Source organism: Stegodyphus dumicola, chromosome 3 (assembly GCF_044657685.1).
Source record: "Stegodyphus dumicola isolate Sdum_Otavi_A_Nest chromosome 3, ASM4465768v1".
NCBI classification, from domain to species: domain Eukaryota; kingdom Metazoa; phylum Arthropoda; class Arachnida; order Araneae; family Eresidae; genus Stegodyphus; species Stegodyphus dumicola.
Window position 1 is genome coordinate 272180699 of NC_140770.1, and position 72089 is coordinate 272252787.

Below are 72089 nucleotides of genomic sequence, written 5' to 3' on the forward strand. Positions count from 1 at the left end.
TATATAAAAAATTACGAAGTAAATCTTAAACACTTATTTCCACGAATCAATTCCAGAATGGATTAAACTTAATTTAATTCGCAATAACAAAAGAAGACGTAACTTCGTGGTTGCGAAGCTTAGTTTCTCTAGATGGAAAACAAATCCACTGTTCTGCTAAGTTTCCAATGTACACAAATATGTCTGCTAATAATTACGCTTAGCCACACTTAAAGAACTTTTAAATTGTTGATAATTCTACAAATATTGCATGCAGATTTACTGAAGGCGTAAAAAACGTAATCGGAAGATAAGAACAACATAATGCAATCATTTCTAAAGCAAAACATGCGCAATTTTTCTATGTATAAGAATAAAAGTACTGGACTCACTTTGCAACTAAACTGCGATCAAATCTTCACAAATACTTTCAAGCAAATTAGGACATTCGCTTATCCCATCTGTTGCGAATTTTGCCAGATTATATGCTTTTCCCAAAATTCATAAAAGTGATATTCCTTTCCGCCCTATTGTATCAAATTTAGGTACTGCCTCGTATCCGTTAGCTAAATATTTAGTTTCTAGATTTTCAACTCTATTAGACCCTAAAAAATTCAGTAGAGTTTGTAAAAAGGGTTAAAAACATTTCTCCTAGAAATTTACTCATTGTTTCTTTTGATGTAAAATCATTATTCACCAATGTTCTACTGGAGAGTGCATTAAGATGTCTAGAAACCAGACTTCGCGAATTTAATTTCTCTTGCATCGAAATTGATGAGCTAATTTCTCTTACACATCTTTGTTTGAAACAAACGCAATTTGTTTTCCAAAATAAATATTACAAGCAAACTGAGGGATTGGCCATGGGAAGCTCCCTCAGTCCCATCCTGGCTGATATCTAAATGCATTACTTTGAATCAAAATTGTTTTAAACTTTAAACTTCCCGGTATGGTTCCGCTACGTAGACGATACTTTTATCCTGCTTGTAGGTAATAAAGATGATTTAAATAAAGTTGTTTCAACAATGAATTCCATTGATCCTGTTATTCAGTTCACTTTTGAACTTGAAACTTCTAATTCTCTTCCGTTTCTCGACATTCTGGTCACACGTAACACATTCAACTTCAGTACTACGGTTTACCGTAAACTTTCATTAGTTTGCCTTCCACCACACTTCAAATCATGTAATCCGACTAAACAAAAGTTAGCTTCATTTTATTCCTATGTTTTCCGTGCTCTGCAAGTTTGTTCCTCCAAACTATCCTTTGAAGAACTAAATTATTTAAAATAAATAGATATTGACAGGGGCTTTTCACCCAACATTATTAATCAAGCAGTTAAAAAATTCTCATCTCAACACACTAAAAGCCACACTCTTATTTTAGGAGATTATAAAAATTCTGTTGTCATTCCCTTCTTTCCATCAATTAGCTATAAAGTTGAACGTATTTTACAGAAATTTAACTTTCGGGTCTTTTATTCTCCCATCAACAAAATTCTGAGTTTCATACTCAAGGACCCCATTCCGGATATGAATTCCTGGGGTATTTACAGGATTCCTTGATAGCGTGGTTTAATTTACATTGGCCAAATTAAGAGAGCCTTAAAATTTCGCGTTAAGGAATATAAGGCATATGTTAGAGAAAAGGAAACACAGGAGTCTTCTGTTGCCCAACATTGTTGGTTCGAAAATCACACTTTCAGTTTTTCTGCTGCCCAAAATTATTCAATAAACATCTTCCATTGGTAAACTGGAGGCATTTCACATTCGAAAAAATCTTTCTGTTCTAGTTAACGACCCTAATTCCAATCCATCTTTGGCTTCAGCCTTTAAAGAAATTATGTTTTAGTTCTGGTTTCATCAACAGATGGCGACAGTAGCTTATCTACTGTCCAGGATTTCATTTCTTATTATTATATCTTACCTCGCTCATTTGCGCTTTTGCAGCTGAGGATTATGGTTGGGTAAAACCATTGAAACTAGTCCTGGGAAATTTGAAAATATTTGTTGTTTGACTTCTAAATTAATATTTGTTGTGCGTGTTATTGTATCTGAAGCATATCTTTAGTTCCAATAAACAGGAATCAATAAGTAGGATCTGACTTTAATATGGAAAAATCTTTATTAACATCAAGTGTCATCCACTACAAGTTTAAAAAATGTATTTGAACTTGAGTGGATAAATAAAAAGTATTTTATTAACTATTAATAATTTGAACAAGATATAGGGAGAGTGTGAACTAATAAGTAGGAACTTAAAAAGGGGAGAAAAAGACTTAATATGTTGGTTCAGAGACAACAAGGAAAGTTTTTTTAAAGGTTTTTTTGGTTATTACTACATTCTCTTATAATGGAAAACTTAAAATAAGGAATGTAGAAAAAACGTCAAACTTAATTCGGAATACTATCAGAAATATGTTTTAATGCTTACTTTTACAGAATAAATTCCATTTCTTTATCCAAAATATCTTCACTGTGTTAAGTTCCATCAAGATAAGGCTCCCAGCCATACCTTGAATTCTACCGCTCTGTTCTTTGACAAAATGAAAATGAAACCGGAGTCGAAGCTATTCTCTTCCATGCATCCCACTCAAGTCCCCTGATGTGTCTGCTACGGATTACTGCGCATTTAGACTTTTAAAACAAGCTCTTCATAAGCGGAATCCCAAAACATGAGATGGACTCTGGAAGATTGTGAAGGAGGAGTGCAATAAAATCCACTTTGATGTTTCAAGAAAAGGACTTTTATCTTCAAACACAAGATGTAACGTGATAGTTCAACAAAGGGGCTAATAGACAGAACATATTAAATAATAAGATTTTAAGATTTGTTTACATACAAATCTTTGCAAAATCGTTACAAAGATGTTTGAACACCATCTGCATAGCAAAACTTCATTCTTACCATGCTAAAGCCAAAAAACTGTGTACAATTACTGTTGCGTTATGACTTTTTTAATTTCCACCAAAAAATTTACCATAAATTGAAAAACATTTTAAGTACACACCTGTCCCTTCTGATGGGAAATAAATGAATATTTTTCATATCGCTTGATATACAATCTGGGGATTACCCAGGAGAAGACAGACAATTCAATAAAAAACATTTTGGTAAAAATATATTTACGGGTGCGCCTTGGCGAACATTGGCGATTTTTGGCGGTACACGGAAACCGAATTTGTACAGTTCTTTGACTTGTCGTTTTGGCTTTGTGTAGCGGGGATTTTTGGACCAAAAACGCCGCTACACAAATCCAAAATAACAAGTCAAAGAACTACACAAACTCGGTATCCATGTGCACATCGACATATTTTAACTTAAAAAACATCAGAGAATTGCACAAACTTGGCATTGCGCACTCTCTTGACTTGTTTATGTACATATCAATCTCTTTCACTTAAAAAGTCAAAGAAGCAGCCAATTCTACACCAGAGCAAAACAAAAAATGCATAATTTCAATAAACTACATTTTAAACCAAAAAAAGAAATAACATAAAAAAGGAAATTCATCTTAGCACTACACAAAGGAAGTATCCGTTTACCTTATTTACAAATTTCCCTGTTTTGAATCAACCAAAATTCTTTGACAGCATCCAAAGACTTCCTAAAATTATCTAAACTAGAATCTGTATACTGGCGTCGCCACATAAATTCACAAAAGTAAGAGTCAAAAATATCCTCCGTAGTGCAAGTATGATCTGACGCTCGACTATATGCACTTCCTTCCTTCCTTCATTTACATATCAGTCAATTGAAGCTTTTTTAACCTTTCGTTCCAAATCGTACAGAAACTTCTAATTAATTTTACCACATTCAGCCATTTTACCGTGTAAACCACAAAGTACGCAACGTACTTCCTAGCCAACACCCAACACACAAACAAGCCATTACACATACACAAACAACATTTTAGTACACAAACAAGCCATTACACATACACAAACAACATTTTAGTACATAAATAATACTAAAAAAGCAAGTAAAAAGTAAGTCTTAATTCAATTACCTTTTCCCATCAGTCAAGTTCACCGCAATCACGCAACCAATTATGTCATAATAGGGTTTCTATAACATTCAACTTTACCATAAATGAAACAACAACTAAGCGACAATCCAAAGGGCACCTTTAAATGTACTCTAACCAAAATGTTTTTCTCTTTTATTCTTTGCCTCATATTTACCTCATTACATCCTTTATAAAGGATATACATTATTGCATGATTACCAATCTCTCTCTCTCTCTATATATATATATATATATATATATAATTTATCAAGCAAAGCAGTAATAACAATTTTTGAAAAACCAATTTTGGTCAAGAAAACATCTTGCGCAATATGCTGCAAAATAAGTAAAAAATAAAAATTGTAGAAAGCTCGCCTAAAAGTTACCAAGAGCTGCTGCTCCAAAAGGTTTAAGACGTTTTCAAAAATTAATACACATGAAAAGCAAATCATTAGACATGTAAAACATAAATACAATAAAATTAAAAAACAGAAAAAGTTAAAAAGTAAGCGGAAAATGGTAAATTAGCCCAATTCGACATCCAAACAGGCTTTTCAAGGGAAATTTCATTTATTTGAACGTCGAATCAAGCTAACCCCATTACGCGTTTCGCCGAAACAGACAATTGAAACTTTTTCGCTAAAAAATTTTTTTGACAAAGTGTCTTGGAAATTTTAATAGTCTCAATTCTCTGTTCCAATTTCCCGACGCGTCCGCTCAGAATGACACATTAAGGTGTTAAAATATGTTAATCAAAATCAAACTTTCTAAATCTAGTCTAAAATTAAAATCAAAACGAAATAAATAGCGATGAGCTATTAGTCCTAAAAATACAAATACATTCGGGCTGGGCCTTCAAGCTTAAAGATTAACAATTTTATTTTTAAAAAATAGATTTTATAAAACTGTAAGAAAACCTGTAGTTAATAATCAATATAAAATAAAAAATTGAGAAAAGAACAACTCAGTGGGTCTTGCTAAAACCAAGAAAAAGTTGTAACAAAAGAAACAAAAAACTGACCTTTGGCGATGTAAAGCTGTCCATCTGAAAACATGCAGAAAAATGGCTGCTAACTTCTAGCGTCTTATTTTGGATGACGTACGTAGGGGGGAGCGAAGTGTTGTGGGCGTTTAGCCAATGTGAAGTGATTTTCGTTATCTGTAACTCGTCTCCTATTATCGGAGGGGGCCGGAAACCTCGGAACCCGTGTGAAGAGCTGAAAAAATGGCGCTTGGCTTGTAGTAGGATGGAAAAAAATTTTTCGAAGTGAAAATGGCAAATTCAGCTAAAACTATAAAAACTTGGCCATTAAAGCATGAGAAAAAGGAAAAAACAGTAATTTGTTAAAAAAGTCGTAATTCTTCAAGCTAGCGGGCGATCAAGCTACTATGAAAAATGAAAAAAGCCCGATTTGTTAATAAAAGCAGTAAAATTGGCCACTAAAGAAATTTAAATTTAAAAATATGTACATAATAGTATTTAAGATTAAAGTGCCAAAATTTTTTTGGAGGAAAGGGAATGAATAAACAAGAATTTTCTGTACATTTTTACAATAGATTCTCTGAATTAGTCATCCTTCTTAAACCGTCCGTAGCTTTAGGTATAAAAAATCATTATCTAACTCAAAAAATCTATAATTAGGTAAGGTTAATGCCAGCTTTGGTAAGGGAATTTTTAATTATTTTATGTGGTATTTGGTTACTTTTTAAAATAGTTACGAAGTATAGTATTTCTTCTTGTAAGTGTTCCGCAGTATTGCAAATTCTTTTCATTCTAAGTAGCTGTGAATAAATTGTGTTGATTATTACTCTTTTGGAAATATTTGAATTCCAGTTAGTGAGTTTAAGTGTGGAAAAATTAAATTCTCTTCTTTTATCGTAAACTTTAATAAAACGGTAATCAATAATATGTAAATCAAGGTAGACTACATCATGCTGTTCTGTATTGGTTTTATTAAGTTTTAAGCAAGCAGGGTAGATATTAGCGTTTTCTATTTTGTTGTAGTTATTAAATGCTATGACATCATCAATATATCTATAGATGTGATGGAAAAAGAGACTTTCTTCCGTTCTGAGTGAACGTACATAGGTTAGTTCTTTAGTGAACAGGAATAATTCACAAACTGAAGTTGAAAAATTCCCGCCCATAGGTATTCCCTGAACTTGTTTATAGATGTAATTGTCAAATTGAATAAAATTATTGAAGAGAACGCTGGTAAGGAATAGCTGCCATTTTTCGTTGCTGAGAATGGTAGAAATTTGTGGAAATAAATATGGAAGAGCAAGTAAACTTGTAAAAATTTCTTCGAGTGGTAGAGATGTATAAAGGTTTTCAAAGTAGTAGCATTGGATATGTTCTATTTGAAGTGAATTCAGAGTTTTAAGAACTTGTTCATTACTAGAGATCATCCAGTTGCAATGCAAACCTTTAAAATCATAGTTATTGATTAGTTCACGAATCATACGAAGTTTTTGCGCAAAGAGGTAATCTATTTCTTTGAGATAACTTTTAGTACTATTAGCTATGAACCTGAATTTAATTGGAGACTTATGAAATTTCGGTAAGGCATAGAGATTTGCAAACCTGTTGTTATATTTCTGGGGTTGTATTTTAAGTCTTTTATGTAGTGCTTTAAATTTATTTAGAAGAATCTGAGTACTGGAAGTTATTTTTTGGTAAGTGCAAGTGTTATTTAACTCTTTATGCAGAAGGTTGTAGTAGAAGTGCTGTCAAATAATACTAAAATTGTTGCTTGCTTTGTCAATCTTCGTGATGATAAAGTTATGTTGCAATTTTTGAATGAGATCCTCCAGGCGTTTTTTATTGTGTAAAGAGTTGAAATTAGGCGCCTTGAATAGCAAACATTGAAATTCTTTTATAAGTGCAGCTTTCCATTCAAGAAACGTTGTAGTGGGTAAATTGGATCTTGTACTAGCAATAATAATAAATTTATCTAGATCATTATTGAATTGTTTGAGGCAGACGTGTCTATTAAGACTGAAAGTAGGACGAAACTTGGTGCCAAGTTGCATAAGGTTACGTAATTCAGTATTTTCTACAATATTAAGATCTCCTGTGACAATATGTTGGTGGAAAGGATCGACATATTTTTTGTAGACAGGCATTTGGCAGTAACATGTGCTATTATCTTTTATAACGTGGTGGTTTATAACTAGTTGACCCAAGGTTTTTTCAAATTTAAAACAGGGTTTAATCTGGAGAGGTTGGTTAGGAAGCAAGTGCTGATATTTTTTGAAAATGCTAGGAATTTTGAACTTATCGTAAGAAGGGTGTTTGAACTGAATAGTACAAAAAAGTTTTTTGTTAAAGAAATTACTGTTTTTTAGTTTAAAATTGCAGAAGTCTAAAATAAGATCCTTGACTATTTTGGAGCATTGAGACGGTTGATTTACTGTTTTAATCAGATATATATATATATATATATATATTTAAATTTAACAAACATTCTCTATTCGTAAAAAGCAAATTTAAAGTAAACTAGATTTTAAATGAAATTGAATTACAACTAAATGATTAATTATTGCTCGGAACTAATCTACAATATCATTTAAATTCTGAGAACACATGTAAATCAAGTGCAAGTATCAAAATCTATGAATATATAATACATGTGTAATATATGATTCCAATAAATTTTTTTAATCCTAAAAATTTATAAAAATGCATAAGTGAATAATTGTTGAGCACGCAGGAGACAGACTTATCAAGGGGAAGTTGCCTCCAAACCTAACTCTTCAATTATTGAATTCGTGTTTCGTCATTCATGTAGGCAAGGGTAAAAGGAAAATTCAAAACCCAAAGTAAAACCAAATGTTGTGAATTACTAAAAAGAAATTTAAACAAATGGAATTTAGAGAAATTAGCAAGCAAAGACTAGAAAATCAAAATCAATTAAGAGTAGAAAACCAACGTAATTTAGAAACTCTTGCCTACAAAAACTTACACGATACGAATTATGCAAATAAATCAAAAACAAACTAGATACTGTTTATAAAAAATACATAAATAATATTAAATAATACTAAAAAAGCAAGTAAAAAGTAAGTCTTAATTTAACTTAAGTCTTAATTTAGCTTACCAACTATATTTGTATTTGGAGAATGGAGCAGTATGCCAAACAAGTGATGTTAAGTAATGTGTTTCTTCTAACTTTATAAATAGAGGCTTAATATAAGGTAAAGTTGAGTGTTAAGCTGCTATCAGTTAGATCTATTTTAAAAACCTATTCTGTAAACTTTTATTAATGTAAAATGTGTGTACTGTTGCAAAAATGTTTTTGCTAACTGTGAAGTATTGTAAAAATGTGTAAAGAATTGTAAAAATGCTAACTGTAACGCAATGTGAAAAAAATGGTTGCAAATTATTAAGGATTGTCAAAAATTGGAAATGTTTTTAAAATAAAACAAATTTTAATTTTGAAATTAAAATTTTTTTTATTATATATATAAAATATATATAAAATATATATACTTGTAATTTATATGTATATTTATTTCGTATATATATTTCGTTAGAAAATTTTATTCATTTGTATCACTACCAAATTATTAAAAAATGTACAAGAAATGAACATAAAATATGGAAAAGTATTTTGTAAAAAATAATATACATGCCTTTATGCAGTGTTATTTCATTTGAAATGGTTTAACGAAGCAATCTAATAATATTTCTTCACTTTCATGCAAAAACTAAGTTTATATTAGGGTATTTTTCATGTTATGACAGCAAAAGCGTATTCCCGTGATAAATACGATTTAAAAATTATGAAGAACATTGTGAAGCATTTGTTCTCTATTCACTGATTTTATTCATTCATATCACTATTAAATATTCTTCACTATCTTAAGCAATCACACACTTGATAATTATAAAATATACTAAAAATATTCTTTAAAAGAATAATAGCTATATCAATGTTAACAAAAAGTGGCAATGGTCAAAGCTTTAGTGCTTTAAATAAATAACACATCTAAAATATTACTATTCTCTCCCATAGTCTTTTTTTGTTGGTGGGGGCAGGAGCATTTCGCTTTCCAATTTCCCTTTTTTCTCTCTTCCCTCTCGGTATTTTTTTTCCTTCATTCACACGAGCAATTATTTAGCAGGCTCTTAAGTTCTGAAGAAATGATAATTTATTCTTTCTAAAACTAATATTAAGAAAGAGAGAATTAAAAATAACATTATTCGTTAGAAAATTACATTAAAGACAATCATTTTCTCAATATGTAGTTGGGGTAATTTTTTTTAACTTTCCCGATTACGACTTCATTATGTCATACGTCGAAGAGATTAAAAATGTATTGTATTGGCGTCATTTAACATCTGCGTCACAAATGTACTTTTATCAAACGAATAAGAATAATTCGAGCGTAATAATGAAATGGAAAGAACATTGAAAAGATTTCCAATACATTAGCTTCTTAGAAGCCAATTTCTATATATTCTAATTCACTATGAATACTTGACAAAAATCTAATCTGCATACTGCGTACGTACGGCCTATTAAATTGTACACATTTTTTGCTGCACTTAATTTAAACTTATTTTCTGGAATTGTTCCAGCTTAATTAACCTCAAGAAGTTAAAAATTACGAGTATTTAATTCTAACTAAAGACAAGTTGAAATTGATATCAGAAATTTCAAATTTCCAAATTAAATATCACGGTCACTTTTAGTCGTACGAGAGTCAAATAATTATATTTTTTTTTTCATAACGAGTGTAAACCGTTCCCAATTATTTAGTATAGGAGACGGAAGGGGTATTAAAAGTTAGATTTCGCTATTTGTCTAAATTATCCTTTTTTTATTAACTTGAGATTGCCAAAACATGAATATTTTCCTCATTTAATTATTAATTTCTTTTCTTTTTTTTTTTATATTTCTACTATTAGCTCACACTCTCCCTATATCTTGTTCAAATATTGAGTCGTTAATAAAAGAAATTTTATTCACCCACTCAAGTTCAAATAAATTTTTTAAACTTGTAGTGGATGACGGGGCTAATACAGTTTGATTAATTTCTTTTTATTTAATTAATTAATTTTAAATCGTTAAAGAATACTTTTTATTCATCCACTCAAGTTCAAATACATTTTTTAAACTTAGTAGTAGATAACACTTGATGTTAATACAGTTTTTACGCATATTACTTTTTTTTTAATTTTCAATGGAACCGACTTCAAATTGTTTTTAATATTAGTTGTTAATTTTAATTTCTTCCTGATTTCTGTAATTAAACATGTATGACTGCAACAAAAGTTACAGTATTAGTAGCTTATTGTAAGTTTGACTTTTCGACGGAAATTAAGTACATATATTTCTTTTTCTTTAAAAACGTTCGAGCTTGAAATACTGTCTCATTCCGTTATAATGAGTTTCAAGGGACCAAGGCTCTGGTTTGCTGTGCCCAATCCAATTAGAAAAAAATCTGACATGTAAACTACATGACTTCCTTGTACGGAATATTAAATTATACGCATTTTTGATGCATTTCATTTAGACTTATTGGATTGAATTAAATCTACTTCGTGGATAGCGCATAAACACAACAGAATAAAATGCGCCTTTTAATACTCATTAAATTTATTTACCATAGCGATACACTGGCGCTAGATTCACTTAACAGCGTTACATCTCATTCAAGATGGAAAAAAAAATATCATCTGATGAATTATCGAACCGTTGCCACATTTTCTATTCAAATACTATAATAAATCTAAAACGATGTAGAAAAGAAATTAAACAAATAAAAAATAAACAGTTTTTCACATGCTGCTTACCTAATGCGCATGCGCTATGTCACATTCTTGCCACTAGGTGGCGGGCATCTCTTCCTTTACTTTTGCTGTAATTAAGTTCCGTGAACCAGTCGAGATTGGAACCGCTCTGAGGAGCGTAAAGACTCAGAACTAAAAATGTACTGTCTTAAAATAATTATCACTTACCTTGTAAATAGTGTATATTAGCTTTTTATTTCAATAAATAATTAAAAGACAAGATGGCTTGTTAGCAGTAATAGAAACTCTTACTGAAAACGTGATTATTAGAAGCCTAGCGTCGTGAACACTGAAGATGCAGCAGGTAAGGAATTTTACATTAATTTTATTGTAAATAGAAGAACCTGATGCAACATTTTTATGGCGCCCGAACAGGGACGCCAGATTTTTTGAAAAGTTCTAATAAAGTGAATTCAAAAGCTGAATATTAAAATTGAAGATTTTAATACTTGTTCTTGAAGTATTCAGCAGAAGAATAATTTTGTTTTCTAAGTAAGAGTTAAAATATTTGTTTTTCATGAGACGTATATTTTTTGTGTAAATGTTTGAATCTAAGAAAGATAATGGCAGAAGTAGCTAAATTAAAAAAGAAAAGAAGTATCTTAAGAACTGCCGTTACAAAACTATTTAAGAAAATCGAAAGTGAATTAAATAAATCTGAAGGTAGTATTAATGAGCTCGAAGAATTGTTAGAACAGCTTAATGCTAAAACCGAAACACTAATGCCGATGTAGAAGTTGAACCAATTCTGATTGTAGATGAATTCGAAATTACAGAACAATATCGCGAGAAGATAACGTTATGGAAATTCAGGCTTAAGAAACGGATTAAGGAACTTAATCATGACTTAAATGCACGGAACACTCAGCAAAATATAAAAGATACACCTAATGTTAAATTACCAAAACTTTCGATTCCCGTATTTTATGGGAACAGTAGTCAATGGCTTACTTTTTGGAATAGTTTTGAGTCCTCAATACATAATAACGAATCATTGAACAAAGTAGACAAATTTAATTACCTGAAAGCATATTTAGGAGGAACAGCTGCTAGTTGCGTTCAAGGACTTCCGTTATCGCCGAAACATTATGATTCAGCAATTCAAATCTTACACGACCGTTTTGGAAGGAGAGACATTCTTATTAATGCACACATGAATAATTTGCTGAATGTTGAATCATTAAAAAATGCGAATGACATAAAAACATTTCGTAATTTGTATGATAAAGTACAAACACAGATTAGATGTCTCGAAGCGTTGGATGTTGTATCGGAATCTTACAGCGCTTTGCTGTGTCCGATGATTTTGAAGTTATTGCCTTCAGAATTAACGCTTGAATTTCATAGAACACAAAATGTTGGCACCGATTATAACATAAAAGATTTAATGTCATTTTTACACGCAGAACTTTCATCCTGCGAACGCACAAGGTCAACGGTTTCGCAACAGCGAAAAGTATCCGATCGGCGACAGTCTTCTTCCCCCCCCCCTGCAACGAAAAGCGCATATGGTTTCTCAAACAGACATAATAAACCAAAGATTCCGACCGCTACAGATTTGTTTACAAAATCCGAATGCAGAGAGGAAAATATGAACTGCGTCTTCTGTAATCAATTCCACAAGATTCATGACTGTAGTTTCGTTTCCGGATTATCATTACAAGAAAAAAGGGACATTTTAAAAAGAAAATGTGCTTGCTATAAATGCCTAAAATTACACCATTTGGCTCAAACCTGCAGAACAAAAATAACTTGTTCTATTTGTAAAAAAAACAACATACAACTATTATGTGTAATAAACAAAATCCTTCTGTCGAGGTTTCGGAAATTAAAAAGGACGAACAGATAGAAAATAAAGTACTTTCAAATCAAGCAGGATGTTCAGAAGTATATTTGCAAACTTATATGGAAGAGGGAATAACCAATTTGTTCGAGCGATAATTGACACCGGAAGTCAAAACTCATACATAAGCAGGTATGCAGCAGAAAGGTTACAATTAAGAAACTTAGGTGAACAAAGTGTAACCCTCGGACTTTTCGGTGGCATAGAAGTTTCGGAAAAACATAAACGTTATAGAATAAAATTGGGTAGCGTAGATAAACGGTATAATTGCGAAATCAATGTATTGGATGAAAGAAAAATATGTTCTTCGGTCCCTAAAATCAAAAATATACACTGGATTAGGGAACTTAGAAGAAGAGGAATTTACGTCAGTGATGTTTTTGAAAATTGCAGATTATTTCAGGAGAACCCCCAAGAGATTCATTTGTTGTTAGGGGCAGATGTTGCTGCAAATTTATTTACAGGTAAAATCAAAGTTCTTCCTTGGGGAAGATTAGTTGCTGTAAGTACAAGACTTGGGTGGACAGTCATGGGGAAAGCGAACACTGACAATTACGAAATAGAAAATTCCTTTTCCACGCTTTCGTTATCTTTACATATTTCTGATGCCACGCTGTCAGAACTGTGGAGGCTTGATGTTATCGGAATAACAGATCCAGTTACAAAAAAGGCTAGAGAGGAAAGGGATTTGCAAGCAAAATTGCAATTCGAAAATTCTGTATCTCTAAACGAAGAAGGGCGTTAAGAAGTCGCACTTCCGTGGGCGGAGAATCATGTACCACTCTCCACCCACAAGGATTTAGCGTTGAAACGTCTACAATCTACCACCCAGAAACTTTTATCTCAAAATTTATTTTCTTCATACAATGCAGTTTTTAATGACTGGTGTAACTTAGGAGTGATCGAAGAAGTTAAAGAAAATATTGCGGTTGACTATGGATATTATTTACCGCATAGACCGGTGATCAAAGAAAATAGCTCAACACCAATTCGACCGGTGTTTGATGCGTCTGCGAGGAAACAATCGTCTCTCTCTAAATCAGTGTTTGGAGTGTGGACCAAATTTGATAGAACTAATTCCATCTCTTTTGTTGAGATTTCGGGAAGGCAAGTTTGCTGCTATAGCAGACATTGAAAAGGCTTTCTTACAGATCAGCGTAAGGATGATGTGGAAGAAAGGAAAACGAAAATATTTCGTCATACTAGAGTAGTATTTGGGGTTAAGAGTAGTCCTTTCCTTTTGGCAGCTGTTATAGAATTACATCTACAAAAGTACATGAAAAATTCTTCATATGATACGGAGATAATAGCTAAACTCTTGCGTAGCTTCTACGTAGATAACGTTGTTGCCAGTTTTGACAAAGAATCCGAGATGATCCAGTTCATCGAAAAATCTCGAGAAATAATGAATGAAGGAAAGTTTAATCTTCGAGGTTGGTTACATAATGGAGATAACGTGAAACAGGAAACTATTTCACCCGTATTGGGTCTGCTATGGAACTGTCAGAAAGATAATTTAACTTTGAATCTGAATTGGCTAGAAGATTTTGAAATGGGTATAATAACGAAGAGAACAATTCTCGCTGTAACACACAAAATATTTGATCCTATTAGTATTGTGAGTCCTGTTCTCTTGTATCCTAAAGTATTGTTGCAGAACCTATGGAAAACAGGAATTTCTTGGGATACTGAAGTCGACCAGAGTACAAAACAAAATTTTGTGAATTGGTATAAAAGCCTTTTTCTCTTAAAAGAAATATCCCTCCTACGTTGGATACATTCCAGCAAGGACAATAGGAAGTTCTGCAGCATTCACACATTCTGTGATGCTAGTAGTAATGCGTATGCTGCTGCAGTTTTCTTGAGAACTGTGACGAATTCTGGAGTTGAAGTTCATCTGTTGGCATCGAAGTCTAGGGTAGCTCCCGTGAAATCTATTACGATCCCTCGTCTGGAATTGATAGCTGCCACGATAGGTGCCAGACTATGCTCTTCTGTTTTAAATGGTTTACAATGGCAAAATGTGGAAACGCATTTTTGGACGGATTCTACAACAGTTTTGACATGGATTCAAAGGGAAGAGATTGTCTGGGCTGTCTTTGTGGAAAACAGGGTCAGGGAGATTAGAAAACTCACAGATCCAAAAACGTGGAAACATATTGCTGGAACAAAAAATCCAGCTGACCTCCCATCAAGCGGTTGCACCGCTAAACAACTTTTAGCAGTTATACGGTGGGAGGGCCCCGACTGGCTGAAGAAAAATCAGGAAGAATGGCCTAGACAAAAGGAAATACCGGACATGGAAATAGTGAATTCAGGAAAAAGGAAATCAGTCATTTCTGCACTAAATACGCAAAGGGTAGAACATTTCTTTGAGAAATATTCATCTTACCATAAAATGTTAAGAATAACTGCTTGGATATGCAGATTTATCAACAACTGCAGAAGACCAGATTCTAAACAATCAGGAGAACTCACGGTCCCTGAAATAGAAACTGTAGAAAAGAAAATATGCAAGATAATACAAATAGAATCATTTGGCAAAGAACTTAAAGTTAGCAACCTTTGTACCTTTTTTGACTCAGATGGCCTTATTCGGTTAAAGACCAAGATTACTAGAAGAGAGGAAGAAGAAAATTTTCTCTGTCCAATTGTATTGCCCTCAAATCATGACTTAGTTCATAGGTTAATTTTAGATTACCATTTGCGACTATCCCACGCTGGTATGCAATTCGTACTAACCAATATTCGACAGAAATTCTGGGTCCTGAGAGGAAGAAAAACAGTACGTAAAGTTCTTATGAAGTGTGTTCGCTGTAGAAGATATAGCGCAAAGAATATAGAGACTGTTCCAGCACCTCTTCCTGAAGATCGAGTTCGAGATGCTCTGGTGTTTGAAGTGACCGGAGTCGATGTAGCCGGTCCTCTTTATTTACGAAAAGGAAAAAAGGCATGGATCTTGCTCTTTACTTGCGCGGTCTATCGCGCGATACATCTTGAGCTGATAGAAAGTTTATCAACAAAAGCGTTCATCTTGGGATTAAGGAGATTTATTGCCAGAAGAGGTCGTCCAGGTATTATTTACAGCGACAATGGCACTAATTTCGTTGGAACTGAAAATCTGTTAAGATCGATAGATTGGAAAGAAATAGAATGTCGTTCAACTAGTATGAGAATACAGTGGAAGTTTAATCCCCCAACTGTTTCATGGTGGGGCGGTTGGTGGGAGAGGTTGGTACAAACAGTGAAGAAGATATTGAGAAATGTTCTCGGCAAGTCCTGTGTCTCTTACGAGGAAATGTTGACTATACTTTGTGATATCGAATCAGTAATCAACTCAAGACCCCTTACGTACCTTTCAGAAGATCCAAATGATCTTACGGCACTAACTCCTTCAATGTTTCTACAAGATGTGCACGACGTCGGAGTACCAGACTTAGACTACCTGGATACCATCAATCTGACAAAAAGATACAAGTTCTTGCTGAACTTAAAAGAACATTTTCGCAAAAGATTTCGTGATGAATATTTAGCTATCCTAGTGCAAAAACCATCTAAACGATCTACTCGGACTATCAATAAAAATGACTTGGTGTTTCTCGGCAGCGACAACAAGAAGAGAATAGATTGGCCAATAGGTCGTGTTGTAGAACTATATCCTGGGAAAGACGACGAAGTACGTGTTGTCAAAGTGAAAACTGCAACAGGTGAACTCCTAAGACCTGTGAAACGTATTTATCCTCTCGAACTTGATAGACCTAACTTGTTTAGTGACTTCACCATGAACAGAAAAAACTCTGCGGATAAGTGTGACAGTGATATGAACTATCAAACTAGATATGGACGTAAAACTGTAAAACCTGTTACATATTTTTAAATTGCTATACTAATTTTTGTTTCTTTTCAGTATTTTAGAAATTTAATTGTCCTAACAGTAGTCAATTGGAACATGTTATCTGGATATGGTATGAATGTAGTGCAGAAAATGTTTAGATGTGTAATCCTTCTTTGCAAGTATTAATTTTAGAGCATTAGTTACTTTTCATATTTGTAAAAGTTGTACTTGAATTTTTGTTTGATTATTGATAAATTTTGTTTTGATTTTCCCATCTTATCGAGGAAAAATCAAAAGGTGGGAGGATGTCACATTCTTGCCACTAGGTGGCGGGCATCTCTTCCTTTACTTTTGCTGTAATTAAGTTCCGAGAACTAGTCGAGATTGGAACCGCTCTGAGGAGCGTAAAGACTCAGAACTAAAAATGTACTGTCTTAAAATAATTATCACCTACCTTGTAAATAGTGTATATTAGCTTTTTATTTCAATAAATAATTAAAAGACAAGATGGCTTGTTAGCAGTAATAGAAACTCTTACTGAAAACGTGATTATTAGAAGCCTGGCGTCGTGAACACTGAAGATGCAGCAGGTAAGGAATTTTACATTAATTTTATTGTAAATAGAAGAACCTGATGCAACACGCTACTCGTAAGCATTCTCCTCTGTCCGAAACAGACTGGCGACAGTATTTTCTGCTAATATGAAACACTTACTTCCTCGAATTTCATTAAAGATCTATTTCGCATTCAATTAACTCACTTCGCGGCAAGGCAAAAATAATAAAAACACAAAGTATCTTCATCAACAATTGAAAGACATAGAAAAACATAAAACAACAAAAGCAGTTAAAAATTAAATAAATAATTTTTTAAATTGAAATTCTACACTATTCTGGTATTAAACAAATATGGCTGCTAAGGTAAAAAAAAATTCGGCTTAACCGCACTTTTAAATTCGGCACAACTTTTAAATTGTTGATAATTCTGTAAATATTGTATGCAGATTTATTACAGGCAGAAAAGCCTTAACTGGAAGATAAGAGCAGCATAATTATATCATTTTAAAGCACAATTTACAAACATATAAGAATGAAAACACTGAGCCGAGTAACAGAATGGAATATATATATATATATATATATATATATATATATATATATATATTATATGTTGTTTTTTTTCCTACACTTTCGTACGGGGTTCCTAGATTTGGAGTGAATAACGAAGACACTTGATGAAGTATCGAAACACACTTTTATTTAGCCAATGTTAATCAGGACAGCTCCAGTAACACTTTTTACAGTCGCCGAAGATCTACTATAAACACGCTGGAACAATCAGCGACACAGGCTGTCAGGCATCGACTGTCAGGCAACAACGTTGGAGACAGCTTCCTGCAAAGCACCAGAGTACAGCTCCCGACTCTGCTTAATCGTTCTCGGAACTCCACGTATTCTCCCCACTCTCTACGTTACAACTCGCGATGCACTCGACGACACACGAGCACAGCTTCCGACTCTTCGGTTCTGTCGTTCTCGGAGCTCAACACGCTCTCTCGACGATGCACTAACCGCGATAGACTACGAGACTTCTTCGGTGAACTCGACGACCCACTCGGCACTCGCTCGCCCGGCTGTCAACTCGGCTGTAACTCGCACTCTAGACGAGTCACACACTCGTCCTCTCGACGAGGCACACTATTCTGTCTGCGGACCAGCAGGGTTTATATATCTTTCGGCTTGTGTTCGAGAACATTCTGGGCTAAACCGGTAAGAATACGTTCCAGAAGGTTATCCATCCGTCCATGGGATATGGTAAATTTTGTAGTCAAATATCGAGAAATGGGCGATTTCTCGCCAAATGTGGCAACCCTGCCTTCCCTTGAAATTTTATGACAAACCTAAAACTGCTTCGCGGGGAAGCTATCTTACCACGCCTCTACATTTCGTAACAATATATATAAATACTTTTGGTGCGGCCGATTGCAACCAAAAAGGGTGTTGCACATCTACATATTATAGCACTTCCACATACAAAGTTTCAACGCTATTGAATTATGCGAGATGCATACATACATACGTATGCACGCACTTACGTACAGATGCCACCAAAAAAAATGTCTTCTGAATCTATTTCAGATCAGTTTTATAATTTGTTTAGGGAAAACAGTCCGTTATTCTGTCCTTACGTACAGATGTCACGCAAAAGCATCACTGAATTGCATTCGATAGCGTTAAAAATGGAAATTTTCGTTGAAATATGATACCCGGAAATTTTCGCGATTACAATACGTCCTTTTTACTTCGTACAAGGAAGTAAAAAAAAACGATTCATCTTGTAGAGTCATTAGGTTTATCGATGCGAAAGACATGATAAATGGGCAATGCCCCAGCTGCGATTTGAAATTCGAACCTTCCGATTTACACTACCGAGGCAGGCAGTTACGAGAGAGAAAATACCTAACAATCAGACAAAAGGTAAAAAGTGATTGCTGAATCAGTAATAAAATGAAAAAAAAAGAAAAAAATCAATTTGCTTTGTCACATCTTCCAGAAAAGTGAACAATAATTATAATTTTTTAAATAAACCATATTAAAGCTTTTACCACATGCATGTATTGAATTTTATTTTCGCTGTTTTTTAGCTACATCATACGTTAATAATTTTACACTATAAATTATATGTACTTAGTATAAAGGTTACGGTTCAGAACTTCTCCAATTTTACACACCTCGATCTAAGATGCACTCCAGAAATTTGATGCTGTTATTCACATCTAATTATGAATAATCATTTATTTATAATAACATAAAACTGCCAAACATTAATGAGAAAATGTATTTACGAATTTACCTTTAAATTTTATTTTAGTTTTGAGCGCAAAGATAATCTGCAATGTTCTGCCGGCGCTATACAGATGGCAAGAGCACTTTATCCATAGTTTTATCTAAAAATTGAAAAAAATTCCACCATTTTCGGTTTTTTAGTTTGTGTTACTAAATTGTTATTGACACATATGGAAACTTTGGTATCCGCTTTGTTAGTAGTTGTTTCCGTGTGTTTTCATTGATAACGGAAGAAGAATTCAGGTTCGAAGTTAGATGTTAATTTCCGTTCATAATACTTTTATCACTCGTGTCTTCATATTTGAAACAAAAATCTCCATATAATAGAAGAATATATAGAAGAAAGCTCCATATAATATTTTGTACATATTAAAATGCCATTTTTAATGTGTACTCCAAGAGCTCCATATAATATTTTGTACATATTAAAATGCCATTTTTCTTCTCACCATTTTATCATCTTTCTCATTTGTTGTTGTTGTTGTTACTTATGGTCTTTTGTCTGACACCAGCATCAGTCCAAACCCACGAAATTCCTCGTGGCAAAGGAGCGCTCAAGTTACGCCTGTCGTTGGCAACAGCCTTGAGCACCTTACAGGTGACAGTGAGATTTTACTAAGTTCCGTGCACAATTTTGATGGACAGCACCTCAGGGGGGACGGCTCCGAGGTTCTCCCACCCCTCTCCCCTTCCACCAAACCACAAGAGAGGACTTTCTGTTCGCCGCATATTTAGTGTACCACCATGTCGTACCGACACTATACATTTACAAACATCCATGTCTTTTCCGGGATTCAAACCCGGGCCCTTCGGCAAGGCAGTCAGCGACGCTAAACACTATACTGACTGTGCGGTTTCTTCCTCTTTTCAACCCCCTTTCATATGCTAGTATACAGAAACCATTATGGCTAACGAATGGACGATTGGAATGGTTGACCGTGCGACAAGTAGAGAATACTTTACTATAACTAGCTTTGCATCGAGCATTATATTAGACAGAAAATGAAGCTTAACATCTTAAACATGAATAATTTCAAGGGTTAGTAATTTTTCATTTAAAACTTATAGAAAATCTAGAAAAAGTACGAAAACACAAAGAATTTTTAGTGAAAAATATCCATAATGATCGTTATATCCGATTTTCGTATATCTGGAGATTCGCTGTAGTCCTATAAAATAGCATTAAGAACACAGAAAAGTTTATGTGACCAAAACGTTCATTCTATGCAGGGTGATTCTATGATCGTGGGACAAACTTGGAGGGGTGATTGAGCTTACTAAAACATTTATTTCGTGTGTAGGAACGTAAGGTCTAAAGTGACATGTTAAAGCACGAACGCAAAAAATGACAAGGGAGGAAAAATGAGTATTTACAAAATCAACACAAAACGCTTCTTTGCAGCAAAAGGGTATTCACGAGAAATGTTCAAAAGCGCGACCACCAACAGTCATACGAACTACAGCTGCGACTGGCTGGCAACGCAGAGGGTAGAGGGCGGTAGTGAGCCGGGACCGCGATCCGATGCTTGGTGCGGAATTACTTGGATGCGGATTGGGCGTGGTGGATCAGTCCGATGGCCACCCCGGTCGCCAGATTTATCTAGCGTGGATTTCTTTCTATTTCCCAAATTTAGTATATGATAAATTTAGTATATTCTATTAGTCCCAAATTTAGTATATGATGGGCATCATTTACGAGACTCCCGTTGACTCGCTGGAGGACCTCGTTACACTAAATGCTTAACATTTTTCAAAGTATTCAACGAACTCTTCTACGACGCTGCAAATGTCTTCTACTGCTGGTGGTCGCAATTTTGAACATTTCTTGTGAATACTGTATGGTTGCAAAGAAGCGCGTTGCGTTGATTTTGTAAATAAACTCATTTTTCCTCCCGTATCATTTTCTGCGTTCGTGCCATAATGTCACTTTAGACCTGCATTCTTATAAAAAAAAAAATACATCAAGTATCTTATCCAAGCTTTAACTAATCATGGCCATTTCCCATTTCATGATAATAGGTTTTCGAATTAAAAATTGTGCCTGTTGTGACATGAGTAATGTCGATCTTGAGCACCTGTTATTTAGATGTTATTCTATGGAAAATATTGTTCTAAGATTTATTCCAGATATTGCTAAGACTCTAAAGGATCTATATAAAAGTACAGTGACTAATTTGAAATTGTCAAATTTCATAAAATATGTATCTGTATATGAAATTTATTTATATATTGATTGTTTAAAAATTTTTCGTCTGTTTTAAGAAAAATTAGGGTGTTTATGATATCCTGTTAGTAATACATTTTTATACATGTAAGTAGCATGTGTTATATTTTGTTTTACAAAGTATGTAATAATGTATTATTTGTTGGCATAGCTGGTAAATCTCACCAGCTTCTAGACTTTAAGTTCATATTTTAGTTTTCAATTCTATTTAAAGTTACTTCCTGTAGTCTGCTGGTTATTCTGCTGCTTATAGGGCCTGATTTATGTCTTGTTTTAGATTTCAACGTTTCTTTATTTAAATAGCACCACTAAGCCCTGTTAAGCCTCTAATGGTGGTACTGGAAGTTCAATCAGTCATATAAAAAATACATGTTTTAGTATGCTCAACCACCCCACCAAGTTTATCCCATGATCATAGAACCACCTGTATATCTACACCAGTGATGGCGAACTTATGACACGTGTGCAACAATCGTCACGCAAAGCGTCGTCAGCCTAAAATATTATTTCCTTAACTCATTAACCGCTGGTGTTGCGTTGACGCAACGGTCAAAATAAATGCGTATATAAATATAACTACTTAATTGTTTCATAAGAATAAATTGAATTTAATTTAAAAAAATTAAATTTAAATACATATTTAATTAAATTTTCTTTGCGCCATTGCTGCAAGGAATGAAACAACGTATTTGTTAAGAATTTAAATTTGTTTAAATATAACTACCTAAGATATTTTATACCAGCAGATGATTTTATGTAGGGAATATTATGAAGATTATTTCTGTAAAAAAATAATTACCTTCAACAATCATTTTGTTTATAATAATTAATCTCATACTTTAAGCAAAATTTTCGACCTGGTATTTTTACGAGAAATATTTAGCGAAAGAATCGCCGTCTTTATGAGTGATCTATTTTTAGTCAAGGTCACCGTTTATGAGTCAGATGTTTATATTTGTGTTGGGAAGGAAGGGAAAAACAGGTGTTGCGCAACGTCAGCAGGAAACGGGCAGTCAATCTCCTTTTCACTCATTCCTTTCGATGTTTTTGTTCTGGTTCTGGTTGTTTAAAAATGCCTAGAACGAGGTATCTTGCATTGGAAGAAGCCCTTCAAAGATTTTTTGATGAAAAAACAGATAAAAATAATGTTAATAATGACCAGAAAGAAACTGATATTGTTGTTGTTCCCCCAGAAATTGCAGAGGCTAGTGACGAAGAGGAAAGGAATGGCAAAGTTTTAAATAATGATAATGAAACCAAATGATACTGTTGGGGAATGCACAGATTTTCGATTTTCTTTTTGGTTTAGACATTTACTCAGTTCTCGTTGAACAGACAAATACATACGCTCAGAAAAAAAAAAAGCCCAGAATTTATTGCATCTGAAGCCTATATGAGAAGAAATTTTAAAATATTATTGCTTATTACTGCTTACAAGATATCATTCTTCACCTCAAGAAAAAATGTATTGGTCTTTTGATAAGGACATTTCTGTTCTGTTGTACGAGAATTGATATCACGTTTGCAGTCCAGGAATATGAAGCAGAATTTGCATTTGACAATAGTCAAATTGACAATACTGATAAATTATATGAGGTGAGACCGTATCTAAACTTACTAAATATCACCACTTTTTACTACTGGAAATATAAAGTTTCTTTTAGATTTCAGACGCGAGAATGCATTATTCCTTTTGCAAGCTCCTATTGAGATTGTAGAATTAGCCAGAAATACATCAGCAACAGGAAGACCTCAGAGATAGAGGTAAATTCAGCATTCAAAAACCATTGCATGGAGATGGTAGACATTTTACGTAAAGTCCGTTGATGGCTATGGTACTCTTTGTTGTAAAGTGTATCATAGCCAGACTGTTTATAAATGCAAAGTATGTAATGTAGCTTTACATCAGGATTGTAATCAAGCTTTTCATGTTTGAATCTTTCAAATGAAATAATCTGTATTTGTAAAAGGAATACAATGTATATTTTAATATTAAATTAATTACAAGTAAAGTGATTTGTAGATTTATAAAACGTTATACAGCTAAAAAGTAATCCTTGCGCTCCACTCAGAAACATCACACGAGTACATAAAAATCTACTGATGTCTGCAGCAGATTAAAACAACTCAGATTAAATGAAATTCGATGATTAAAAATTTATTAAGGTCAATAAAATTAATAAGAAAAAATATAACATACAGTTACAAATTTAACATACAATGTTGTGAAAGTTTAACAAGAAGAATTGTTATGGAAATCATTACAGGCGGACGAATACAATTTGCCTAACTAAAAGTTTCATTATTTCGATAAATTTCCTTTTTTTCTGGGAAATTTTTTGTTTAGTAAATTCTTAAATTTCGATTAGTTTCACTTCTTTGCATTTTTTCTAATTTTTTTTTAGCTACATAACATGATATACAAATAGAAATAAATAGTCACAAATGTACCTAATTATTCAATATTTATTACAACAGTTTAGCAATAATGAAAAAATTGCATAAAATAAAATGCATAAATTAAATGAAGCTTACCTCAGAGATAGAGGTTTTAAAACCAAGGACCAGAGCTTCCCCTTACGTTTTGATTGGGACCTAGTCACCGCACCCTGGGACTTTGACATGGACCTGGTCCATGGGCGGCGCTGTAAAAAAATTTTTAAATTAGAAATAAAATCTTTTAACATGGAGTTCAAGCAAAAGGTTCTATTCAGGAACATTAAAAAATTTAACACTAGCACATTTAAAAACATAGATACAAGCATAAAGAACAACGTATGAATTGATTTAATACCACAAAAATTTGGCAATATACAATAAATAAGACTGGGGAAAGTTTTTTAAATGCAGGACGCTCTCTAGTAATTCAGTGTGGCAATCCTTTCGATGGCATGGAAAGGGTAGCGTTTAATTTGGTTTGCCAAACCGGCAGCCTCCGTTCTTGCCTTTGGATCATTTGCACTCTCAGAGACCTCAATCAGTGCACCATAAACCGATCCTAGCTGAAACGTCACAGCTTTAACAGAATCTATTCGACATTCACAACGTGTTTCTGAGATTGGCTACACTGTCAATAATTTCATATATCACTTGAGCATATCCCAGCAAACACCAAGTAAACCTGATGCAAAATCGCAAAAGGGTCGAGAGCCTCAGTCGAAAAATTTGCCATATCGCTAAAAGCAGCAGGACATGTCGGTGCATCCTTTTTTTATTGAAAAATACATTGATGTTAAAGGACTGCATGATGGCTGCTCTGTCTTCACCTCAGAATTAAATGCTATATATTAAGTGCTTTTGTTTATTTCTAAGCTGTATCGAAGTCTTCGGTATATACAGACTCGTTTAGTGCTTTGAAATCCTTAGATTCATGTTATAGTGTTCAGAATCCCATTGCTGCTGTTATTTTAAACCTTAATCTCAAATGAAGAAGCCGTGGGTATGATATTCTTTACTGTTGGGTTTCAGGACATGTGGGTATTAAAGGGAACGAACTAGCAGACATCACAGCCAAATCTGCAGTTCATCTTGCACATCGCCTCGTCCCCTTTAATGACATCCATAAAGTCATCAAGGACAAATTGTTGTTTAAATGGCAGGAAATCTGGGATGCCAAGCTAGAAAATAAGCTCAAAAGAGTCAAACCGATAATTGTATGCTGGGAGTCTACTAGGAACAGAGGAAGATTCACTGACATTTGGAAATCATATATTCTGCGAAACACATCTTTACAATTTTTAAAAACAAAACCAGTGAATGGTAAAATTTGGACTGTTCCGTTAAAATTTGTTTCTTTTTTGTGTAACAAAACAAAAATTTTTTTAGCGAATTATTTCTATAAGTATAATACATCACCGAAATTACTTTCCCATTCTAAAACATTTCTCTTTATATTGATGAAATATTTCTGTTATATTTCCATAAAAACAAAATCTTACAATATATAAATTTAAATATTGTCTGCAAAATCGTATGGCCAGTTAATCATCTAAAGATCCATAAGAGCTTCAGCACTTAAGTCCCCGCTCTCTAATACAACGCTTAATAAACCGTACCTTCGGATGATTCTGAATGCCGAGTGCAGGAAAAATAGCTGTTCTTGCCTCAGTGCTATAGTATGTTGTGCTTCTCCAGTAGCCCATATATATAAAGCGTGATTTTCTATTAGTGCGCAGTGCGTACACATCAAAACTTCCTATGTTCATTTGCTTTTGAATGTGCTGTGGTGCAGCACCTAGTACCGCACGCACTGCGGGAATACAAGCAATCAAATCAACATAATATTTGAATATATTATAAATAATATTTATTATATACCATATAAAGATAAGTGCAGAAAATTATTGTCTCTCATAATTTTGCCAGGGTGTGCATGTATGGACCGCACGCCACTGGTCCCTGTATACACGGACGGATCAAGTAGTGAAGCAAGGCTTTTATTTATCCAAGTATTTTGAAATAATCCCATACATATAACATACATATTAACACTGTAGATAAAATTAGTAATATACCATATACTGAAATAAACAAAATTAAACACGAACGTTAACTAATTTAACATTGCCTAAATCTTCACATAAAAATCTACTGATGTCTGCAGCAGATTAAAACAACTCAGATTAAATGAAATTCGATGATTAAAAATTTATTAAGATCAATAAAATTAATAAGAAAAAATACTCGTACATTGAATACTTTTACAATTATGTAATTGCTATCCGACTATATGATCTTTTAAGGCGAACTTATCGCATGTATTAATGAAATAATATTACATTTTTAATGTATGTTATTTTGTCGAATTTTTTAAATATATTACATTTATTTTTTTTCTTTTTCGTTGAGATTAATAATAACATACATAGTGTAATAATGCTCTGAAAAATATTATAAAGCAGTTTCCGCTGGGATTAATGATAACATGTATGGAATAATAATCTTACATCTGTCCACAAAATGAAAAATATGAATATTCTAACTCGATATGTTTTAAAAGATACATAAATATTTAACATGAGACATTATTAGACTATAGATAGAACATTAATATTAAGCTTATTTGTTTTGAAACTAACATATTAACAAATCTGTTTCTGTTTCTAAATATGAGCAGTTTAACTGCATACACCTACAGATGTAACGAATGAAAGTTGCTATTTTACTAAATGGAACACAAGCTGTGTGATTTGAACTCTATCTAACAATCATTCAACACAGGTTTATTTAGGAGCATTAGAATTATAAGCTAAACATTAAAAGAATTTAAGGCACAACTTTAGTATAGCCCACCCGGAATTTTAAACAAAAAAAAAAAAAAAAAAAAAAAAAAAAAAAATTATCGCCAAGAGCGGCGATAAAGGATATGATCTGGTAACCCATACTACCTAGTTTGTGAAATTCTAAAATGTTTTTTTAAGTGAAAATAGATCGATGTGTACATGGGCAGAGCCAATGTAGTGCGCAATGCCAAGGTTGTGCTCGGTGCCTAGTTTGTGCAATTCTAGGATTTTTTTAAGTGAAAATAGATCGATGTGTACATGGGCAAAGCCAATGTAGTGCGCAATGCCGAGGTTGTGCGCGGTGCCTAGTTTGTGCAATTCTAGGCTGTTTTTTTAAGTGAAAATAGATCGATGTGTACATGGGCAAAGCCAATGTAGAGCGCAATGCCGAGGTTGTGCGCGGTGCCTAGTTTGTGCAATTCTAGGTTGTTTTTTAATTGAAAATAGATCGATGTGTACATGGGCAAAGCCAATGTAGTGCGCAATGCGGAGGTTGTGCGCGGTGCCTAGTTTGTGCAATTCTAGGATGTTTTTTAAGTGAAAATAGATCGATGTGTACATGGGCAAAGATAATGTAGTGCGCGGTGCCTAGTTTGTGCAATTCTAGGATGTTTTTTTAAGTGAAAATAGATCGATGTGTACATGGGCAAAGCCAATGTTGTGCGCAATGCCGAGTTTGTGCGCGGTGCCTAGTGCGCGGCCTCAGGTATAACTAATCGGAATAGTACCTGACCTGTAGAAATTATCTACTATCTACTTCGGCTACTGCCAGGGCGAGCCCCGCAAACCAGCGGCATTTATTGAGTCTAAGTCAGAAGTTACCGATTCACAGTAATGGTTGTTACAATGGCACCTTTGCAGACGTTGTCTGCTAGATGAAAAGATGTAAGTGCTGCACTGAGCTGAGTATTATTCATACGCGCGTGTAATTACAATTGCTCTGATTGTGTAATGTTCCATCGGCAGTAATGGGTTAAGAGCACTGCATGAAATTTAGTACATTGAGTTAGTAAGGTGTTCGGACTTTACTACAAATCATTATTGGTGAACTTGGCTTAATCTATGCTGCGTATCTGTCCGTGTCACATACTAAGGACATACTGTTCATACATACACAGCATGATGATATACATAGCATGAAGATTACATACATAGCATGAAGATTATACATAGCACTAAAATTTACACATAGCATTAAAAAATATACATAGCATCAAACATTATTACTGTTTTGCTCAATGAACTTAGTACAATGAACAAATTATATAACTTACTATCCGCACAAATATTGTACTCATTAGAATCTGTGCACACAGAATATTATAAACATTAAATAGGTCCTAGCAGCCACACGGTATTTACATATTACATAATATATGCGTTTCATAATATGCGCTTACATAATATATAGGATTATAAGATAAATAATTAAGTACTCGAATGCAGAACATTGCAAATTTAAATAGGTAAGTAAATGAATGATACTGAGATACATTAATAACGATTAATAGTGAGTAACTAAATAATAGTATTTAATACTGAAGCTCATAAGTGCATAACAAAGTTCGCAAATAGTACTATAAGTTTCAAAATTTCTTAATTTAATGCAAAACATACAGCTGTGTTTCAGGAATTTTGTGCGGAAATCGAAATGATGCAACTATCTTATAACTATTAATACTAAGTAAGTGCATGATAAATTCTAGATTAAGATATGCTTGCTTAGTAGGTTATACGATTTGCAATAAGGCATAATTACATAGCAGTAAAATAATAAAGAATATAGGAAAGTGCTATGGCTGACATGACTTAGTGCGCATTTTGATTATATGACACTTCTTGGTAATATGCAATAAAAACATAAGAGATAAAAATGACAACATACTGAGATGAATGAGTACTAAGAATGAAGTTCTGAGTACAGTAAGCAAAACACAGAATACCATGGTACAATGATTAAACAAGCATGAAATTTTGTACAACTGGCAACACATATTATTGATACGCATACAGGATCTTGCTTACATTACTTATGGCAATGCTTAAATATACATAATATAATACATTCTTAAGATAATTTGCTTATGAAACATACTTATGAGAGTGTCAGTTCATTACTTAATGCTGATGGGAGTCCACTTACATAGATATACGTTGGATTATGTATTTACTACATTCAATTTAAGTGGAAGGCATAAGATTACGATTATAATGATTAAATTAATATATTAGACACGTTAAGGTGTTGACAACATATACTGTAGTTACAACATTCAGATTAAAATGAAAGCATATGATATCAATTATAATAATTAAGTTAATACTATTTACACATCGAGGATGATTATTACAGTCAAGTAAAAGTCACATAAAGTGTAGTATTTAAGGTAATACGTTAAATGCATCTAACGAATAGGATAAGAGTATGATGAAAATAATATGGACATACCAATGTAGTACGCAATGCCGAGGTTGTGCGCCGTGCCTAGTTTGTGCAATTCTAGGCTGTTTTTTAAGTGAAAATAGATCGATGTGTACATGGGCAAAGCCAATGTAGAGCGCAATGCCGAGGTTGTGCGCGGTGCCTAGTTTGTGCAATTCTAGGATTTTTTTTTAAGTGAAAATAGATCGATGTGTACATGGGCAGAGCCAATGTAGTGCGCAATGCCGAGGTTGTGCGCGGTGCCTAGTTTGTGCAATTACAGGATGTTTTTTTATGTGAAAATATATCGATGTGTACATGGGCAAAGCCAATGTAGTGCGCGGTGCCTAGTTTGTGCAATTCTAGGATTTTTTTTAAAGTGAAAATAGATCGATGTGTACATGGGCAAAGCCAATGTAGTGCGCAATTATAGGATGTTTTTTTAAGTGAAAATAGATCGATGTGTACATGGGCAGAGCCAATGTAGTGCGCAATGCCGAAGTTGTCCAATTGTCTGATATTTTTAAGGTGGAAATAGATGGATGTGTACATGGACACCGAGCTTTGATGTTTTTCGAGCGAATACGGATCGTTGTGTATAAAGGAAAACGAGATAATGTGTGATGACGAGCTGTAATGTAACGTATTTTATATGCAATTTCTTACATTTTGTGTATTTTAAATTTTTATTGTTGTTTTAATTGTGAATTATATTTAAGACATCATTTTTCATTTAAATTGTATTTTTAATTTTTTGGTTTTGATATGTTTATAATGCTTTCCGACTTACGATATATATCGATAGCCTGACGATCTACTCAACAGTAGTAAAACTGTAAACTTTGACCCTATAAGTAACTTTTACCTCATTATTATAATACGTAGTGTTTGCAATCGTAATCGAACTTGATAATATGAGTTCTTTGATAATACAGTGTCTCACAAAAGTGATGGGACACTAGTGCTTTACAAAAGGAAACTGTAATAAAATAAATTAAAAAAAGCATGTAAAAATTTTTTGTGGGTGTGTTTCATACTTAAATTTAGTAACAATTATTACATAACATACATTTTCTCAAAATATTAATTTTATAAAATTACAATTGTTTAGAACGGAACAAAAAATGGTTCACATAAGTGATGGGACACTATTAGATACTACTACGTACTATGCGACAAAAATCGTCTGAAGTAAGCAATAAAAATATTTTTTTTGGGTTTTTATTTTTACTCAAAAGCAATTGGCAATAATTTATAAAATCGTCTGCAGTATTTCTCTCCAGTTTGTTTTGGAATTTCTGTGTTTTTTTATCTCTGTGCAGCCATGAATGCTGAACGAAAAGAAACTGAAATTCGAAAATTAGTTATTAATTTGCATATTGAACGTGAAAATTCTATTCTGAAACAGTTAACCTGAGTCATTCAACAGTTTTCAATATCATTAAACGATATAAAAAGAATCATATGATTCAGGATAAAAGAAGACCTGGCCGACCATCAAATCCTAAAGTTGCTGCTGATTTACAAGCATTATATGGAGTAATTGTTAATCCTGAGACTATTGGAAGAGTAATTCGATCTGCTGGATTTCACGGTAGAGCAGCCAGGAAAAAATTCTTCGTGAGTGAAAAGAATAGAAACCTCAGACTGGCTTTCGCAAAATCCAACATAAATAAGAATTCTGATTACTGGAATGAAGTTATATTTGCTGATGAGAGTAAATTTAATATATTTGATTCTGACGGTAGAATCTTGGTGTGGATAAAACCCAGGGAAGAATTTCTCAAACACACCATTTCTTCAAAACAACAATTAAAATCGGTGTTTCAAGAAGAATGGGGTAAAATCACTCCAGAAATCGAAAAAAAAAAAAAAAAAAATTCATCGGATCCATTCCAAGAAGATTAAATCATGTTTTAAAAGTAAAAGGAAATCCAATAAAATATTAAAACCTTTTATAAAGTAAAATATTTGGATAAATATTTGATGGAAAAGTAAGTGCCCCATCGCTTATGTGAGCCATTTTTTGCTCCGTTCTAAACAATTTTATTTTTATTAAATTGATATTTTAATATTTTGAGAAAATGTATGTTATGTAATAATTGTTACTAAATTTAAGTATAAAACACACCCACAAAAATGCGAGAAATTACATTTTTTATTTATTTATGTGTAGAATTCTAGTATGCCTGCCTACAGAGAATATAATGTGATTTAGGAATTTAAGAACCTGTTTTTCATTAATGTGAAGTTTAAAATTTTTAGAAAATAGTGAAAATTGTATACTTACTGGTATATAAGGGATTATGTTGTTACGTAGCAAAACGTTAATTTGTAAATATAATAAAATTGATATGTTCCAGAGTATTAATTAAGAAAAACCTTTTTTATTTGTATAAATGCTAAAGCTTAAAAATATTTGAAAATACTGAAGCTGTATGAAATACAAGTATGAGAGACTGAGACGTTCTTTATCGTTGTAATAACTGGTAGAATTCGCTTACTGTATCATGATAATTTTAAATATAAAAAAAATTATTATACTTATTTTCAGTTACACCTAAGCTCAGAAATGTAAATTTAAAAAATTTGATGTTAATTTACAATAATAAACAATTCATTATTTTTTTTAAAGAGAAAATAGAAATTACGCGTAGCATGGAGAATACATTGTGACGTCACACCAAATTATTTATTAAAGGTGAAATAGCTAAAGGTTTACGGTATTGTTTTTAAAATTACATCCTTTTAACCTTAATCATTTTTATTAATCATTTCTTTCTCTTAAAATCGTGTATAATAGTCGTAAACTTATTTCACTTATCCACGATTTCTGGTGAAATCAAGATGGCAGCCATTTTTGAAACACGGAGTTTCGTCGAATATCTGGATGGCAACCATTTTTCAAAACAACGTATTTCATGTGCTTTGGCGCCAAACGAAATTCGCCAAACTTTAAAGGTGGGCTATACTAAAGCTGTTCCGAATTTAATTATAGATAGTGTAAACAGCATAACAAATATATTACATAAAATTAATAAAATACACGTCAAACACTGATTTCGAACTTATCTTGACCATAGCAAAAATAATGGCTGACATGGCGACTATCGTTGAACTCTCCCGCTAAAACGCTTTTTTCACCTTCTTCCTGATTGGTTCTTCTCTCTCAGCTGTTTTAAGCCACGTGATCACACGATACGGACAAAATCAAAGCAAAACTTCTCCAAAAATTCCTGTATAGTTTACAGTTTGGTTCGGTTCTGTGTTCGTTACAGGTATTTCCTTCGTAATTGCTCGCATTTCTGTAACTATACAAGACTCTTGCCTGTAAACTTCGAAGTCGACGAAAATGTATTCGTTTATTCACTGTTCTTAGATTGTTAGTACTTTGTCACAGCGATTAAATAAATAAACATGTAAAATGAATATAATAGGAACAACTAACATGATTTCTATTGTACTTTTTGAGATTTTATATTGATTTTTGTTTTTATTTTTCACCTAGGATCAAATTTTCAAAAATAAATTTTTATAATTTCTTTAAATTTTTAGTTTGTCTGACTGTATATTGCTACAACAAGAACACATTATACTCTTTTCAGATACGCACTGTACATGAAAAATATCTATATTAAACGACATCTCTAACAGAATATTTTAATGATAACGTTGTTGCCACTGAAAAGTAAGAAAATGTATTTAGAAATATATTCTGAAGTGTAGCATTTTATTGCCAGAGTCAAGAATAAAACAAGGCGTTGTTATAATAAGAAATTTAAATAGCTCGAAATAAGCTATTATTAACAGTTTGTTCATTAAATGCCAAAACCTAAAAGAAGCTAATTTTTGGAAATCCAGAATTTGAAGAATCATAAACATTAACGGACAATTGCATAAGTAATATAATAATTTATTTCAATACATTTACTCTGAATTTTGTTTCAACTAAAACTTCTTATTGGCAACTTCAGTTTTTCTCTTACGTCAAGGGAAAAAATATCGTCTGCTGGCATGTCTTCATCAACATAAATAACATAATACTTAGAGTTTACTCCTTTTGAAGTCATATTTTAACATGTATAATTTTATGCAAATTTTCAAATAATTGATACAATTGCTTTAATATATAATCATAGTTATTAATTTTATTTATAATCACAATCATTATTTAATATGCTTTGAGTTAAGAATAAATTTAACAAAAAGACTTTCAATAGCAGAAGAAAAATAAATGAATTTATTTCGTATAGAGAATGCAGACGATTTTTTTCCTCAAGCATTAATTATTTAGTTCTTAAGCATATTTTGTTCTGAGATTTTAATGTTTGAAAAATGGATTACGAAGAAAGTATCCAGAAAAAAATTCAAGAGTTCTTCAGCGCAAAAGAATGGCAAGCACTGAGTAATTATGAAAAAACAAGATATACTAATCAGTGTCGAAATTACGAGGTTCTCTTATCAACAGGTAAGTCAATAAAAACAATTAAAAATAAGAGAATTTGAAAATTTAGTTCATATATTCGTTTTTTGTTTCTTTCATAACAATTTATTTAACTAATAAAAAAGCATCATTATAGAAAGACTATCTATTGTTATTTTCATTATAGCATTTGTTATTTTCCACATGCATTTAAAAAAAACTGTCTAATTGATTGTTAAATATTCTTAATTACAAGTGAATATCATGTTGCTCAAATTTCCCCATTAATTTTTAACTTAATTAATTATACTTATTAAAATATAATAATTAACTTGATCATATTATACTTATTAAAATATGCTTTATTATTCTTTTCTTATTTCTTAATTTTTAAATTTTAAAATCGGGCAGGTGTTTCCTTCATGGGAAGCATTTCTGAATCTACTTAACCTAGAACTTACACATCTATGTTATTCTGAAAAATTCATTATTTCTTTAATTATAAAATTTCTTTAAAAGTAAAACATGGATAATAATCTAAGATCCATTCTAGGTTTCAAATTGAATATATTTTATGCAGATATGATTCTTAAACTGATTTTTTTCATTCATCGGTAATGACAAATTTTAACATTAGAAAAAAAATCTAAGAACTACTACGTACTTTTAATTTGAAGATATTTTACTAAATATTATAGGTCTGAAAGTAAAGCCACCGTCTTTTATGAACCAAAAAAAGAAATCAGATCATGGAAGTAAATGGCAGAATTCCAAAACGGAAATATTAGGTAAATATTTCTTTTAAAAAGCTTTAGTTAATAAATTAAAAAAACCACTCAAAATTTATCGCCTGTTTAAAATTAAACTCTACTATATAGAGTCGTTAGATTATTTTGAAGAAGACATGAAAAATGTGCAAATCCTTCGCTGAGATTCGAAACCTGAACTTGTCGAGTAGGTTTCTATTTACACCAGGAAGGCAAGCGGAAATGAAGGAAAATTACCTTATATAATGTTATACAATGCTCTCAAATTCGTAAACGATATTTTTTAATATTTTATAAAAATTATCTTTTACTATTTATTTAAACTTGTTTCGTATGACTGATAAACAAAGCATGAAATTTTACTGTCCTCTAAAAAATCCCTATTTCTTGAGTATGTCTCATGAAAATATATGCAGAACAGAAGATAATGAAATAAATTTAAAATAATTAATATTTTCCGAAATTTCTTTTGTACTTTTTTCCGTTTAAAAATTTTATGCTGTACTGAGAATAACACCATAAAAGAATTGGAGGTCTTATTTGTTTCCATTTATGAAGAAATCGAGTTATTGGGCAAACGTTGTGTTGTTATTAATTCGTATATATAATTTTCAAATGCCTTGAAAATTATAACAGCACACTGTTTATCAGTGATATGAATATATTTTGATACTTAGAAGTATCATATATGAGTAAATATAATCTATCAGCAAAACACATGAATATAATTAATAGTTTCTAATATTTTGTTTTCAGGAATTAATATTCCTATTAGTACTATCTCTACGTTCTGCATCCAAAAATAAAATCTAAGGATAAATTTCGCTGCAATATAGAAGCGATGCTTTTAAAATTTTAATGCATGGTCCCAACATATGTCAGCAGAAGAACGTTTATTAGCTTAAAAAAATGGGAATTTTTACATGAATTCCCGCTAATTTCTGTTTCCTTTTGTGTTTGTAGAATTCGGAATTCTTTAACTTCTGTTAAGTTTATGCAGTATACCTATAAGAAAAAATAAATATTTCTAACTAAAAAAGATCAAATTCGTATGAATTCCGTTTGACTTTAAACAGCAAATATTCCTTATATAAAAACTCGATTTTAGATTTTTTTCGTGAATCTAAATCTCTTAAAATCTGATAATTAACATTATATATTTTCAACGTAATTTTTTTATTTTATAAATTTGATAATTTCTACTTTGTTGTACGAAAGAAAAAGGAAGTATTGTAATCGCGAAACGTTTTGGATATCATATTTCAACGAACATATCCATTTTGACTGACAATGTTTTTGCGTGACATATGTACGTAAGGACATAATAAAGGACTTTTTCTCCATAAAAATTATAAAACTGATTTTAAATGTATTCTGAAGAGATTTTTTCGTGGGCTTCTTTCGTATGTCTGTGTGTATCTCGCATACCTCAAAAACGTTGAAATTTTGTATATAGGACTGCTTTAACATGTAGATGTGCCCCTCCCATTTTGGTTGCATTCAGCCGCACCAAAAGTATATAAATATATGTGTATATATATTCACTCTGTTACTCGGCTCAGTTTCTTTATTCTTATTTGTTTCTAAATTGTGCGTTTTTTGCTTTAAAAATGACTGAATTATGTTGCTATCTTCCGGTAAAGGTTTTTATGCCTTTAGTTAAGGTGCATGCAATAATTGAGGAATCATCAACAATTCAATTTTTTTTAAGTGCGGCTAAGCTAAATTTTTATTTACCATAGTAGCCATATTTGTTTACATTTGAAACTTAGCAGAGCAGTGGATGTGTTGCCAATCTAGAGAAACTAAGCTTCGCGACAGCAAAGTAACGTCATCTTTTATTATTGAGATTTAAATTATCATTTAAGTTATTAAATTATCCCATATATTGACTCAACATAGCGTCCACCATAAATTAAGGCAGGAATCTTTTAGTTTTGAGCACCGAAAAATCTGACTTCTTGCCCCCTGGCCGGATTGCTTGTTTTTGCGTAGAAACTGTAATATAGATTGTAAAAAATTGGTTTTTTAATTGTTTTAACTGTACTTGGTGTTTTATGTTTTTATATATCTTTGGATTTTTAATGGTAATATTTTGAATTTTTATGCATTTTTGCATTGCCGCTAAGTGAGAACTAAATTAATTTGTAGCGCATGCGCATGAAGCTGAATCGTCTGTGAAAAGCTGTTTCTTTTTTATTTGTTTAATTTCCTTTATATATCGTTTAAGATTTATCATAGTATTTGAATAGAACATGTGGTAATTCTTCAGATGATATAATTTTTGTGCACTAATAATAAAATAAATGAAATGTAACGCTGTTAAGTGAACCTAGCCCCAAATTGTCGCTATAGTAAATAAATAACTTTAAGAATGCATTTATTCTATTGTGGTTTATGCGCATTCGAAGAAGTAAGTTTAATTCAAAATTCGTTAACTGTTAGTTCAATATGTTTAAATGAAATGCAGGAAAATTGCATATAATTTAATATTTCGTACAAGGAAAGCATGTGGTGTGCATATCAGATATTTTGCATTACGCTTACAGTAGGATTTGATTATAACATCGCAAGAGAACTCAGAAATCCTCCTTAAGTAACTATTACTTTTTAAATCACGAAGGTTCTAAATTATCAGATGCACAGAGAATTTTTCTTACTGCATTTTGTTTTTATTTTCCGCCACGTTGCTAACTGGAGGAAACAATTTTTTTCCTAGACATAGAAAAGTTTCAGAAGTCAAACAACAAAAATCAGCTTTATATTTTCAAAATTTTTCTGTTCTAGTTAAAAAGTCTTTCTGTTCTAGTTAACGATCCTAATTCCAATCCATCGTTGCCTTCGGCCTTTAAAGAAATTATGTTTTAGTAATGGTTTAACCAACAGATGGCGCCACTTGCTTATTCTTGTCCAAGCTTTCTTATCTTATCTAATTATTATTTCCTATCTTGTTCATTTGCGGTTTTGCAGCTGAGGATGGTGGTTCGGTAAAAACCATCGAAATAGTCACTGTGAAAATTTTGAAAATATAACGCTGATTTTTGTTGTTTGACTTCTGAATTAGTATTTATTCGGCGTGTTATTGTGTCTTAATTATAGAAAAGTCTGTTCAAATATTAATAGTTGTTTGCTTATTTTTATAATTTCAACTAAAACATTGTAAAACACCTTGCCAAAAAATTGAAATTATTCAAAATTTAGTATCCTTTAACCAAGCGTTCGATTATTCGAGCTGAACACGGTCCTACTTACCTCGCATAATCGAGGTTCTGCTTAACGTATTTTAATAGTTAATTTGTCATTTTATTTGTTTACATATATAAGATACTTTTACATCAGATTTTGTGTTTTTACGTTAAAAGAATAGAATAGGATGAATCCCTTATGTAAATCGATGTTACTTATAATCGTCTTCTGTATCAAAACCATTCCAGAGATGACCAGAATCATTCAAAACTTTGGGTGAACGTCATCGATAAAAAGGTTTATTGTGCAGTAGAGTAATAATAAATCCTTTTTCCCCAATAAAATAAAATTCTACGAAAACATGTAACGTTAGTAATATACTCTACAGTCTAGATCAGCGATTCTCAATCGGTGGAATGCCGTGGTATGCATGCTGGGCGCGTATCGCAGAGGTAAAAAATATTATGAAGAAAAAGAAAAATTGATAGAAATTTTCTGTCATCAAACTCTAACTGAAGTATTCACAACTAACACACTTGTTAACTTTTGGCTGAATCCAAAAAAAGAATTTAAATTGGTTACACATAAAGCTAATATTAAACTTCTACTAGCTTTTTTCAGAACCTACTTGTGTGAACGAGGATTTTCTTCCAAGTTTTATTTGAAAAAGAAATACAGATGAAGATGAAAAGTGGACCCTAATTTGCGGTTAAAATGAAATAAGAAATTGATCTCTCTTAAACAGGCCCTTCACATTCAATATATTAGAATTAAGGTCTTATAACTTAAATTTTGGTAATTAAAATGGTAGCCAAATTTTAATCTAATATTTTTTACGTCTGCAGATTAAATGCAAATAGCCAATAGGTTGTGCAAATGGCCTAATATATGTATTTTTTTTAATATTTCTATTGAGAAATTGAAAAACAATCATTGTAAAATGTAGTGGTGGTACTAAAGTTTTGGGGTTTTTCTTAATTGGCATAACAAATTTATTTTAAGTTTTCCTGTTCTCAATTTCTCAAACTTTCCCTCACATTCTCTCGCCAGGATGTAAATTTAAAGTGAAGTGCTATTTAAAAGCGTGATTATCTCAGTTTATTCAGAGCGTGTTTCGCTAGCCTAGCGCACGTTTCGTTGTTATTTCGCGGTCAAGCTAGTAAGCCTCTTGGTCTTATCAGTTTAGTATCACGCCGGTTAGATTTCTGTAGCTCTTAGGAGTAATTTTGAAGTGCGTTCTTGCACTCGTTTATTTTTCATATTTGATTTATATTATAGTCTACGTTTAGTTACCGCCGCAAGTGAACGGTGTTTTTGTAATGCACGAAGTATGAGCTTTCTGTTAAATTAGTTTGATTCAATAAAGGGTTATTTTGCACCCTTCTTCTGTGCTTCTGTATTTAATTCACGCCTGTCCGAGATTTCGTCAGGTTCATTGTAGGATCTAAGTTAGTGTATGTGGACAAGTAAAGAAAGACTGAACTTTTTCAGTTTTTGTTTAAATGGTACGCGCTAGTCAAAAGTTTGAGAACCGCTGGTCTAGATTATTTAATACAGGCTGTTACCCGGCATGCGTTGCATTTCTACTTAAAAGAAAGAAAGCATTTGTGTTTTAATGCTGCTTATTGAAGTGCTTTTGGATACACAGTATTTTGTCTTTTCTGCTATCTGGTACTACAAGAATAAATCAGAACGTTTTTCCGATGTCTGAGCAAATGAAAAGCATGGATATTTCTATTTAGATCACAAACTTGTAGCGAGTGTCCTGTGCTTTGTTGATAGTCATTGAAATGCGAATCGATTTACTGATTATCAATATCGTGTGTATTTAATTTAATTATGGCAAAGCACACTAGGGCTATCTGCCTAAGGGGATGGATGCCTTCGTGGAGGACTTTCTAAGGGAAACTGGCTCGTATACACGTTACACATGGGGGAAAACCACGAAAATACCCATGCAGCCAGCCCGTTCGCGGGATTCGAACCTCGGACCGAACTACCAATGTTTAGCGACTTTACCGCACCCGCTGGTGGGCCTGATTATCAATATCGATTAATTTTCATTTCTGTTGTTCTACCTATTTTCTAATACAAATTATATTATATTTAAATATTTATACAAGCATAAAAAGTGGCCGTTTTCACAAGAATTTATTTTGCAATGTTTTATTCACAGTTTTATGTATTAGGTGTAACAATATAAAAACTTACAATCTATAATTCACCCAAAAGTGCCTTTAGATTCTCATTATTGTTTGTTAACTGTTAACACTCCCACTGCTGTCTTATATATAGATCTAAGACTGGATTTATGTACTAGAAATGTTTTGTTATCCCATTTCAGATAAGATACCCAAAATGCCTAAAATTAAACCTTTTGCAGTCCCTAATGAGTCTGCGAGAAAGAAGAAATCGACATCTCAAGGTAATTTATGTATTTTTTAACCGTGCAATTTATGTTATACATTCAAAAATATATTAATAAGTAAATAAATATGAGGGATTGTTTTTAAAATGCATATTAAATGTCTCCATTTGTTTTGAATTTTTATTATTGCATTTCAGATAAAATAAGCATGAAAAATAAAACTTCGAGCAGAGAAATAGTATTGCCGCAACAGGTATGCGTATATTTATCAGAAATTATAACTCTAACTTGCTATTCAAATTCTAGTTCATAATTGAAAATTTACTTCTTGCAGTATTTCAAAAGCATGACTTCTTTTAGATTCTCGATTGTTACGTTTGGTTTATTTAAATATGGCAAAGCTCCAGAGGGCTATTTTCCTAACTAGAGGGATGCCTACGTTGAGGACTTTCTAAGGAAACCTGGCTTTTATACACGTTATACATTAGGAAACCACGAAAATGCCCATGCAGCTAAGGCCTTTCGCCTTGATTCGAACCCTCGACCGAACTACCAGTGCTAAGCCACTTTGCCGCTTGGACGCTGCTGGTACCATCTTGATAGTTAGGAAAATACTATGAGCTCTGGAAAACAATAGCATTATTGCTCTAAGAAAAAAAAAAGTATTGTTACATATATTCAAGAAGTAGTTAATGAGAACAAATGTATGACATACTTATTTTACTACCATTTGTTTTCTAGTAACAAATGAGAAGGTAAATATTTGTTTAACGTTTGAACTATTACCGAAATAACTAAAATAGTAAATATTACAACAAAGAATTATAACTTTTTAGAGCTATTAGATATATATAGGGTATGTAAACAAGAAAACGGGCAATACCTTCTTCGGGATTCGAAATCCAGACATTTCGATTGCTATCTGGACGTGCCTCTAATTTTATACCAGTAAGTATACAGCCAAGAAGATGAAAATTCATTACAGCTAAATAGAATTAATTCTAATAGAACTAAGTTTTACAAATTCCGCATTTTATAATTTTCGTGTTCATTCACTATGTAACTGAGTACGAATATCAACCAAAGAAGCGTAAATAGCAAATTTAAATTTAACAATACAATGAATATTCTGTCCCTGCAACCAGCTTTGAAAGTAATAAGCACTTCGGACAATATACATAAATTTATAACCGGTGATGATAACAGCATACTAATATGTACGTAGGAAAGTAACCAAAATGCCTAATTTTATTACAAAAATTGAGAAGACCCTTTCTTAGTTCTTACAACAGTTATAAGGTATTTCTCCCGCCTTCTTGGCATTCCTTCGTGGTGTGATGGTCTGCACGCTGGGCGCGTATTCCAGAGGTTCATGGTTCGATGTCTGGCGAAGGAGTTCCATATTTCCACCTTTCCTGCTTCCAAAATACCTAATGTCTAGCTAATTGTATGCTAAAAATTGTTATTAGTTCAAAATGGTGTTATTCGGATTATGAAGGAGCTTTCCTTGAACGATTCATTAAATTCTTAAAGTGATTATACAAAATTTTTATTAAATAAATAAAATCTACATGGCTTTGACTTTTAAGTTTTACAGAGAAACCACAAATATTATTTTTTTAATATAATAGGAAATTATTCTAAAAGTTTAAATTTTTGATAAATTTGGAGTAAGAAAGAAGGAGCAAACAGACTGCAGACCAGCTAGGCCAAAGCGTTGAAAGCAATTGCGTTATGTTGAGGGTGGAATCTTAATTCAGACTGAGTTAGTTTTGGTTCTTAATGCATTTTTATTTGATAAGTAATACTCCTTTAAAATTTTTATTGGCTGTTTTAGTTCCATTTACAACATCAGAATTATATAAGAGGACTATGACATGGATTAAGCTCGAAATGACGCAGCGCAGAGAGATTTCTATTTTAAGAATAGCGAAAGAAAATTAATTTTTCACTGCTAATTTAATTTTTACATATTCTTTATTTTCTTACATATATATATGTACGTATATCATCCGATGGTTGTAAATCATGACTTTGATTATTATCTTTCTATTATTTTCAAAATTATATAAAGGAAGTTTAAAATTTTGTAAGGAGAATTTATACAAATATTTTGTAATATGTTTATAAATACTGACATGCATATAGAAGGACAGGAGCTTGTAGGTTTCTAGATATTTTAAAAATTTTATGAAGATTATTCGCATTGAATTTTACTTAAAATTACTCTTAATGCTTTCTGTGCCATTTAGTTCTGTACATTTCATCAGTTCTCATTATGTACGTCTGCTGATTAATGTTTTTATGAAAATTTGATCTACAGTTCTATTTTTGCGTATTTTGTATAGGGATTCTGTATATGGATACCCGTTCTATGTACGGTTCTATATATAAATACTCCGCTCACAGTATAATTCTATTGGTTTTGTTAATGGGTTTTTGACTACTCTTTTGTGACTACTCTTTTGTGTGTTTATGGGTTTTTGACTACTCTTTTGTGACTACTCTTTTGTGTGTTTATGGGTTTTTGACTACTCTTTTGTGTGTGATTTTGACAAGAGGTACCTTTATTGGTCTGTAGATTTTTGTGTATTGGTTTTTACAGGGATTTGGCCTATGGGTACCTATATTGGTGTTCGGTTTTTTGTCTACTGGCTTTTATAAGGAATAGACCTAGGGAATATCCATTTTTTTATGAAGATTTGGCCTGCGGATACGCAAAAAGTTCTCATTTCTGGCTATGGGTTTTTACTGGCATTTCGTTTATGGTGCCTACAATCCTACAGGTTTCCATAGGTTTTTACGGAGATTTAGCCTACTCGCATCCGTACAATTGTACGGGTTTCTGTTAATAGGTTTTTACGGGGATTTGTCCTATGGGTACCAGAACAGTTGTACGGGTTTCTTTCTATGGTTTTTACGGGGATTTGGCCTGAGTACCCGCACAGTTAAACGCGTTTCCGTCTGTGGGTTTTAAGGGGAATTGGCCTACGAGTACCCTCAGAGCTGTACGAGTACCAGTAAGCCAACTCCATGTAAAAAAATTATGGGTTTCGACGAGCATTTTTAGTAGGGAAGTTTGTTTCATAAATTTGATTTTAAAAAATCTGATGTATACACCACATGAATTCCTTGTACGGAATATTAAATTATACGCATTTTTTCTTGCATTTCGTTTAAACTTATTGGATTGAATTAAATCTACTTCGCTGAAAACGCATATAAACCACTATAGAATAAATGCATTCTTTAAAATTCACTCTATTTGTTTACCATAGCGACATTCTGGTGCTAGGTTCACTTAACAGTATTACATTTCGTTCATAACTCAGAATGCACAAAATTTATATCATTTAAAGAATTATCTAATCGTTGCCACATGTTCTATTCAAATACTATAATAAAGCTAGAAAATTAATAAATTAAATTTAATAAAAGAAATTAAGCAAACAAAACAAAAAAGAAACTGTTTTCCACAGACGATTGAATATTTCGCATTCAATTAATTCAGTTCTCACTTCACGACAAGGCAAAAATACATAAAAACTCAAAATATATGCATTAAAAATTACGAAATAAATCTTAAACACTTATTTCCTCGAAAAAATTCCAGAAACGATTAAGCATGATTTAATTCGAAATAATAAATAAAGACGTTATCTTTGTTGTTGCGAACCTAAGTTTTTCTAGATTGGCAACAAATCCACTGGTCTGCTGTTTCAAATGTAAACAAGAAATGGCCGCCATCAAAAAAATTATTAGGCTTAGCGGCACTTAAACAACTTTAAAATTGTTGATAATTCTAAAAATATTGCATACAGATTTACTAAAGGCATAAAAACCTTAACCGGAAGATAAGAATAACATAATTCAATCATTTTTAAAGCAAAAAATGTACAATTTACAAACATATAAGTGTAAAGAAACTGAGATCACTGAGCCGGATAACAGAGTGGATATATATATAAATATATTTATATACGTTTGGTGCGGCCGATTGCAAGCAAAATACGAGGTGCATATCTACATGTTATAGCTGTTCTATATACAAAATTTCAACGTTCTGAGGCTACTCGTTTTTGAGTTATGCACTCCTTGCCTCGACGAATTCAAGCATGTATTGCCGACAGGGGCGGTTCGTCCACCTACTAATTTGAACACTCAATGGGGGTTGAGTGAACAGGTACTATGATCTTGATTTTTTAATCATTTTATTAACTGTGTATGAGCTATAAGCATATTCAATTTCATCAAAAACAACCACTTCCTTCATGGTGCTTCGATTTTTTTACATACGTTCGTACAGACGCCACAAAAATTTTCTTCAGAATTCATTTTAAAGCAGTTTTATAATTTTTTGGGAGGAAACGAGTCTTTTATTCTGTCGTTACGTACAGATATCACGCAAAAACATCGTTAAATTGCAATCGATAGCGGTCAAAATGGATATTTTCATTGAATTATGCTGCCTGAAACTTTTTTTTTTACATCTTACCAAGGAAGTAAAAACAAAACTGAGTCCTGTGCAGAATTTAAATTAAATAAATAAATAAGGCGTCATCTAACATATGGCTTTTAAACATCATTAATGTTAGCTTAACGCAATATATTTTTAAATCTAGCTGAATTTAATGAAGGAGTGAATATACACTCTTTTGCAAAAAAATTGACGTACCAAAGAGTACTTTGGCAATCGTGACGAAATTTGTTATGCAAAAACATCTTGATCGAGTATGCAAATGATCAAAGTGTCAAGGCAAATGAACAGGAATAGCGATAAAAACGCGTATTTCTAGTGCGCAATTCGCAAAGTATAAAACCACTAACAGAGGCGGAAAATTTATCTTTTTTTTTTTTTTTTTTTTCCTGCCATTGTAATTCTGTAAAGAAGCAACTAATGATGCCATTACAACGATATCGAACACCTAACAGACAACAAAACGAATTAGAACGTGGTCGCATTGTACGGTTGCTTGAAGCTGTGTGGTCATACCGAGCAAAAAGCCGCCACCAGTCGAGTACAGACACTGCTGTGCAAAGATGCTAGCAGAAATGGTTGTACAAGGAAATTGCCGAGGAATTGAAGGCTCTGGAAGGCCAAGGAGCACAAACGCGAGGAAAGATAGGATGACTGTTTGCCAGGCCCGTTCCGCCACAACGGTATCATTGTCGACTATTCAACGCACTACAGCCATGTCTATACCTTCCGTGGTACCGTTCACCATCTTACGGCGTTTGTCTGAGGCGGGGTTACGCTCACAGAGGCCTTTAAGACGTTTGCCTTTGACCCCACAACATCGGCGGAGTCGTCTGGAGTGGTGTCGCAGCCGATCATCATGGCTGCCATCAGACTGGCATCGTGTTGTGTTCAGCGATGAATCCCGCTTCACTCTTGAAGCAGATGACCACTATATTCGTGTCTGAAGAGGAGGGGGCCAGCGGGTCCCGATCAGCCTTTGTTTTACAAAGGCATACAGCCATAACTCCTGGTGTGATGGTGTGGGGCGCTATTTCTTATGACAGCAAGTCATCTTTAGTAATCCTCCGTACATCTTTAACAACTCAACGATATGTTAATACCATCCTGCGGCCGGTTGCATTGCCCTTCATGGCACGTCATTCTGGGGCCATTTTCCAACAAGATACTGCCAGGCCACGTACCTCACCCATATTCATGGACTGTCTCCATGCGGTTCACACCCTTCCTTGGTCAGCAAGGTCACCAGATCTTTCACCAATCGAGCATGTCTGGGATATAGTAGGCCGCTCCACCGCAAAATATCGTAGATCTGGAGAGACAACTGTGAATGCCTCTCAGAATGTGTCGCAGGATGGCATTAGGAAACTTGCCGACAAGGGCGGTTCGACCACATACTAATTTGAAAACTCAATGGGGGGTGAGTGAACAGGTACTATGATCTTGATATTTTAACCATTTTATTATCTGTGTATGAGCTATATGCATATTCAATTTCATCAAAAACAACCACTTCCTTCATGGTGCTTCGATTTGTGTGCAAAAGAGTATACATTCGTTTCAAAACTAGGACACCAGAAATGTGTAGAACCAAAGTAAAAATATTACAATAACTGAGTTTTAAAGTAATTGCATTTATTGTGGGGATGAGAGTAGGAAGTGTAATAATTAAGGTATGTAAGAGTTTTATAACAATCCTATTAGGGTGTTTCCAAATCAAAGGAATCTTAAAGAAAACAACATTTTTAAAGACATTTATAAAATCTCGGTGGTTAATAATTGTTAAAGTCTTGCATTAATGGATCCACTAATGCTCTGAGGACTGAAACCCTTGAATATTGGTAGTATGACCCGTGTTTAAACACAAGAGAACGGGGGGACACTGCATGGTGTGTTTTTAATAGTTTTTTCCATGTGTAACTTCAGTTTGAGCTGGTATTCTTTAGAAATCCTCCACGAAGATATGTCTCCTTAGGCTGATCGATGTCGCATGCTTTGAAATGCTTAAATAACTATTTTAATTTTTGTATTATTCTTTGTCTTGTGTTTTTCCTGCTAATATTTCTTCTGAAACATTATTCAGTAATTTTCGGCAACGATTTTAGTTTATTTTTTTCTTTACGTTTCATCAAAAACTTAATAATATATCAGGTGAGACAAATAGTCAATTAATATAGCTATATTAAAAAGAGTTATCTATGAGGAATTTAAAAACTTTTTCTAACTTCGAGAAGACTATATATTTCAATATATAGAATGAAATAATTTCATGTGCTATAACAAAATTCTTAACATTTGTCACTGCTAGGCAAAGAATATGGATTATAAAAGTATTGCAGATATCCTTCTCAGTCGAGCAGAAGTGTATTTTCGAAAGCTGGAAAGCCTTTTGATGATCGAAAATGACGCTAATCCAGAAGTGGAATTGATAGGTCAGTGGTAAATAAGTTTAATTTTAAACATATAGGCTGAAAATTGTTAGCACAAATTAATTTTCGCTCTCTCTTCTTCAGAATCCGCACCAGTAAAACGTTATCCGAAACGTAATATCCCTAGAAAAATTTACACAGAGGAAGATATCTCCAGCGATGATGATTACCTGTGTAAGTATAATAAAAAACTTTAACTTTTAAAGCGTTACAAAAATTCTATTAAAAAGAGTAAAGAATTTTATTATTACAAAAAATGTCAGTAATTTGGATAAGATATTTGAAGATTACTTCAATTATAAAGAATACAGAGAATTATTCATTTAAAATAGTTCCTTGCACGAAATCGCTTGTAAAATTTTTATCACAATTCGCTTCCATTTTCGTTAGTATAATTAATTACTTTATATCTGGCAATCTGATCGTTTAGCAATTTCCCAAAATGGGTTTGAGCAAAAGACTTGTATTAAATGTGGTAATCGCCATATAATTTCTGTTACAAAAATGTTTGAATTGTTATAAAGCTTTCAGAAGGCAAATCAAAGTGTTATGTATATTAGCTGGCAGAATATGTATCGAAGATGAACCATGCTCTTAAGATTATCCCACATCATTTAATGAGTAGCATATAGATCAAGTCGGACATCTGTTGTTTAGCTATCGTCTTTTGCCAGTAAACAAGTTTTTATGTAATTTTTACTCTTTATATTAAAAAGCCTTGGTTATGGCGGTATGTAGCATCAGTAGTTGTTTGAAAAACAACTAAACATTCAAACGGTCCAGAAGACGCTTTTTTGATAAAAGCCTTTTTTAAAATGCGCTATTACCGGTATAGATACACGTGTTAAAGCTTTTGATATAGAAACAACAATTAAGTGAAGGATTCGAATTGTTAAGCGAAGCCGAAATATTATTTAATATTTGTAGAAGCTACAGTATTTTTAATATACGTAGATCTGTGCTAGTAGGTCTACAGTAACTGTTTATATTAAAATTGAGGTGTCAAAACTGAAATTTTCATTCCACGATCAGATTGCCGGTATTTTTTAAATTGTTCATTTATTAAGCATTTCAACTCGCAGTCATTTCTCTTTCTTTTTTTATATTTTGGAAATCCTGAATGCCAAAGTAAATAATTTCAGTAAGAATTTGATTATATTATTTCTTGTTCGGCGAAGTTCTAATACTGGAAAACCGTCTTTTATTTTGTTCGCACCTCCTTCAGGGTATTATTACACTCTGATTTCATCTGAAATTCTAGCAGTTAAATTCAATACATCAAAAATCATCAGTTTGTTCATTACCGAGATGTATTCTAAGATGAGTAGTTCGATATTAAACGAGAATATATATGAAAAACATTAAACATGAATATCATCATTAACAAGAAAATTTTTAATAAAAGTTTGAAAAAGCAAAATCACTTCCAATAAGACACGGAGCTTTCCAGAAGAATCTGTGCGTCTAATTTCATAAATTTGGTTCTCTTGTCAGTATACAATAAGGATATACAAACATTTATACGCGCAGAGATATACCAAGTATCATTTTATTATGGAACTGTGTAAATAATGCATATGTAATTTCTTAAAAGGCATGTGAAGTCACCTAGCAATTTAAAAATCTGTAAGCATTATTTTCTAAGATAAAAGTTCGAAGCGATATTTCCAACAAACATTTTTTGAACTACAATTGATAATCAAGTTTAAACAATAATGTTAATCCCTGTGCTCATATAACCGAAATTTGATAAGTAAATTTTACTAAAAATAACTCAAAATATGACAAAGATTGATCGAAATATGTTAATTTGCATTAGTCTGATATTTTTAAATGATATTTAATGTAGAATTTAGTAATTTTAAAATAGTCTGAAACTCGTTCAATATATGATCCATATTCATTCAAACTCATTTTTTTATTTCATTTGGCTCTGTCATTTAAGATAAATGTTTTTAAACTCACTACAGATTGTAAAGACTGCAATTTAGAGCACAAAGGAGCTTGCCCCACTCATGGGCCCATGCTGTTGGTTTGCGACCAAAAGGTAAGCAATTAAAGAAAACCTAATTCGAATGAAGAACTGAAGAAATATTTTTAATATTGAGTTCTTTGTACCAACAAAAAATATAATTTGTTAAATCAAAAATTCATAAAAAATAAAGAAAAATAGAAAACTAGTTTTTACGCAAAGTTTGCGACAACTCATTTTATATTATGATTTTTATTATTATGGTCATAATGGCTATAATAGTGGAATGTAAAAAGAATAAAGGTATTTCTCCTGCCTTCTTAGCCTATTTTCGTAGTGTAGTGGTGAGCACGCTGGGCGCGTATTCCAGAGATCCGTGGTTGGATTCTCGGCGAAGGTGTTGCTCATTTTTCACTTTTCTAAAATATCCTAATGTCTCTACAGAGTAAAAAATAAAAATTACACAGGGCAATAATTTAAAAAAGGCATTTTACTATGCAAATAAAAAATATGTAAATGACATAAGCTATTTTCTCCCGCCTTTCTGCATGCCTTCATGGCGTAACGGTTAGCACACTCGCCGTGTATTCGAGAGGCCAGGTTCGAGTCCCGGCGAGGGCTTTGCTCATTTTCATGTCTCCTGTGCTAATATCCTACTGACTCTACAACATTAAAGTATAAAATGATTTCTTTACCTGTGAGAAAAGTCGTAATTAAAACAAAGTCATAAAGCCACTAAGAATGCTGATAATCTTTATAACAAAATCTTCAGACATAACTTTAAATGAAATGAATGCATGTTTTCAATATGATTTATTTAATTTTGTATTTTCTTAAAAATGTGTCAGTTTCAATAAAACGCATTTGTGTATTTTTTTATTCACGTATGGTCCAGAGAGCTTTTAAACCTAAAATAATTTACTACGATTTTTTGAGTGTATATTGATAAAAAATATGTAAAGTTATGATTAATTACTTTAAAATGTTTTCGTATGATATGTATTATATTCTATACCCAGTTTTATAAAATTGTTAGATAGCGATAAATTATGTTACAGATGCAGAATAAGAATAATATGGAAAACTTTAATTAGGTCTATACAAAAAATACTTAGGATTTCGGTCTTATTTCAGACTTGAATCTGAACCAGAGCTTCAAAGCATCACTTGTGTTTTAATAAAGTTCAATGTACTCTTGAAATTTGTTTGAGAATATTCGTGGTCATTGAATCGTTTAGACTACTGCTGGATAAGGGTAAGGCTGATCAGGCACTTGCCTCAGAAGTTTATTAGTCTTGTACGTTAGTAAATTCTGCATTTTGTGCTTTAAATAGTGACTGAATTACGTTGTTCTTATGTCCCGATTAGGGTTTTCTTTGCCTTTTCTTTATCTGCATGCAATACTTGTAGAATTATCAAAAATTAAAAGTACAACTAAGCCAATACTGGCGCTATTTGCTTACCTTTAAAACTCTTAATAGTACAGTGAATTAAGTCATTTGATGCACCAACTTCAATATCTTTTTGCCTAGTGGAACTAAAAGTTTTTTTCCCCCTCCCCAGTTGCGGGCACTAGCCATTATAGACGTTGGCCACACCTAAGGTCTTGAATGATGGTCTCTTGATTATGTAGGCACCTAGTAGGTGGGCCACCGTTGCCTGCTATGAAGGGACAGACAAATTACATCGTTGCCTTCTCTTGAATTCGAAGCTGGCTTCTTCGGTACGGTAGTCAGAGTCACTAACCACTTCCCCATTGGCTTGGGATTAAAAGTTTAATTTTTTTCTGGACCGAAAATTTTGTTTATTTGCCCGTTGGCCGAAATGCTTATTTTTGAATAGAAACTCTAATTTCATTTGCAGTTTTTTTAAATGTTTTAACAGTTATTGTTGTTTTAGGTTTTTATGTATTTACAATTTTTGATAAATATGTTTTGCGTTTTCATGAATTTTTGCCTTGCCGCAAGCAAAAACTGAATTGATTGAATGAGAAATATATTTCTAATGAAATTGGAGGAATATGTTTAAATGAAGTGCAGCAAAAAATGTCTTTAATTTGTTAAGTCGTACACTAAAGTCATATGATGTCCACATCTGAGTTTTTCATGTTGTAAAATGTAATAGTTAAGTTCCATGGGTAGACATTCAATAAAATGATATGGTAAAAATTAGTTTGATGCAAGTTTATAAAGTTCTGTATCGTTTATTTTTTGCAGGTAGCAAAGGGTTTACGAAACAAAGCACTGGGTTCCACTCCATGCTTTTTGTCAATAGGGAAATCATCCTTACCAAAAGCTGGATTAGGTGTATGGACAGAAATTCCTCTTCCGAAAGGAATGGTTTTCGGTCCCTATAAAGGAACTATCGTGCGAAAACGAGAGGAAGCCAGTAAAAGCGGATATGCTTGTCAGGTAAGGAATTATAGAGACTTTGCTTTTTCAGTACTGTTGTTTTACCAGTACAATGATGTAGATTTTTAATATTTTTAGAAATGTTGCAAATACTACACTTTTAATCTGTTCATTTTGAAGGTATGGAAAGGCGGGAAAGCTCATCATTATATCGAGGGTTTCGATGAATCCTCCTCCAGCTGGTTGCGCTTCGTGAACTGTGCAGATATTAAAGAAAGACAGTCTCTCACAGCATTCGAATATAAAAAGATGATTTATTACAAGACTTACAAATACGTGTTACCTTATACAGAGCTTCTTGTGTGGTACGGAGACCAGTTTGCTCGTGATTTGGGTATCGACACAAAGAAATGTATTCCAGATGACGTTGCTGGTATTTATGTTCTTTCATTTTTACAAATACTAAAATCATATTAAATTTTAAATAACCAAAATTTACTTTAAAAAATTTCAAATTTGTCATTCAACGAGAAATAAAATCTTAATTCATCTTTCAAATTTCAACAGAGTTTCTTAAACAGGAAATTGTAATAAATGCATTTCTATTAAATTAAATATTTATTCAGTTTTCTGACCAGCGGCAAGCAGCAATTATTATAATATACAGGGTGTCCCGTAAATGTTGCGACAAAGTTCTGGTGGAAGTAGGACTCATCATAAGGATTAACAATTGCATAGGAACCCATGCTCGGAAAAGTTGGGGGTAAGTGGTAGCAGAGGTAGAAGATGAGAAAGGAAATAAGATAGTGATTAATTTGAAAAATTTATTGGACTTGAATACAAATGGTGTACGGCAGCTTGAATGTTACAACAGATGATCGAAGTTTGGACCATCAGATGCCAAACATGCCTGACACCGACAGATCATTGAATGCCGGCCATGTTCAAACATACCGGAAGTTTCTTTGATTGTAGCAGCTGCGTAGGCGAGTCTTGGCATCCATTTCGACACAACAGGATGATCGTGATACACGACACTTTGATATATCCCTACAAAAAGAAATCAAGGCTGGATAAATCCGGTGAGCGTGGAGGGCCAGAGAATAGGTCCATAATGTCTAATCCATCGATGCGGGAATGATCTGTTCAAACGACTAGGAGCATCCAATCCAAAATGAGCAGGCGCCCTATCATGTTGGAACCCCATGTTCGCCTCACATTCGGTGGAACATCATTAAGCAAGCCGGGAAGAACCTGCTTCAGAAAGATCCGATAATTCGAGGCATTCAACCTAGACGGTAAAAGGTGGTTAATGTGTGAGCAGGTTTGGTCGGCGAAATCCGCCCACACATTAACTTTCGGGAAAATTTGTTGTGCTGCTGGGTATTGCATACCGTTCGGGTTTTCTTTAGCCCACAAATGCTGATTATGATGATTGAATATGCCATCCTATTGAATGCGACCTCATCCGTATAGAACACATAAGCTGGGAAATTAATATCAAGGGCCCTTTCTTGCAAAAACCACTGTGCGAAATGTAAACATTCAGGATGATCATCGGGCAGCAGTAACTGAATCCTTTGAGAGGTGAAAGGCATGAAAGAACTCGGCGTTCAAGACACGCTGGGCACCAGAACGAGACATTCTTAATTGTAAGTATTAAAGTGGAAAGAGAAATATATTGCGTGTAGCTGAGCGTCAGTATACTTCTTTACGAAGATTTTTGACTAAATATGAAACATATATATCCGAGATATCTGCTAAATTTAGATATTTCATTAAATTTGAAAAATACGTATTACCGAGAGTTTTTAAAAGAAAACTCATTGAATTAGCAAAAAAAATATGAAATAAACAAAATCAAAATTTAAAGTTCGGGCTTCCAGGTGTGCATGATAGGGTGGGAAATTATATGTACTCAGAAATGGGTAACTCTAGATACACTGCAGCAAGAACAACAACAAAAAAAAAAAAAAAAAAAAAAAGTGACATTTTCCCTTTCTACTGGGCAGATTGACGAAATTCAAACTGAGTTTTTCATATGTCAAAAGCGCGACTTAGAATCTCTATTAAATTTATATATAACATTGTTCTAAAATAGGTATTTTTACACAAAATCGGACTTTTCTGAAATTAAATGTCATTTGCTTTTCATATTTCGTTTTATATATATTAATTTTCATATTTCGTCAAATTATGCCTAAATGTTAAATTTTGTGAAATTTGGTGCGAAATTTATAGAGAAATTGAAAACTTTATCTTGGCTTATTTTTTCAGTTTGCGCCAGGAATAATTCTCTTGGTTAGCTTCTTAATTTATGGCAACCTATTTTCTTTCTTTTTTTATTGCAGACGAGCGGAATTTTTTTTTCCTTTTTTTCTCTGTACACGAGCGGAAAAATGATCATTGTTCATTACTTTCAAATAATTTTTACAAAGTGCGTAAACCACATTGGAGTTGTTATCGCTTAAAAAATATGTCAAATTTCAAAACATGTTATGCGAATTCAGGTAAATCTTAGAAAATTTTGAATAAAAACTCTAAATTTTTGCAGGTATGCTTAGAAATATATCTACTGTAAGAGGATTTATAAACATTTTATATGTTATAATGCAAAATGATTTTCCAAAAAAGTTATTTTAAAATACAAATTTTAAAAATAAATCATAAAAATTTGGGTAATGTTATTTGGAACGAACCTAAATTTCTATATCTAAATGTCGAAGGAAGAATCAAATAAGTAGAATAAAAAAGAGAGATTAATAAATATATACGAAATTCAATTAAAAGGGAGGAGTTAAAATTTTGAGAGTTAATTTTTTAAACACTGCTCGTACGACGTTTACAAAACTTGAATCGTAGAATCGAAATATGGAAAAAAATCGGCATGTCATTTCAGAAATTTCTCGATTTTGTGTCAAAATACGTATATTAGAACAATGATATATATAAATCTGAAAAATATATCAAGTCATATATCAAGTCGAGACATACAAAACGCAAGTTGAATTTTGTCAATCGGCCCAGTCAGTAGAACGAGAGATATAAATTTGTTCCCCCCTTTTTTATTTTTGCGCAGCGTATATACATCCGTGCAGATTTCTTATTATTTAATAACATAGACAGAGAGAAACGGTTTGTCAGATGAAAAAAATTAGTCTCTTCTTTTACTTTATGGAATTAACAATGAGTATTTTGTTATCATTTAAAACCAATAAAAACAGTCTGAATAACGGTATAAAATTTTAAACCATTTAAGAATAGCCTGTTTTGTACATTTTGCTTTCCTGTGAATAGTAACCGCTCTCTAGTATTTATTTACATCTCTCAAAATTAGCGCACAGATTTCTTTCACAGAAAACGTATTTCGTTTACGATGCATTATGCGATAAGCCGTTTCGAGTTACTTATTTATTCTTTAGATGGCGGCATTCAAATGGGTTGTCGTTTTAATCGTTTTTTATTCCCGCCATTTCAAAGCACGTTCGAATTTTAAAATGCGATTTTAGTGGGCGATCTAAGAAATTTTTAACTTACTAAAAGCGTTTGATCGCCCATTAAGTGATTACCCGTATTTTAATGTTATTTTATCTTTTAATCCTATATCTATAGAGGAAGTGGACGGCTTCCAGTGCGATGTTTGCCAAGCTCTCTTTTCGGAGGAAGACAGCATGCTGAGACACAGAAAGCGTCATCCGCATATGGTTGCGGACAGGAGACATAAATGTCACTTCTGCACATATTCCAGTATGAAGTCAAGTAGTCTGAAGCTTCATCTGCTGACTCACCTGGGAGAAAAGCCTCACCAGTGCAAGCTCTGCGAAAAGAGTTTTACGCAAGCCCTCCATATGCGCAGGCACATGAGAACGCACACCGGAGAGAAACCGTTCGTCTGCGACGTCTGCAGTCAAGCATTCGCGCAAAGAAGCCACTTGAACAGACACAGGAATATTCACAGCGACAAGAGGCCTTACCGATGCTCCGAATGCGGAAAGAATTTCGCTAGTCAAAGCAACGTCTGGTCACATCAGAGGACACACACCGGACAGAAACCCTACCGATGTACGCAATGCGAATACAGATGTGCTCATTCTAGCTATCTCCGTAAACATGTGATAAGTTGTCACACGAGGGACTTTCCCTACACGTGTTCCTACTGCGGGAAAGGATTCCTGAATCCAAGTCAGGTAAAGCAACATAACGAGCAGAAACATTTCGGACCGTCGTCTTCTACGTTGAGCGTGGACAGGACTGTATGATAGCTTTTCTCCGGATTTCACGTGTGTTTCCCGGAGAGAGGGGGACAATTTGCAACTCGGCCGCTGTCATCCTGCATGCTATTGGATGACACGTCGGCAAGCTTTGTTGTAAAATAAATGAACGAAACGGGAGTTTTCAAAACTGAATTTGTTCATTGTATTACACGAATTTGGTTATATTTTCTTACTGACCGCAATCAAATGCTCTGTCATCACTCATACTCTCAAAAAACAAGATAATAAATTTTACTTAACTAATGTTTTTTTTTTTTTTTTTGGTTTTTTTTTTTTTTTTGTTGTTGTTTTATTTTATTATAAGGCATTTAGTTTCGGGCTCATATATTTCTGAAAATTAAGGCTCTTGAAGTACATCTTATTCTAACTGATAGGATTCAAAAGAGACGTCTATCGATAAATGTTTATTCTAGAACAATAAACGAACAAAATTTTCCAGGAAACAATTTTCTTTTTTATATTTATACCTCAGTTGTTTTCATTCAATCATTTGTAATAATGGTAAGTGTAAAATCCTGTCTCGATAAAACAAATTCGGTGTACATGATATCGCATCGGAAATTGTGAGGGAAAATACGAAAGAATCCAAAAGGTTTCCCTTTTCAAGATGCATATCTCTGGTGGCGGTCAAATAGCAGTTGTTACCATTTCGCATAGAGGTAGTAGTTTTTGCAACCTTAGAAAGGAAAACGATCCCATGTAAAAAATATATATAGTTAAAATCTTGAATAATTCTTCCTTTATTCAAAAGTTGCAAAATTTATATAATAGCAATAATTTATGATGGAATAATACTACAGCAAATTTTTACTCAATTTTTCAATTTTATCCATTTTACGTTAATCCCATGAAAACTGACAGATAGGTTGCTTTTAATTCGCTTAGCAGCAAGAATGAAAATCTTTACCGCCCGATATCTGATAAAGAGTACTTGAGTTATTAGCCCTTCTAATTATCCTTAGCAATATACCCTTCCTTTCGAGCGGGAAAAAATAAAGCTGTTTCACTAAAATATTAAATAGTATATTTGATAGAAATATAAATACCAGAGGGCGAAAAGAATCACTACCGAAAACAGTAAAACTTTGCACAACGCAGCAATAAAGTATATAATTTATGCTGTGGCCCAAGAAAATTATTTTAAAACTACATTGCTGCTCTTTCGTTGTGCATCTTTGAGATAGAAAAAATCAAATTTGAACGTGATGTGTGTACTCGCATAATTTGTTGTGCAGCCTAATAATCCACTTGAACACTTACCAGTACCAGCACCACTTCCAATAAAAAAAGAAAATCTGATATTTTTTAGATTTTAAATTACGTCCAAAGGGGATTTTTTTCTTTTTTTATTCTTTTTACATTTTGTACGTTGCCTTTATTGATTAAATATCATGTTCTTCGCACATAAAACATAAAATTCAATTCAACAGCAATATCGCAAAATAATTTTTAAATGAGCCTATCTTTAGAATTTCCAATGCGCAGTCTCGCGCGCTAGAGATGATTTCCCCCCCCCCCCCGCAAATTGTTGCCATTGCTCACTTTGAAATCGTTGAGTTTCTTAATCAAAAATTCGTTAAAGTGTTTCAAAATATGAAATCGATAATACATCAAATTCCAAATTCGGGCTTCCACATGCCCATATTCTATGGAATATTACGTTATTCAAAATTGGATGGCTCTAGGTACCATTGTTTTATCACAATGCAAGAAACATGCACACATTTATGCAGATTCTTCATTTTAATTTTGTAGCGTTGCGCGCCTCCAACTTGCACGCAACCAAGAGGTGACTGTGAAAACTGGATAAAAGACAGAGTCTTGTTAAGGGTTTAAGTCCCTTTTTATTCAACGTAATAAATTACAAGTGCGTGCTCTTGACGCTAACAAACTGCGCCAACTCGGCGATCAAATAAAAATAATAACCTGAAAAGAAACTAAAGACAAGACTCTAACTACGAGGCTCTCTAAAAGTAACTAACTCACCGCGTTTTACAATACCGCTGCTAATTCAGCAAACTTGAAGATCACTTGAACGATTAACACTACTTCCAGGCAAGCACACAGGCCGAAACGCGGGGTTCTTCAATTTCTGGCCAACTACCTCCGCGCTCGTGAAGTAAGAATATCACACCTCGAACTCGTTTCCTTTCTATTTAAATCAGAATACTTCCGCTGATAATTTGAATCCTTGCGCGTTCTACTAAAATTTACATACTCTGGCATTGGCAGTTCCAGGGGAAAGTAAGGCTTGACAGGAAAGGTTGTTTAAACTTAAAATAAATGTTAGTTAAAATAAATATAAACCCTACAATTTCTTTATATATTAACAGGGCGATAACATTTCTTGGCAAACATTTGAAAAGTGAACCGGCATTTATAGTGAACCAACGCAAAATGCCAGAACGAAATCAATAGTTCTTCTGGACAAATTTTCCCTTTGGACTAACAAAAACGTCTCTTTACAAAATGTAAAATCTTGCACGTGAACTGGAAGATAGACACTCAGTCTCCGACAAAATGATCATAGGAGAATCACTAGAAATACCGCTTTCTTAGCATATTTAGAGTTCAGATATATAATGTTAACACGTTGAGCGCCACGCGTATGTTTTAGGCAATCCCGTTCAGGCCACGAGCTTCGCGTAAAAGCGCTGGTATTGGATGCCAGTGATTCGTATCGCGGTAGAAGATAGCAACAAGTTGTGAAAAAGAAGACATTCCGTCGAACAAAAATGCAAGAATATCTAGAAGACGAAAACATAAACTCCGAAGAAAACCGGGAAAAGCCTCTGAAGTACGAAAATATTATAAATTATGTTATGATTAAAATACAACAGAAGCTGGTATGGTAATGGCCAGAAAAAAGACTAAAAGTGTGTTGTCACATTTTGTAATAGCTGTAATGGAGAACCGTTTTAATGTTTACCATTTTCAATGACATCCAATGAATGAAAATCAAATTATGAATCAAAATTAAGTAAATTTTAAATAAATTTTGTGTAATTTCATAAAACAGTGTAAATCCTTTAATTATATATCATGTTTCACGCTGTCAGCCAGCGGCGGTGGACGCGGCCTAAACGAAAAGTTCTAGTGTCAGCCATAGATGGCTTACGCGGCCTAAACGGAAAATCCACTTTCAGCCACAGATGTCTGACGCGGCCTAAACGGAAAGTCTAATGTTAGCCACAGATGGCTGACGCGGCCTAAACGGAAAATCTAGTGTCAGCCACAGATGGCTGACGCAGCCTAAATGGAAAATCTAGTGTCAGCCAAAGATGGCTGACGCGGCGTAAATGGAAAATCTAGTGTCAGCCACAGACGGCTGACGTGGCGTTCAACGTGTTAAAAGTTTTAAATGGTAAGTAAATAATGAAAATAAAATGTGTGAAATATATATTTAAACAAGAAATAACTTAATTAAATAAATTATTATTACGAAATGTCGGGGGGGGTGTTCTTCATCATCAGGAAACTCAGGACTTATTTTTTGTGGTCTGTAACGGCTTAAAGACCGAATTTATATTCAAATTTATGCCGAAACTTCCTGAATTTTTTATAACATTTTAATATCTACAGACATAGCTCACTAGATGTAGCTTTGTAAGGCGGGGGGGGGGAAAGGAAATTGTTGCGTGAGTACGGGTTCTTAATAGATTGAATGCATAAGTCCGATAAAATTTAATAAAATTTATTCTTATTCCAAGAAATAAAACAAAAGGCTGAAAGTTTTCCTCACAGATATTCGTACAATATAACACAGTAGTTATATTTTAAATTACTATATTTTAAACTACTAAAACATTAAATAGAACGCAATACAAAGCACAGAGAAAGCTAATCCGATCTCACCGTGAATTCCCTACAATCAATAATAATAACTAAGTAAACAACTCAACTGAGATGTTTCTCTCCGGCTTTTTAAAGCTTTTTAATCGAGCACGAGAATGTTTTGATAATTTCCGTTTTCTCGAGGTTTCTAGATTAGCAATAGAATAAAATTACGATCACAGCTAACAGAGTAGTCAATTAAATTTACAGAGTTTAAATATAAATTACGAGATATCTATTTATTAAATTTTCAATGCGCATGCTCTTATATTTTTACATTTTCGGCGTAGCTTTTTCTTAAACGTCGTTCCGCGCTGCATTACAGGGGGGATGATAAAACAATTTCAATTAGAATTCTATCAAAAATATCGAAATAATTACAAAATCCGTAAGAGTATCTATAAAAATATCTACATATAATAAAAGAAAGAGTGTGTCTGTTTGTCTTTCGTTTGTGCTGCGCGTAAGCTAATAGATCCAAGGCTACGGAATTTGGTATATATAGGTGAATCTAGAAAAAAGCCAGTGCACCTCGAAGCGATTTTTTCAAAATTCGAATCAGATTTTTTTATTTCATCTTTTCGATTTATCGCATCATTTTGAATATTTCATTCTTTTAGAATCGCGGTTTTGGTTTTTCATTCATTGCTTTGGATACTGGACTGCTGACTGTTTTCTCTCGAAAATATGAGATTTATTTCTTACTTCATTGTATTAATTGTGATAATTTTTATATTATGTTTAATTATATACAATTTTAATTATATAAAATGTTTTGCATGATTTGTTTTAGGAAACCAAGTTCTTTACTTCCTTCATACCATTTGAATTCTTAAGATTTTGCAACGGGAAGTTGGTTAATTTATTTATTAGGATAATTAATATTTGTGTTAAGGGATATTGCTTATCTCATTCTAATATTGTTACACGTAATACTTTAAAAAAATTGTGGGTTTTTTCCATTTAGGCATTTCCCGCTACATTTAAAAGCCAGACGAAGGCTGGCAGCGTAGCTGCTAGTATAATATAAAGCATACTCTTTATATACCGTTTAAATACTCTTTATATACTACTATATGCTGCCTACCTCAGTGATAAGCATGCGTTTGCGCTTCCCGTCGCGAAAGGGTTAAGAAAGACATATCATGGCAATGTCGTAATTTCTTGCCACAAATTCATGTATTCAACACAGATTTTACAATAATTATAAACAACGACATTCGTTATAGATTTTAGTAACTTCAAAATATTGAAAGTGTTTACTTACGCCAGAAATACTTGTAAGCGTTAGGCAGCGAATAAATGTATAGGTCTATATATATGATGACGTGTTCCTTGGAGTCAAGCAGCTTCCGTATCTGAAGCATAGTCATAAATTGGATCAAATCCGCTTCGTTACCGAAGAAAATATAAACTGGAAAAAAAGATAAAAATAAGTAAACTCGTAAAGCATTTACATGTCACATAACATTCCAAGCAATTATTAATTCAAATATTTATTAAAATTGTGATAATCATTATAATAACAAGTAATATAAAACGTTTTTAAAGCCAATTCCTACTTAGTTCTACAAAGATTTGGTTTTGGTTTATTTAATTACGACAACGTACACTAGGGCTATCTGCCTAAGGAGAGGGATGCCTTCGTGGAGGACTTTCTAAGGGAAATTTGCTTGTATACACATGGGAAAAACCACAAAAACGCCCATGCAGCCAGCCCGTTCGCGGGATTCGAACCTCGGACCGAATTACCAGTGTTCAGCCACTTTACCGCTTGACCGCTGGTGTGCCCTAGGTCAAAGAAAAATTTTATTTTTAGTTACTTTTCTTAACATTACTAGCAGCTGCGTGGCCAGCCATCGTTTGGCTAAAGATTCTGCCCTTGTTTGGCACTGTACTTTTTATTCCTGGAAACAAATTAACACTGGACTCGGCATTTTGGCTTAGAGTATTCCTCGGGGGGCACTTTGGTCAGCTGGACTGCTACCTGGATGAATAGGGTGCTAGGTCTGGGCGTCTGGTGCGAGTCTTACGTGTGGCCTATTCTGGCCTTGCTCTGGATATTGGAGGACGTGGCGCTAAACCAATTAACCATAACGGTAAAGGGATGGTGCCCACGTCCCCCGTTCCTAATCCTAAATCTACGAAAAAAATGCATATTACATATAACAAAATTACAATGAAAGGAGAAATATTCCTTAATACAAATATTAATTAGCCTAATAAATAAATTAATCAACTTCCCGTTGCAAAATCTTAAGAATTCAAATGGTACAAAGGATATTAAGAACTTTGTTTCCTAAACAAATCATGCAAAACATTTTATATAATTAAAATTATATATAATTAAAACAGAATATAAAAAATTACAATAAAATAAGCAATAAATCTCATATTTTCGAGAGCAAACAGTCAGAAGTCCAGTATCCAAAGCAATGAATGAAAAACTGTTGCCAAAATCACATTTCTAAAAAATGAATCTATCATCAGGAAAGAATAACATATCGCAATTATGCTTTGTGGACTACATAATTCAAAATATACAAATCTCTTTGCTATTATCTAATAAAGAGAGAGAAAAAAAAACATAGGAAATTCTTTCTGCTGTGCCCTAGCAAGGCACATGCGCGTTACAATAGGAAGATTCCGATGTACGTGTCCAAAAATAAAAAGAATATAACCAACATTTTATCTCATATCTTCAACAGTCAGCAGTATACAGTTCCAGTATACAAAGCATTAAATGAAAAACTGTAGCGAAAACCCCATTTCTAAAAGAATGAAACTATTCAAAATGATGCGATAAAATCGAAAGGATAAAAAACAACTTGATTCGAATTTTGAAACATTTACTTCGAGGTACACTAGCTCTTGTCTAGATGCACCTATATAACAAATTTCGCAGTCCTGGGTCTATTGGCTTACGCGCAGCACGAGCGAAAGAACACACAGACTCTCTCTTTTATTATATCTAGAGAAGATTAAAATTTTTTCGTTTCTAATTTATGAAGCTGATGATGGTCTACAATCTCTCATTCCATCCATCGCTTGTAATGCTTTATTATTGCAAGGAACCTTTCCAGTGAGTTTCAAGCTGTCCAATTCTTCAATTAATATTCCATCTAATGACTTCACAGGACTCAAGGCGACATATGCTTGACCTGATGCGAAGAGTTTTCGTCCTACATTCCTAGTATAGTATAAAATATACTATACAGAGTGTTTATAAAGTCCCGGACCCATTTTGATGTTTAATAACTCATAAAATAATAAAGATAAATTAAAATTAGTAACATAAATGGTTAGATAGACTCAAAAATTTTATGACCCTTGTCAATAAACTTCCACGTGTGTCCCCTTCGTCGCACGGAGAATATCGATGATATTCAATTTCACGCCAGGTACCAGCAAGCACGTCGACATCCACAGAGGCTATTGCGGTTGTAATTCTGGCTTTTAGGTCATCCATGTTTGACATTCTCCTCCTGTAAACGTTGTCCTTTGCAAATCCCCAAAGGAAAATGTCCAGCGGCGTTATATCGGGTGATCTGGGTGGCTAAGGAATTGGACCTCCTTGCCCAATCCATCTTCCTGTAAAATGGTCATTCAAAGAACGACGAACGATGGTACCCCAATGAGGTGGTGCACCATCTTGTTGCAACAAGACATGTGGCTGAAGCTCTTATAGTTGTGGAAATACGAAGTTTTCCAAAATGTCTAAGTATACGACTGATGAGACCGTCTTTTCTGTAAAAACGAAAAGCTCAATGACTCGGTCGTGCATTAGTCCACACCCCACATTAACCTTTGAGGAATCACTTTGTGCCTCATGGTATTCATGGGGGTCACATCAAAAGTAAACATAACATTGGAACAGTTGTCAAAAACAAAAGAGAGAAAAATGCAATTAATAAGCAGACGATATTTAGAAAAGTACAGATATTTAGATTGGAAAATGAAATAATCTGAAATTAACCACACGCACAGTCGATATTTACAAAAGTAAAGATATTCTCAAATCTGAAAAGGAAAACAGATAAGTTATTCCATCAAATAAATGCCATACGTTTGTTTATATCTTCATTATTTTATGAGATATTAAACATCAAAATGGGTCTTTATAAACACCCTGTATAATAATTCGCCTTACTAATATATTCGTGTATAAACTACTTAAAAAATTGTTTAATTCCATAAACTTTAGAAATCTTTAGAACTCTGTCTTACTTTTGCACTTATTTTTGTTAAATATTGCAATCCCATTGACCACAGTCATATACTATTATTTAGATGTTGTTATAAAATTAATTTTTACAGCACGGGAGAATTCCTAATAAACGGTTATTTGTAAGTCTTATAATATAGTTAATAAAAACAGCCTATCGTTTTAATTCCGATACAACAGGAATCGATAAGTAGGAATTGGCTAATATGTGAAAAATCTGTATTAACATCAAATGTCAACCACTACAAGTTTCAAAATATGTATTTGAACATGAGTGAATGAATAAAAAGTATTTTATTATCGACCGAAAATTTGAACAAGATACAGAGAGAGTGTGAGCTAATGGTAGGAATTCAATAAAAACGAAAAATGGTTTGTTGAGAATCGCTCGAGTTTACATCAAACGGAAGAACAAATGTTAGGAGCTTACTTATCCATAACTGGTACTATATCATGCTGGTAGGCCCGAATTTTACAGTCGATCCGATAATACGTAAATACCACGTAAAGTTGTTAAACAATTATCTCACGTTTAAAAAGAATGCATTGCTATAATTTCAATGATTACATACGAAATGCATATAAAATTGTAAAGAAGAATAAGCATTATTTTGAACTAAATATTATTATGCTGTTATCTCTGTTAAGCAATGCTATGATAGATAAATGTCCGAAGACAGGTTCGCAGTTTTCGTGGAGGATTAATGCTGTGGTAATGTAAGAAAACGTATTATAACATGATGCGAAAAACATTAAAAAAATTCTCCCTTGTATTAGTTTAAGTTAGAAATTAAACTATCCCAATGATAATCCTTCATTCAGAAGCATAAAATAATTAAGAAAAGTTTTTCTATTAAACCTATGGTTTTATTTGTCACTAATAATGTTTTAGTACGTGTATTTTTAAATTGCTCAATTTATCACGGGTATGTTGTGTTATGATTTAAAAATTATTATATATTTATAAGTTAATGATATTTTAATCATTCATACTCTAAATATGCTGCATGAATAATTCGTGAGTAAAAGAATACATGGGAGTTATTTCCAATGTCGACATTCTAAAAGAAATGCAAATAACATTTTCATTTATAGTAATTATTTTTGTCCTGTGTAGTTTCGTCCTGCAAAGTGTAGTTATGAATATGTAATAATATGATGGAAATTAAATAATTCTTTAACTGCAATTTAAATCAGCTTTTACACGGAGAATGCTTGCAGTTGTTGCAATGAATCTGTCTATCAAGTGATATTAAAGTTTTGAACATAATTTTCACAGTGTGATTTGACATCATAGTAGGATACCTGGACATACGAACGACACTCCTGCCGTCCAGGCGGTTATAGTGGTTAAGGGAGACTGAGTGAGATACTGAAGTGCCCGGTTTCGAATTCCCGGAGAACGCATGGATGAAAAATTGTCTGTGCCTTTATAGGAGGCAATGGCGGCCGGGTATTAAGCGCCTCTACAAATATATTGGCCACCACTTCTGGCCTTAGGAGTGGTCAATGCCCTTATAGGTAAGTGCCCGCCACTGGAGGAAGGGGATAAATATTAGAAAAAATCTGAAAGTTTTCAGATTTTATATTACGCCCAAAAGGGCATTTTTTAACGTTTTGTGCGTTAGCTTTATTTATTAAAATTTAATGTTCTACGTACTCAAATCCTAAAATTCAATTCAACACCAATATCACAAAATAATTTTAACACATTGACTGCCAGTCTCTAGAGATGGGGTTGATAGTTATTGCCTTGACATCGAAGTAGATTGTACCCAGAAGCCAACATACTAATTATTGGAAATATGATTTAAAATTATTAATGAAATATGATTATTTTATATCTAAGTATTATTTAAGCATTTCCATATGGAATTTCTTAACTACGCGCCAGCGCGTGATTGGCACTGCACAACAATTTTTTTTCCCAAATGCCACATTACGCGCTGGCGCGTGATTTGCAGAATCAAAATAAGTAAAATAAGCGACACTATGCATTATTTTTATATAAATCTTTATTACAAACATATATATTTCAAATGAATTTATTACATGATAATTATAATGGTATTATTAATAAACTTACATTTTAGAGTGTTATTTGTGTGTAATCTTAGAACAATCTAGGCAGTATCCGGGAGATCCTTCGCAAACTTTGCCTACATATATGGTATCTTTTCGTTTTCCTTCCGAATAACAGCTTTTACACTGCTTTCGCAGTATTTTTCCACCTTTTTTCTCTTCCCGCGTTTTTAGTACATGCTCCGATTCAGATGGATGACACACAGAAGCACGATGAACAGATGGCTGTTTCAATAAGCATCTTATCACGGATAGACGATAGTCATAAAGTGACATATTTCTATTGGAATACTTGTTGTAGATAAAGTGGGAATTGGACATCATTATTTGCAAAATATGCACAAAAATTTTCGTGGGCCACCTAATCGTTTTTCTTTCACAAGGATAATAAGCAAGCATCTGGTCTTGCTTATCAATACCTGCCATAAATTTATTATACTGAATTACAGGTAGTGGTTTTGTTTTAACTTCACCTCTTTTCTTTGTTTTTTCCACCATATCATTTTTATATTCATTGGAAATATAAGTGACGTCTCTCTTATCCTTCCACTTAGCAATCATCACACCATTAGTATATTTTGCTACAGTTTGCCCTTTCTTTAGTTTTGTTTTTCTTTTACCTCTTTCCAAAATGTTTTCCTGTTGTTTCTAATTGTCCCAGTACAATGAGTTTTTCTATCAGAAAGACATTTTGCCAGTTCATAGCTGTTATAATAATTGTCCATAAATACGCTATGCCCTACATCCAACATTCCCTCAAGTAAATTCATTACGACTTTCTGTGCATGTCCTTTTCCACCAGAATCATCCAACATACCTGTATATACCATAAATTTGAGAACCATACCATCAGGGGTTGTGATCATGTACAGCTTCATACCATATTTGTGACGTTTATTTGGTATATATTGTCTAAATATAAGTCGTCCACGCCATAATACCATCGACTCATCTAAACTAATCTCTCGTCCTGGGTAATATATTTCAGATACTCGTGCGTTGAACAAATTTACCATACTTCTTATTTTATATAATCGATCCTTTGGAATTTCTGTATTCTGCTCTGGAATTTTTGCGAAGTGCAATGCCCTCAGTAATAATAAAAAACGATTCCTGCTCATGTTTTCAGAAAAAACATGTAAACCAAACAGTGAATCGGTTTTCCAATAATCTTGTATGCGGTTGATTCGTATAGTTCCCATATGTAAGATCAATCCCACAAATGTCAAAAGTTTCTCTTTTGTAGTGTCTTTCCAGGCATTGATTCGTGAATGTTTCTTTTTTTTCACGGTGAAAAAGTACTTTATGAGCATAATCATTAGTTTCAGCAACTACTTCCTCCAAGATACCGTCGGTGAAAAAATGCCGAAAGTAATCTGTAGGATTGTTACCTGAAACAGTTTGGAGCAAACACTCGGATTTTATGAAAGAAAACTGCTTCATGGATGTTGAATCGTTTTCCCAAGTTAAATTTTCCATTATAGCGGAATTATCGCGCTGACATGTTGCACCTTGAACGATTTGTTCATCATCTTCGTCTTCAGAATCCGAAATATCATGGGCATCATTGGGAGGAATGAATTCTTCGTCACTGTCACTGTCGTAGCCGTCGTAACTATAATCACTCGGGTACTCGTCCGATAGCTCAGCCAACAAATTTGCAATTTCATCATCCGTTAAATTCTTATTATTTTGAACTTTTCTTTTTTTGGGGCGCGAAGGCCCTGCACAATTATCATCTGTATAACTCATATCACAAGATTATTTTTTCAATCAAAAATTAAATATTAAATTCGAAACCACGATTATTTACAGATAGTTTCTAATCATAACTACATGCCAATACCAGCAGAAATACCCTGAAAGCAATGCCAAATGAACTAGAGAATGAATAATCAGAAGTGGATTTTCCCGCGTCAGCGCGTGACTGGCTACTGAGACATCACCCCACATCACGCGTTGGCGCGTGATTGGCTTTTCGGCGATAGCCATATTTCATCTTAGCGACCATGTCAATAAGCGTAACTGCCGAATGAGGGCTGATGAACAACCAAGTGTGTTATACGAATTTAAGGGAGACACACCTAAAGTTAATGTATGGATTGTAATAACTAAATCTAAGATTCATGGGCCTTATATGTTTGCAGAAAGGACCATCACTGGAGAAATTTATCTAGATATGTTGCAACAATATCTTGAGCCATAGCTAGTATCAGATGGCATTACTGACACTGTTGTCTACCAACAGGATGGGACACCTCCACATTTTGCATAATTATATCAATGAAACTTGTCCTGATAGGTTGACTGGCCATGGCTCTCAACGGCTTTGGGCTTCACAATTACCAGACGTGACTTCCCTAGACGTTTTCATATGGGGTTTATCAAGTGCAAAGTGTACCGAGTGAAGAGTGGCAGCATTGAACAATTAAAGCAGTGAATTACAGCTGCAGCAACTGCATATGCGCCTGTCAGTAGCCAAGTGGCTAAGACGTCTGAAAGTTAGATACGGGTGCAAACTCGATGATCTGCCACGAAGGCATCCCTTCCTTAGGCAGACTGACCACAGGTGCTTTGCTGTTTTCAACAATCCAGTTTTTATGTAAGCATTTTTATGCCTTTTGTCAGCAACATATGCTGCGAAAATATTATATTATTAAAATATTCAGGTTTCCTTTTCGCTTTGCATGCATGCACCACAATGTGGAAAATTATTTCCATCTGATAATCTCATTGAAATTGTTTAATGAAGAATAGGTTATTCAAGACGCTTTTTTAGTTTACAAATGTTAGTCCAATTTTGAAAGATTAATACCTACTATCTGCCAGAATCTGTGCATTAATCTATGAAGAATATGCAGGTGTGTTTATCGCATCGTGGAAAGACATTAGTAAATGTAACTCTCATAGTCCTGCACCTCAAAGCCGGAATTTTGATTTTTGTATTAGATTTTTATTTCATTTTTTATCTGAAGTATAATTTTGCTTAAAATAACTTTGGCATTTCACTACCGTTAGTGTAAAGTTATCGCTACATTCCAGTAGTTTAGCTCTTTTAAAAGCGACGAAATTGAAAGTGTTACTTCCACTTGAAAATACCTGTACAACCCAGGTTACTCTCAAAATAGTTAAAATACATGTTTAGAATTGTATTCTTTTATGCTATACCATAACATTATTGCGAAAATTTCTAGCACTAATTAAGGATTTATTTTTTATGCTATATAACAACATCACTAAAAAGATTTCTAGTATTATTAATTAAAGATTTATTCCGCAGTGGGTTACTTGGTTTTTTTTAATAACTTTTTCCTTAAAAATTGAGAGTAGGGTTTTATCATTAGATTATAAATTCTTTCGGTATTTCCAATGCATGGCTTTATTAAATAAATTTAAATACGTAAATAAAAATCTGAAAATTTTCAGATTTTATGTTACGTCTAAAAGGGCGTTTTTTAACCTTTTGTCTGTTACATTTATTTATTAAATATCATATTATTCGCACTATAAAATTCAGTTCAATAGCAGTATCTCAAAATAATTTTAAAATGCGCATATCTTTAGAATTTCGGATACAAAGTCTCGCGCGCTGGAGATAAAAATGCTTTTTCCGTAGAATGTTGCCATTGCTCGCTGAGTTGATATTGTTATTCAAAAGTTCGTTAAAATGTTAGAAATCGATAATAAAACAAATTTCAAATTCCAAATTTGCGCTTTCAGATGACCATACTCGGTAGAAGATTACGCTATTCAAAATTAGATGGCTCTAGGTACCATTGTTTTATCACAATGCGAGAAACATGCATACATTTACGCAGATTCTTCATTATTTACTTTCTTTAAACAAATCACAGGACTGCAATGTTTGGTAGCAACAGTTTCAAAAGTGAATCAACGCAGAAAGTGAATCGTCGCAAAATGGCAAAAAGAAATTAATAGCCGTTCTGAGCTAAAGCCGTTTGGGCTAATAATACGTGGAGATACTTAAACCTGCACAGTATTTTTAATAAATAGCAAAATTTAATTACTTTCCGTTATTTTTGCTAACAAAGACCTTCAAAGTTTCGCTTGATAAAGCAGTACTCACCATCTCCAAAAAGACAAGAATTTTTTTTAATTTAATTTTTTTTTGTTTTGTTAAATTTACTGCCAATAAAAGTTCAGTTTTCTATTTATTAATGTAGATGAAGTTTTCTATTTATTAATGTAGTTAACAATAAAATTTTTTTAAACAGTTAAATGAATCTTGCGTGTAGCTCCAGCATTAAACACTTGTAATTTGAACGAGACAATGATTTTCAGCGTCGAATCGAATTAAGGGTTGTGTAATTCAAAATGGGTTTTTCTAACTCAGCCATTCCCAACCGGTGGCACTCGTACCACTAGGAGCACGCAAGAGAAAAATAGGTGGTACGCAAAGAAAGGAAATATTTTTAACTATTAAATTCAAAAATCTCATGAAGAAAAAGAACAATTGAAAGAAATTAAACTAATAATCTAGATAATATTAACCTCGAGATAATAATCAAAGAATTGGACAATAATATGCTAAGCTTTTTTACCACATTTAGAAAGTTTTCTAACCGAATATAATTTGACAATAAACAAAGAATTAGCATTTGAAGTCAATGTCAATTTGAAGTCAATGTTTTTGAGTGATAAAAAAATTTCAACATATATTTTCCCGAGATTTATGAAAATGAAAATTTAATTACATTTCCATTTTGTTCAAATGTACCAGAAATTTTATCTCGTGAAGAAAAAGAACAATTCATAGAAATTTCCTGTGGTCGAACTCTAACTGAAGGTTTCAAAAGTAACACACCCTCCAACTTTCGGCTGAACCAAAAAAGTAGAATTTAAAGGCATTTCAAATAAATCTATTCAATTTTTAATGCCTTTTTGCACAGCCTACGTTCTTCCACGATAAATTTCATGGAACAAAGATTTTCTTCCATGTTCTATTTGAAAAATAAATACAGAACAAAATTAAAAGTGGATCCTAATTTACGGATATATATATACTCGCCTTCTTAGCAGGTGTAATGGTCAGCACACTCGGCGGTATTCGAGAGGTCTGTGGTGTTCGAGTCCCAGCTAGGGCATTGCACATTTTTCCATCTCTCCAGCTTCCAAAAAATCTCCACCACCAGGATTTGTCGATTGAGTCCCCTAATCCCAAGTCTCTCTTTAAAAGGGGAGTACATAAGCTATTTCTCCCGCCTTCTTAGCATGCCTTCTTAGTGCGTATTCGAGAGATCCGAGATTCTAGTCCCGGAGAGGGCATTGCACATTTTTCATGTCTCCTGCTTCGAAATAACTCATGTCTCTACAGATCTAGTTGTCAGGGCAGGTTAGGCGTGAGTATTATGGACTGTGGCAGGGCCACTGATGCACGGGTACCGGATAACTCCAAGCCTATGTAATTACCACGCTCGTTCTTGTTAATAACCTATGTTCTGTCAATTTTTTACCACAGCCTGCACACACTAGAATCAGCTTCCCCTAGCGGAAACGTCTTTTCGGCCACACCCCATTTAAGAACCTTTAACTACGACTATTATTGGACAACCTTGGATTCTCATTAAGACCGCCTGATAATCATACACTCACTCCCTCTTTTATTTTCAAACTGCCCTATCAAAACACCCTTATCTGATTCTTTTTTATTCTAAATTACTCGTCTTTTTTACTGTTTAATTATTCCAAATTAGATTCATTTTCTCTATTAATTACTAAATGTGGGCTTAGGAACATTTTAGTGTAAATTAAACCTTAACTGCTTCCCAAAATTCCTTAATTTAAATCTAATTTATTCTACTGATTCTAAATTAAATTACTAGTCTTTTTAAAAATCGGACCTTATGCTTAATTCAGTCACAATTCCAAATATTTGCCAAATTTGGACTTGGAAAAATCTTAAACAAATTCTTAATTACTTTTCTAAGCATCATTCCTTAAAGCTAATTGGTTTTCTGATTGGTTTCGATTAATAAGCGATTCTTATAACTAATTTAACAAGCCACTTATCTCAATTATTTCCTGTTGCTATAATTAACTTCATCTGTCTAGTCTACCACTAATAAAGTAGGACCTCCCTCATCTGTAAATCGACATCACTGCGAATATATACGTGAAACAGCGAAATCAACATTACAGGCCAGAAAGTCTCCTATTTTATCAAAAGTTTTTAAAGCTTCCTCAAATTTTAATCGTAGTGCATGGTGTCAAATAACTTACTGATTATTACGTTTGCTGTACCTGAATGTAGTCTACTGAACGATTTATCCTCGCATTTTTGTTCGTATAGTTATTCAAATATTCTAGCTATTCTCTTGAACAGTAGTAGTATTCGGTATTCTAAACAAAGCATACTACTTAAAATTAATCGTGTGGGGCCAATGGAAATCCTCAGTTGCCATTAAATCAGTGCTCTTAGTGAATCAAAATAAGTTACAAAAA

At 33.2% G+C, this 72089-nt stretch overlaps 1 protein-coding gene across 1 annotated transcript; it reads left to right on the top strand.

The window, feature by feature from the left end:
- The first annotated feature begins 33360 nt into the window (after positions 1 to 33360).
- Positions 33361 to 55723, top strand: LOC118192527 (histone-lysine N-methyltransferase PRDM7-like). The gene is made up of 10 exons (XM_035363522.2): positions 33361 to 33707; positions 34361 to 34450; positions 39960 to 40040; positions 40181 to 40236; positions 46769 to 46892; positions 46974 to 47063; positions 48860 to 48936; positions 51078 to 51272; positions 51393 to 51645; positions 54825 to 55723. Exons 1-10 carry the CDS (start codon positions 33575 to 33577, stop codon positions 55469 to 55471), a joined length of 1746 nt encoding a protein of 581 aa, XP_035219413.2. The 5' UTR covers positions 33361 to 33574; the 3' UTR covers positions 55472 to 55723.
- Positions 55724 to 72089: the final 16366 nt, after the last annotated feature.

What these genes read in the sequence shown, in the direction of transcription:
- LOC118192527 (XM_035363522.2), top strand. Translation starts at nt 33,575, where the DNA reads ATGGATTACGAAGAAAGTATCCAGAAAAAAATTCAAGAGTTCTTCAGC. An exon ending in CAGCGATGATGATTACCTGT is followed by an intron (nt 47,064 to 48,859) that starts GTAAGTATAATA and finishes AACTCACTACAG; the next exon opens with ATTGTAAAGACTGCAATTTA. An exon ending in TGTTGGTTTGCGACCAAAAG is followed by an intron (nt 48,937 to 51,077) that starts GTAAGCAATTAA and finishes TATTTTTTGCAG; the next exon opens with GTAGCAAAGGGTTTACGAAA.